The 53,317-nt window shown below is 41.3% G+C and overlaps 2 protein-coding genes across 2 annotated transcripts; one reads left to right on the top strand and one right to left on the bottom strand.

Annotated features, from left to right (window-relative positions):
- The first annotated feature begins 358 nt into the window (after positions 1-358).
- GSR (glutathione-disulfide reductase) lies at positions 359-46,094 on the top strand. The gene is made up of 13 exons (XM_058525154.1): positions 359-710; positions 14,760-14,786; positions 18,227-18,315; positions 19,802-19,871; positions 22,366-22,513; positions 25,011-25,065; positions 28,305-28,404; positions 34,738-34,824; positions 35,896-36,054; positions 39,030-39,141; positions 41,153-41,284; positions 42,103-42,236; positions 45,117-46,094. The coding sequence occupies exons 1-13, from the start codon at positions 414-416 to the stop codon at positions 45,264-45,266; spliced, it is 1,560 nt and encodes a 519-aa protein (XP_058381137.1). The 5' UTR covers positions 359-413; the 3' UTR covers positions 45,267-46,094.
- On the bottom strand, positions 33,520-34,159 carry LOC131394006 (short transmembrane mitochondrial protein 1-like). The gene has a single exon (XM_058525155.1). The coding sequence runs from the start codon at positions 34,120-34,122 to the stop codon at positions 33,979-33,981; it is 144 nt and encodes a 47-aa protein (XP_058381138.1). The 5' UTR covers positions 34,123-34,159; the 3' UTR covers positions 33,520-33,978.
- Positions 46,095-53,317: the final 7,223 nt, after the last annotated feature.

Genomic DNA, 53,317 nt, shown 5'->3' with positions numbered 1-53,317 from the left:
AAGGTGCCCGCTCAGGAAAGCCTGGGTAAAACAAAAGAGGGCGTTCATCCTTCCTCGCCCCACTGGCCTTCAGAAACATACATCCGGTAGACGCCACTCCGGAGGGGGGACACAGGTGCCGGGGGAAGACGGCGGGGGAGAGACAGCCGCACGATCCTCGCTTGGGGCAAGGCCGGCTGGGCGGCCCTCGCGCGCAAGGAGGGGGACCGGGTGGGGGACGGCTCCGCCCCTGGTCCCGCCGACCCTTGGCCGGGGAGCCCCACCCCTCCTCCTCCTCCTCCTCTACCCGCACCCCACCGCCCTCCGGCCGGATGCTTAGTCACGGTGAGGCTGCGCTCGCCGCGGGCTGGCGCCCCCTCCCTCCCGGGGACCCGCCCCCGGGCCTCCCCCGCTCGGCGCGCACTTCCGCGTGCATGGCCGGGCTGCCGCGGGCCCTGAGCGCGAGCGCGGGGACGAGCTGGCGGCGGGCGGCGAGCGCCTTCCCCGGCTTTCCGTTGCCTCAGCGCCGGCCCGCCCGCGCCCTCGTCCGCGCCATGGCGTGCAGGCAGGAGCCGCAGCCGCAGCGCCCGCCGCCCGCCGCCGGCGCCGGCGCCTCCTACGACTACCTGGTGATCGGGGGCGGCTCGGGCGGGCTGGCCAGCGCGCGCCGCGCGGCCGAGCTGGGCGCCAGGGCCGCCGTGGTGGAGAGCCACAAGCTGGGCGGCACTTGCGTGAGTACCGGGGCCCTCCCAGCGCTGCTCCTCGCGCCTCGCTCTCTGCGGCGCTGCGCCCCGCGGCTCCGCTTTCTCTCCGCCTCGCCGGAAACAGCCTGTGCGCTTTCCTAGTGCGATCCATCCATCCGTCCGGGCCCGGAGGCTGCGCTTTCCACCTTCCCGCCCGCATCGGAGGTCAGGATCTCAGCAGGTTTAGATGAGACAAGTGTAAAGGGACTTCCCTGCGGCCCCCTTCGTCTGTTCCAGCCCAGGTGCAATATTAACGATAGCCGTAGATGGTTGAATCTAACATAACTTTCCTGCACCTTCACTCGTCGGGGTCGAAGACTGTTGTGTTCCATGCTTGATCTCATCCCCAGGTCCATGAAACATAAAACTGCATCTGGAATAATTGCAGCTGGCCTGTGTATGTGAGGAGTGGGGAGTGGAGATGGGGTAATGCAGATCGTAGTCCTCTCCCTTCACTTTCAAGGGCAGAATGATTTACAGCAGTGGTTCTTGCCCTTGGCTGCACTTTAGAATCCCCTGAGCAGCTGAAAAATGCTGCCGCCTGGGTGCAGCCTCGGCTTTGGGAGTTTTAGAAGCTCCACAGGTGATTCTGAATTGCAGTTAGCTGAGAACCACAACTACAGGTTACTTCGATGTAGGATTTACTATTAAATAAATTTTCAGACCTTTTGCTTTTGTTTTGTCTTGTTTTGGGAGTATTTTTAAACTACCAAAAAAAAAAAAAAGTTGTAAATCCTCCGATGAGAAATTGTTTATCATTTAAAAAATAAGTGTTGTTCCCAGGTTATTGGTGTGGCCTTTTCTGTCACAAGGTTTGGGTAAGGGCTTGCTGTTAATATTAAAATGTTATAGCCAAGAGAAACCTGGGATTGGGGATGGGTTCTCTAAATTCCTTCGGAGACTGATGTTTAAATTATGTTAATTTTGGAACTCTTTAAGGGCAGGGTTAGGTTCATATGTTTGTGCACCTCTTATCACCTTAACAAAATAGCTTGCTCAATAACCATTTGTAAAATGAAGGAAACTGAACGAGAAACTCGAAATTGACAGCTATGAAAGGGCTGACGCCATTGTCCAGTTCTCATTTTTCAAGTTCAGCATGCAAGTGGGAATGAGGAAAGGAAAGATCCCTGTTAATTATCAACTTGCACCTTGACGCCTTAGTCCAGACAGACTCTTAGGAGAAGTTGGTCTCTGCAGAAAGCAGATTGAGGGGTGCCACTAAGAGACCCCCTGGACAGCTGGTGAGAGCCCTTGATAACTGCTCATCTTTGTACCTCTCTACTTTTCTGTTTTCCTCCTTCCCCATTTGTGTCATAATCAGCACGTGGCATCCGTCGTCATTGCCTGGTTCCACTGGTATTAATTAAGAAGAGGCTGACCCAGTTTTTAGGTTCCTGTTACGAATGTGAATACACTAAGAGAGAAACTACTTCTGAAGCAAGCAAAGGATGGCTCAAGAAAGCCATTTACTGCCCTTATAGAGTGCCTGGCCTCGCTTATCTCCTGCTGCTGCAACTTTTCTTTTCCTGTAAGCATTGATATCTTGGGGAAATCTCCTATTTAACATTTTTATGACATTCCATTTGGGCTCTTCTCACACTGGTTTTTGATTTTGAATCACAAGGAGGGGTGTTAGGTATGTGTTGAATGTCAGAGAAGACATAACCAATTGATAAGACAAGAACTTAGATTTGTTCAAGGATTCCAGTTATAGGGCTAGCCACAGTTGCGATAATAAACTGATTACGTGCAGCGATTTCCAAGCAAGTGTAGGGAAAATCGAGGCTTTCTGAAGCACATCATTTCATTTGTTCACATCTTAATTTCTTGTATTCTAAGTGCTAAGTGTTTGGATTGGGGCTTACTGAGAAAAAAGGGTAGATACAAACATTGTGAGACAAAGGTCCCGTCCCTGAAGGAATTTACAGTATAGCAGGGGAGCAAAATATAGACAACCCCAAAGTGAGGTGGTCTGTGTTCATTGCTGCAGGTAATAACAAATTACAGTAGTTGAGAGGAGGATTGGAATTATCGCTTTTGCCTGGTACTATGGGATGGTTTCATGAAGGAGATTGTATCTTTCTGAACTTGAACAGATCAGTGTCATTTTTTGCCAGGGTAGGGTCAGGGGCAAAGGCGTAGAGGCAGGGTATATTGTGTCACCGAATTTGACTGGAGCAGACAGTGTCTCTCATAGAAGTAAGAGATGGGAAGCTTATGGGTAGGTTGTAAAAAAGGTAGAATTTCTGGAAGCACAAGGAATTGTGGAAGGGTTTTGAGCAGGAGAGTGACAATAAAAGTGGTTTTGTAGTAGTGGTTCTATTGAGAGATGTCCCTTGGGGAATTCAAAGGGAAGTTTCTTTAGTATTGACTCTCCAACCAGTTTTTTCCTTAATAACATATATTGATTCTAAAAGCTTGGTCAATCTTTTAAGTTGCCATGGATGAATTCACACAGGAGGTTCAAAGTAGTCTTATTGTAGCGGTGATTATTTCCAGGTAATGGGATTATGTTTTGTTTTATTTTTGTTTGCTCATTTAGTAATTCATATGCCAGGTATATAGGTATTTTTTAGACGTTGGGATCACAGCAGCAAAGCGGATAAAAATCCCTGTCCTTATGGAGCTGACATTGTAGTCATTATCTGTAGTTTCTAAATTTTCCATGCAGTATTTCTTTAACAAAAAAAAAAAAAGTTTTTTTTTTTTTTGAGGAAGACTGGCCCTGAGCTAATATCTGTTGCCAATCTTCCTCCTTTTTCCCTTTTTTCTCCCCAAAGCCCCAGGAGATAGTTGTATGTCACAGTTGTACATCCTTCTAGTTGCTCTATGTGGGACACTGCCTCCGCATAGCTTGATGAGTGGTGCATAGGTCTGCGTCCAGGATCCAAACTGGCGAACCCCGGGCCACCAAAGTGGAGCACGTGAACTCAACCGCTACCTGATCAGGCTGGCGCCACAAGTTTTTGTTTTTAGTTTTTTTGTTTTAAGCCTTCCTCCATGAAAGTTTGGACTCATGGAGCGATGGAGCTGGAAGTGATTTTGGAGATCCACTGATCCAGTCTGATTATGGTTTTTTTAAAAATGGAGGCACTCACATAAGCTTGCTGACTTAATTTTTTTTAGAGTAATGGCCATTAAAAAAGTTCTTCTATCACTATCATTTTAATCAAAAATAATATATATATATTTTTTTGCTAAGGAAGATTCGTCCTGAGCTAACATCTGTGCCAGTCTTCCTCTATTTTGTATGTGGGTTGCTGCCACAGCATGGCTGCCAATGAGTGGTGTAGGTCCACACCTGGGCTCTGAACCCAGGCCACCGAAGTGGAGCATGGTGAACTTAACCACCAGGCCACGGGGTCGGCCCCTAATCAAGAATAATATCTTAATAAAAAGTAGGAAGCTTATAATTTCAAGAAAGGACAGTCCTTTAAATGGAATACTTTAGCTTTATGAAATACTACGTGGGTCCCATTGTTTTCATCACATTATGGATTGGACTCACACAGGTCCTTAGGGGAATTTAGGAAGTGTTGTTCTAGTCCAGGACCCTCACTCTCTGAGGAGCAAATTGTCAGCTAAAATGTGGTTGAAAACAAACTAAGCATAGTATAACCTGTGGAATTTGCGGCCCAGCCATCAGAAACCACGGCTTTAGTCTAATCGTGTGGAGTAGTTTATGACTTGATGAATGTTTGTTGTTCTCAACTACAAGGGAGGAACCTTCTTACTCCTACTTCTTAGGAACCAGGCATCACTTACTCTAAAAACACTTGGTTAAGGGTCTGCCGTGTGGGTCTCCACCCAGAGCTGATTTAATGGGTCTGGAGAGAAGCCCCAGCAGATGTGTTTTTAAAGAGCTCCATTCTCATTCTGGTGTACATGAGCCAGACACAGTGCCGGGGTCTTTGTGGGAAGCCAGAACTGTGTGAAGACTTTCACCCCATGAAAGCATTAAAATGAATCTGGTGAACCCTGCATAATTATGGGAGTCAGATGACAATGAGTTTGGTCCTAGAGTCATTCATTTCCTGGTCTCATAATTTCATGCTTCTGAAGTAACTAGTCTAGAATGCCTTCCCAGGGTGTCTATATGGTGTGACTGCTTGCCTTAATTTCCTGACTCCTCCTTAGTCTTGCTTTTTCAGGAGGCTTTTTTTTCCCTTCCGTGATACAAATGAGTAAGCCCCTTTCAAGACATGTATTTTCAAGATGAGTGACATGTGTTGGTATACTTGAGAGTTCACTTTTCTTTGACAGAATTTATTACTTTAAGCTGTTAAGAGGGTCAGGTATGAGATGACTTTGCCCCATATTGTGTTCAGTAGGGGAGGAAAAACTTTTCCTCTACCCTCTTAAGTTCAGCAGCTGGGGCCTGCAAATTAAACTGACTATAGGCAGATTAACAGGAGAAAAGTTTCATTTTGTATGCACATGGGAACATCACAGGAAAGAAGTGAAAAAAAACCCAAAGAAGCAGTAAGGCCTCAGAGCTTAATACCAACTTAACAAAGGCTGATAAATTGTGGAGAAGTGACTAGACCAAGGAAAGGGGGTTGGGCTTCTAGGGGTGGTAAATTGTGGGAAGATAAATATATGTGGCAAACTAATGGAAGATAAGGGTTACTTTAATAAGCTTTTTTGGTGCAGATTCATCTCAGTGCTATATTTCCGTCTCCGGTGATAAGGGTTGTTCTCCTCTTCCTGTGAGAAGGAGAGGGGTGAGGGACACCTTCACAAAGGGAAATTTATGCCCTGCTTTCAGGTAGGAAGGAGGAGATCAGGGAGTGCCTCCTGTGTCTGCTGTTTCTTAATTGTCTCCAGCTTAAAGTAATCCTTATGCCAAAGTAGCATGTTCTGGGGTGGCATATTCTGATCCCCTTCAGTTCAAAGGGAAAGAAGCGATGGGCCAGAATTGTTACTAAGCTTGTAATGGATAAACTAGGTCAAGAGGCATGTGTAGCTCTAGTAGTATGGTTCCACTCTTAATTTAGTCTTTATTTTTCTGGATCATGCAAAAAACTGTAGTAGTAGGATGTTAGGTTGGACATTAAAAATAGGAAACTGAAAGAAATCATCTGTTTTTCCTTGGAATTCAATTAAAGATAAGTAATCTCTTGTTTTTAAGTAATAAAACAGAAATAAAGATAAGTAATCTCTTGTGATTAAGTCATTTCTGAGGGCAGAAAAATACATGAGATAATCTTTGAAGGTTTTGAAGTCTCCAAAAAGCTAAATATAATGCAAAGAGAAATGCAAAGATGGCCCAAAGCCAAGGTGAGTTAGAGCCTTCTGGGAGCCTTTTCTCTGTGGTTCAGTTCTCTGCCTACGCAGACCTGGGAAGAGTCAGCTTGAGGAAAAGTTCTTTCTGACTTACTCTCCCTTTGCCCCAGGGCCTGTGGGACACTTGTTCGCATTCTTGCTGAGTGTACTGGTTCTGTGATAAAGAGTAACCTGGTTCTCGTGGTATAGGCATGCATTCCTCACCAACAAGCATTGAGTAATAAACGTTGATCACTAGGAAAAAAAGTCTTTTTTTTTTTTTATTTAAGGTGTAATTGACATATAACATTGTATTAGTTTCAGGTGTACAACATAATGATTCAATACTTGTATATATTGGGAAATGTTCACCACCATAAATCTGGTTAACATCTGTCACCAGACTTAGTTGCAGAATTTTTTGCTTGTGATGGAAACTTTTAAGATCTACTCTGTTAGCGACTTTCAAATATGCAATGCAGTATTATTAATTACAGTGACCATGATGTACGTTACATCCCCAGGACGTATTTATTTTATAACTGGAAGTTTGTACCTAACAAAAGCCTTCTTGATGGTTAATGTCACTGTGAACTGTGCTGCACGGCTACAGTTGGAGAGGCCAGCAGGAGAGGGGGTTTCTAAAGAGACCTGAGAAGCAGGCTGCTCAGTAGATGTTGTTGGTATTCATCTAGGCTGAAAACAATTACTTAGCAAAATGTAAATCATAATCTAACTTGGAGGTGAGAGCATGTACTTTGATATTACGATGTCTATATCTCCATAGGGCTGAACATGCCTTTTCTTTATGGGAAGAATATTTAACGTGAGATCTACCTTCCTAACAAATTTTTAAGCCTGCAGGATAGTATTGTTGACTAGAGGTGCAGTGTTCTACAGCAGATCTCTAGAACTTACTCATCTGCTTAGCTGAACTTTTGTGCCCGTTGATTAGTAACTACTCATTTTCCTTCCCCCCAGTCCCTGGCAACCACCATTCCACTCTTTGACTCTGTGAATTTGACTATTTTAGATACCTCGCGGAATCATGCAATATTTGTCTTTCTATGACTGGCTTATTTCACTTAGTATAATGGCCTGAGGTTGAACGTGGATTTTTAAATGTACATTTACTAAAAGGAGAACACAGTTCAAAGGAATCCTGCTGTTAGTTCCTTCAGTATTCACAGGTATCCCTCAAAACCAGAAAATTATCCTAATTTGTTTCATAGGTTTAGCATTTCATAAAATGGCGCACACCTATATTCATAGGTACCAAATAAGGGCGTGATCATAGGGGTGGGGTTGGTTGAAGTACGCAAATACTATTGTTGAAATTTGTCTTTTGATTTACCTTGTGGGTTGTTTAATCTTTTGCATCAGTCTTACTATAATATTGCTTCACCATCTGCCTCAGAGCCCACTAAATCTGCAGGGCTGGCAAAAGAACGTCTGCCTCTGAATCCCTCAGAGTTCCTATTTCTTGTAAAAGGTACTTTGAACAATTAGCAACAGAGAATGTTTTCTCGCAGAGTGGAACTGACCAAATTTTATGGAAATACTAGTAACCTTTGGCGTTTGTAAGTGTCATAATTGTCATGGATTCCAGTGTCATAATTAGTGACCATTTATTCACTGGGCGTTGCAACGTTAGAGATTAAATATGATGTGGGATCCCAGATGCTCTTCTTTGGGGGGCGGGGAGCGGGACATATGGGACCAGATACCACTGCAGTGGGTGTCAGGTAGTAGAGAGAGACATCCCAGAGGAATTTTGACTCACATAGCTACGTCTAGTCACCCTGGATGTCCCAAAGTAACAATTCTTTTAAATTTGACGGGCGAACCCTGGGACTGGGAGGTTCATGTTAATCAGATGTTCTGCTTAGCTAAGTATTCAACCAAAACAGTTTTGGTTCCAACCATTAATCATTAATGCCTCTTATGTCAGTTCATTTTCACACATTAGATTCTGCTTTACACGGAATATTTTTCTTTCTTTCTAAAACTAGATGCCTTCCTGGACTAACCTTTATCTGAAATGTGAAGATAAAGACATGGATATTGAACATTTGATATGTGCCAGGGTGTGACACTGTGATTTATAATTAGAAATCTGTGTTTGTTCTTTGTCCCCATTCCTGGCACAGAGCTCCTAAAACCCTTGGAATTTCCTAAGTGATAAGAATGGTAAAGGTGTCTTGATATTCATAGCAAGCCTCTTTCAACCACATCTGAGTTTATGTTAATGAGGTGACTTTTGGAAAGAACATGAGGATGGGGCCTGATTGGCAGGGAGACCAACCCTGTGATTTGAGGGTTGGGATTTCAGTCCCAGCACTCTGACCTCTGGAAAAGGGAGAAGGGAGAGGAGCTGGGGGTTGAATCAGTCGTCAGTGGACAAAGGCTTAATCAATTATGCCTATGTGATGAAGCCTCCATAAAAACCCAAAAGGCCTGGGTTCGGAGAGGTTCCGGGTTGAACACATGGAGGTGCTGGGAGAGTGGTGCACCCAGAGAGCACGGAAGCTCCACGTCCTTTCCCCAGACCTCACTCTATGCATCTCTCCCATCCGGCTGTTCCTGAGTTATATCCTTTTATAATCAACTGGTAATCTAGTAAATAAAATGTTTCTCTGAGTTCTGTGAGCCACTCTGGCAAGTTAATTGAACCCAGAAAAGAGGTCGTTGGAACCTCTGATCTAGAGCTGGTTGGTCAGAAGCACAGGTGACAACTGGACTTGTGATTGGCCTCTGAAGTAGGGGGATAGGGCTGTCTTGAAGGACTGAGCCCTTAACCTGTGGGATCTGATGCCATCTCCAGGTAGACAGTGTCAGAATTGAGTTAATTGTTTGGTGGTATGGAAAAAAAAACACATTGGAATTGGGGTCAGAATCACACAGGGACAGGGCCAAGTGGTGGTCAGACAGCATCTTATTTAGTCACTCTTGGTGTGAAGCTGATGAAACTCGACAAAGATGGGGATCTTTGTTCTGGTCACCTATCTATTCCAAGCCCCTAGAACAGCCTTGAGCTAAGTAGGTACTCAATATCTAGTTGCTGAAAGAATGAGCTGATGAATCGATAGTGTTTTGCTTAGTAAATGATGACTGGTCCATTTTCTAAGTGCTCCTTCCTCATACCAGCCTTGAACTAGATTTTAGGATGCAAAGAAGGAAACTGTAGGCAGCTCTGTGGTGGAGGACAGAAGGGAGAAACCAGACGAAGGAAGTTTACTATTACTTAAGCATAGGCGACATTCTTGACAGGTGCAGTTGTAAATCAACCAAGTTCTCGTTTTATCACCGGCGTGGGCAATGTGACGTTTCTACCTGTCCAGGCAGAATTGAAGGTAAGAGGGCCAGCCCTAGGAAAAACGGTGAAGCTCCTGGATTTTGCCACGTGTATCATTAGACTCTTTACATGTTCTGTCCCTGTTGGAGGGCCCCCTGTTCTCACTGTGAGCCTGTGCTGGCAGGCCGACTGAACAGAAGGAGTCTGAACACCAGATTTTGGAACAGGGAGTTCTCAGAGATAGACTGTCAGTTTGCAAAGAGAGGCAGAGCTTCAGGAGTCTCTCTGGCGCTGGATGTGCTCGCAAGTGCAAGAAACGTGTCTCTTTTCCTACGGTTTCTCGTTGGTTAGTGCCCACCTGGAGAATGGGGGCTGTGCAAGGGAATTTGCCAGGTGGAAAGTTGTATGTTTCAGGTCTTATCAGCAACGTGCGCCTCTGGGAAGTCAGAGCCCTGAGAACCCATCGTCTTGGTGCCCCAGTCTGGGAGGCACGTGTTCTTTGCCATCAGTTGATCTGTTTCTGAAAGGGAGCCAGCCGCCGAGGGAATTGATCTCCTCTCTTTTCCATCTGCCTTTTGTGCACAGGGGGAGCCGGCAGCCTGCAGAAATAGTTCAGAGGGGTCAGTGTCATCATCAGATCTATAAATGAGAAAATAGGTGCTTTATATACGTTATTGCTTATCTTCTCAAAAGCTCTCTAATGTAAGTATTATTCTCATTTTATGGAGTAAGAAACTGAGCTCAGAGAGATTTAGAATAGCCAGTAAGTGGGAGGGTTGGGATTCAAACTCATCTCTGTCTGACTGTGCTTGTGCTCTCTCCAACAAACTAACGCTCATGTCAGCTAGAGAAAGGGGAAGAGCATTGAGCATGACTGTACATAGCTCTCCGTCCCTGGCTTCCCCAGCTTTGTAGGTAACGAATTGTTCTTTTCTTTTCCAAGTTGGAGGCATCTGAGAATCAGTTGTGTTGTGCTGAAGGGTAACTAGGTTTCTAAAACCAGCGGAAACCCCTGGAGGCATTTACTTACTCGGAGCTGCTGAAGTAGGACCAGTAGTGTCTCAGGGCCATGGGCTTCCTCTCAACCAGGACCCAAAGTGTGCTGTGCTAGAAGACGGATTCTCTGGCCCAAAAAGGTCACAATTTTCCACCACCTTCTCCCTCTAATTTCTGGCCCAAGGCTCCGCAGTTTTAGGAATGTAGTGTGATTCTGCTGCTGCCTTTTGAGTCAGGGTCTTGGATAGGCTGAGAATCTCTCTGTGGCTAGGGCTGTAGGTTCCGTGAGAGCAGGGACTATATCCATTTAGTGCTCTGCTTTGCATAATGCCTGGCACAAGTGAGTGAGTGCTTAGCCAATACTTCTGAATGAATGAATGCTTGCAAGTTAAAAAATTTTAGAAGCCAAAAAGGCAGAAACTTTTAAAAAATAAACGAAAGTTAGTCATACACTTGGACATTAGTGAGAGTCAGGCTATCTTGGTCCTTAGAAGCAGCACATTCCAAACTTTTTTTTTAATTGCCTTGAATAACTTTGAAATAGCTTCAAATGTACATGAGGAGTAAATTGATGATGTATGAGAATGGTTCAGAACATTTAGTGCCTTATGACCATTTGAATTGCTTTGAAAGGTTCCTGGGAAGCCGGAAAAGGTTGGCTGGCAGACAGGCGCAGTCTATTTATTTAATATATTGAAAACATCTCTGCTTTGGAAGAAACTGGTTTTGGAGTCTGTCCTAATTGAAGCCTCTCAGTGAACTTAAGCTGCAAACTGCAGGGTCCGAAGGTGTGGATTGGAGGGACTGGGAAGCCCTTTGCCTGCCAAATGAACTGGAAAAGGCAAGTCTGATGATAAAATCAACCCCACCAAGGGGCTGCGATCACTCTTCCCACAGGGATTCGGCAGCCTTCCTCTGTTCCACCACAGAGAAAACACCTGTCCTCCTCCTTCCTTAGAATTGGCTCATTCCATCTATCCCCATAACTGTCAAATATCAAGGGTTGAGAAATAATAGCATATCCTCTGCTCAGTTCGATGGGAGGCAGTCTGGGTAAAAGGCCATAAATTATTCCAATTGCTAATATAAAGTACTTTCTGAATAGTGTGCTTGTCATGCTGCTGGAGGTGTTGATTCCTTTATTTTATTAGTCTTGAATTCTGCACCCTTCTCTTGATCCTATGAGTTCCTGCTTCTGTTGCCTGATGAATCCTTATTGTAGCATAATCTCATAAAAAAATCCAACTCCACAACTAGACAGTATATGACCCATCTCTTTCTAGGAAAAAAAATCTCAAATGACTGATAACTTGAGATTATGTAGAAACATAACTCACTCCTTTTTAATTCTTGAGTGCAGAATAGTAGCAAATAATAGGATTATAACGAATTTGTAGCAGGTTTGTTGTTAGCCAATAGCATTTGGAACAACTGGAGGAATAGAAGGTTACTATTCAGTAAGACCTTCTTTTTCAAACATTTGCCATCTTAATGAGTTTTGGGCAAGTTCCTTTTAATCTAGCGTTTCATAGCAAGTCCCTTGGCCAAGTGCATATGTGGTTCAGGTTTCACCATAGGACACCCAGAAAATACTCTGCTGCAAGAAGTAGGCTTGTATTCTTTGGGCATATTTACACATAAAGGAAAAATAATTGTAATATAGTAGTTCCCCCTTATCCGCAGGCCGTACGTTCCAAGACCCCCAGTGGACACCTGATACCATGGATGGTACCGAACCCTATATATACTGTGTTTTTTCCTATGCATACATACCTATGATAAAGTTTAATTTATAAATTAGGCACAGTAAGAGATTAACAACAATAAATAATAATAAAATAGAACAATTGTAACAATATACTATAATAAAAGTTACGTGAATGTGGTCTCTCTCTCTCTCGGGATATCTTACTGTACTGTCCTCACGCGTCTTCTTGTGATGAAGTGAGATGATACAATGCCTACGTGATGAGATGAAGTGAGGTGAATGACCTAGGCATTGTGATGTAGTGTTATTTTCAGACGGCGATTGACCATGGGTAACTGAAACCATGGATAAGGGGGCCTCTTGTATAGAAAATATTGAAAATAGGAAAGATCAAAGAATCACCTATCTAAATACCACTACCCAGATCAAATCATTTTGGTTTATTTCTTTGTCTAAATGAATTATATAAGTAATGAATTACAGTATTCCTATTATAAAAAGAGTATAGGATAAAATATGAAAGTTTTCTCCCTCCCCAGAGATGACTGCTGTTGACAATTTGGAGTATTTGATTCAGCTGTTTAAATGCATGTATATATTTACAAATATATAAATGCAAATTGAAACGTGGAATACGTATTGTTCTGCAGCTTTCTTTTTGTCACTTAACATTATATCTTACAACTCTTTCAGTAACAGCACATAGAAATCTACTTTATCCTTTTAAATGGCTGCAGAGTATTCCATAGGCTCAATGTACAATAATTTCCCTACAGTCATACTTCCCTACTGATGAACAGTTACCTTGTTTCCAGTTACTCACTGTGACAGTGCTGTAGGGAGCGTCCTTCTACGTGTGTCTTTGGGCACTTGAGCATAATATGTGACTATTTCTGTAGGATACAGTCCTAAACGTAGAATTGCTGGGCCAAATGGTATGTGCTTTCTAACACTGGTATGGTCCATCTTTTGTATTTTTACCAGTAGATTTAATTATTTAGATTATCTTTTATCTTTAATCTTTTAAAATGTAGTTTTCTATTGAATCTTGCTTTTTTCACTTTTATTACATAAATGTTTTTCTATATGATAACTAACAGTAGAGAAATGATTATACCTAAATAACATCATCTTTGTGCATTTAGCTTTTCTATATCTTAGGTTACGCCTTTACGCTAAATGCTTAGTCATGATTATGAGATCTAACATATGTTTAGGTTTTCTTAAGTTTCTTTGCTAATGGTTGATTAACATCCTAAGTTCCGTGCCATCTACCTTATATTTTTGGTGAGTATTCACCAGTATCTAAATATTCACTCTGTGCCAATAAGCGTGAGTGAACAGTGAACATACTGACATTTTTTTAAGGATATATAGTTGAGACCTTGTTTATTTAAGTCTGATAACTTTATTATAGTGGCCAAAACATCAGAAACACCGCCCAGTCAGCCTTCATAAGGGTAACGATATCTGGAATACACATTAGGTGACAGGTCTCCAGCGCTGAGGGGTCTGTAATTTGCCATTCAAAAGAGTAAGATCAATCTAGTTTTCCTTCTGCAACCAGCTCGTCTGCTAGGGTACACTGACTGGTTACCCATTCAGCCAAGTCCAAATTTCTTCACTCTCAAGGCAGTTTTAATCAATCTTACTCTTTTTTTTTTTTTTTTTGGTGAGGAAAATTGTCCCTGAGCTAACATCTGTTGCCAGTCTTCCTCTTTTTGCTTAGGAACATTGTCCCTGAGCTAACATCTGTGACATGGCTTGATGAGTGATGTAGATACATGCCCAGGATCCGAACCCACAAACCCTGGGCTGCCGAAGCGGTATGCATGAACTTAACCACTACACCACTGGGCCGGCCTCTCAAACTTACTCTTGACTCAGCTTTTTTGTTTTTTTTAAGTTATAAATTTTAGGATATGATCAAAAGGAAATAAACAGCTGTAAACAAAAATTTGTGTGTAAGCATATACATCACAGCTTGTATACAAGGACCATTGGGAGGAATTTCTCTCTAGTCTCATGGGTATGAATAGCTATTTTCTTAAACAACTGGTTAGTTTTTACATGAAATCTTACAACTATTTGTGTTTTCCTTTGAGTATTGGCTGCTAAAAGGCTAAGAGTCGAATTTGTGGTCTATGTTTAGCAAGTATATAAGCATGGAGATATATATATATAAAATAGCATGAATGAACCTTAACAGCTTGATTCATCATCCTCATTTGGTCCTGAAGAAGAATGTAGATTTCCATTAGAGGTTTCTCAAAGGGGAAGGGGACATTCTGGCTGTTTTACCCAGCATGCTGCATAGTAAGTTCCCCAGAAATCCTCTAGGACAGCTGCTCAGATGGTTCAGTTGCTCTTAATTCAGCTGGTGGGTCTTCTCACCTCCGTGCTGCTATTTCTCTCCTGCTTCCTCCCTCTGGGCTCTGCGTGCTCAGGCTTCTGGCATCTCTTGACCTGTACCATCTCTGCAGTGCACAGCCCTCTGGAAATGGAATCGTTCTCTCTCTCTCTCTCTCTCTGACTGCTTTTTTTAAAGAAAGTGCTGATGAGTAAAATCTCTGCCTCATCATATAAGAAAAATAATGTTCATATCTCTTCTAACTCTATAATAGAAAAAAGGAAGTACAGAGCTGTAGATGGTGACTTAGAACTCAAGGAGGTCTCCTGGGTTGGTGCTTAGGGTTCATTTCTTATAGGTTTGTTTGATGGTTTGAGTTTAATATTTTTAAAATATGTCCTTTTTTATTTTTTCTCCTAGGTGAATGTCGGATGTGTACCCAAAAAGGTAGAGTTTTTATTTCTTATTCCTTCCACACTTCTTTTACATATTTGGCAAATCATGATCAGAAGAAAGATGTTTCCAAATGTGTTGGTTAAAAATCTTTCTGCAAAAAATAACTGAGAAACCAACTAAAAGTGGCTTAGACAATAGGATAGTTTTTGTTTGTATTTTTAAATATCACTTATTAAGAAGGCTGGAGGAAAAAAAAAAAAGCCTGGAGATAGGCAGTTTCTGAGATTTGCTTAGCACTTAAGGGTATCTGAAAGGACCCTGGCTTCCCTCCATCTTCCCGTTCTGATATCCTAGGTGTGTAGTCAACAGTAACTCCCTCTCCCCCTGTGGCCACAAGGTGGCTCCTGGAGCTCCGTGTAGGATGTCCTCACCCACCACTCTCTCTGCAGATTGGTTTAGGTTCTCCTGCCAGGACTGAGCTACTCCTGCAGGGGAGACTGGGTGAGTGAGTGGCATTTTCAGCTAGGAAGAAGGGGAAGGAGGGGCTGCTGGAGAGAGAACCACAGAAATATTAGCTCCTGGATGCTAATTGCATCATGCATGCAAAAGACATTCATCCTGGATGTTCGCCATGTGGTAAGTTCTCATAGTGACAAAGTTCCTCTGGGGGCACAGTGGGGAGGTAACCAGAAATGGAACATAGTGTCTGGTCCCAAACTTCTGACGGTCTCGAAGGAGTAAAGATCGACAAAATATCTATAGTCATAGCGTAAAAGAAAAGTGGAAAACTTTTCCGTCTGCATCTGGGTGGAAAACTATCCATCTGGTTTTTTGATAACTTTTTCTCAATAGGGAGATGCAGCCAGGAAATAAAAAAGTTTATACCCAACTCTCAGCCCAAGTGCTGATATGACCAGGATCAGGTGGATGATGGTGGCAGATGGATGCTCCTCCCACACATGGCTCTGGTTGACTGCCTGCAATCCTGGGGTGACTTTGCAGAGGGTAGGATGTTTACCTCAAGCCCTCGGGTCCTTCACCTGCTCCAGTGCATCTCTGAAGCAGTTTTTCCCAGGGAGACTAGAACTATTTTTCTCCTGGAACGATGTGTCAAGATTGTCATGGGTTTTTTGTTTGTTTTATTTTGTTGGTGGTAGTTTTGTTTTTAAACACAGAAATCTATTTCCCTATAAATTATTCATGTTAAAATCATGTATCATGTGACTTTGGGTGTCTCATGGCCATTCTTAGATTGTATTTCTCAATTTGCCTGAATAAACATTTCTGAGTACGGTAGTTGGACACCTTGTGGTAAGCAGTCTCTGGATAAATTGCTGTGTACTTGGGTCCTAGTCCCCATCTCTGCTGTTCTATAAATTCAAGTTTATATTAGTTCATTCAGGAGTGATCAGACAGACTAGTGAATTGATTACCTGACTTCACAAGGAATTGTTTTATAAGACAATACATTGACTTATTAGTTTAGAGTGAGTGAGATTATATCTGCCTAGTAATTAGGACTGGTCATCTGCACAGGATTGCTTTTTCTCAATAGGGAGACCTATCTGGCAATTCAAATTATTGAATGGAATCAAATAAGTATTTCCATTCAGTTCTGCAGCCTCATGGAGTCGCTTGACCACTGTCGTGATTTTTGGTCCTAATATCTGTGGTGCAGCTCATATTAAAGGACTCATCTCTTACCTGTGACCAAAAGGAAGCAGTGGCAGCTCTTGTTTCCAAAAGCCTCTGGCTTATCCTGTATTTGCAAATGATTTTACTCCTCATTTGAATGTTATAATCCCAAATTTACAACCTTTCGTTACTGAGATTACATTTTAAATTGGCAGCGTGTTGGTATCACGTCTAAGTAAATATTCTAATCTTATCAGTGACACACACCTGAGTTTAATTCCAGAAAGGTTTTCTGTAACGTGTTCCCTAGTGTAGGTAGGTTCTTTTCTGTCTTAGGAAAATTTCTTTTTTTCTATGGGATATTTTCCTCAGTTATTTTCCTTCCTTTTAGTCCTAGAGTTTGGAATCTGTTCTACTTAGAGTCATGCAATTATGGATTTATGGATTATGTAAATTAGTTATAAGGTGGTTTTATGTAATTTAAACCAGTTATGGTAGTAAATCCAGTGTTGATTGGTGCTACTTCATTATTTTAAAATACCTTCTGGTCTAATACTGCATTGTGGCCTGAGCTTGTAATGTTTTGTTCCCCTGTATTGTTTCACTGATTCCTTCTATTCTGATCACATGTGCTAGACATCTACCTTATATGTTTATAGGGCTTTACTGATTTTAGAGTGCTTTTGCATTCTTGAAGTTGGTAATTGCTTCTAGTTTTGTAGAAGAACAGACTGAAGCCTAGAGTAACCCCCCACTCCAGAAGGGTAAAGTGAAGCAGCGTTAGAGAAGGAACCAGATGGATGGGCCTGCTGCCACCCTCAGTAGGTCTGAGCCTAAAATCCCAAAGCAGTTCATATAGAGGCACCCTCTCCAGAGTGTCTTTGGTGCTATAGCATTGTTCATGATACGAATTAGAAGTAAATAAATATGGTACCTCATAATGAGATGAGGTATAGTGATGTTGCTTAAAAGAACATAATTTTTTTGTGGTATTGATAAATCTTTCATATGCGCTGTTTAAGATAAAGAATCTAGCAGATAAAATCATTCATTCTATGTTATATGAATTTCACCGTAATTAAAAAAAAAAAAACAGAATCCCAGACCAGAGAACCCAGACCCAGACTCTGGGTTCTCCCTTTAGACGGAACCCAGAATCTGCCTAAAGGGAGAAGGGTACAAAGGAGGAATCTAAGGCTTATTAACTATGGAGTCTCAGGTTTGTCTGACAAAGAAAAATGGTAGTTTGTCTGTCATCTAGAGTTCTGGATGCCAGTTTGAATTCAGTTATCATGATGATCAGTGGGCATAAAAGGCCTTTACAGATTATAGGCTACATTCCACAAGAGCTTCATCGAAACTTTGAGTTCCAGATGTCTAATTACATATGTCCTTAGAAGGACATGTTTGTAGTTACTGAATACATAATAGGAATCCATTCTCTTAAGTTTTTAGTCCTCAGCTTTATCTAATAGTTTCCTTCTGAATCGCTTTACTGTAAAGTTACAGATATAATTCCATTTCCTGGAACTGATCACAAAAGGCATGGCTTCAAGAAATCTGAGACTTAAAAAGAGAATATAAGCTTAATGGAAGGACTATGAGGCTTATAATATCCTGCTTTTATAGAGTTTATAAACTAGGGAATTTAACAGTAGAAGTAATTTTCCCCATCATTTCAAAAGCCTCCCTATAAAATCTATCTGGTCATATTTCTGAATTTTCTCTTTTAAAATGTTTAGTTTTGTTTTTAATTTAAAGTTCAGTATTTTTATCTGCTATTATGTAGTTAACTTTCATTCATGATTTCTCTTTTCCCTTAGGACTCATGTTTTGGGTACCTTTTTTTCTTCCAGGTAATGTGGAACACAGCTGTCCACTCTGAATTCATGCATGATCACGTTGATTATGGCTTTCAAACTTGTGAGAGTAAATTTAATTGGAGGTAAGTGTTCGTGCTCAGGGGGTTTGATTTTCAGATATAAATATTTTTCTTTCATAATTAAATGAGCCATAAATCTTTTTGGGGGGATGTTATTGTGGTAAAATATATACAGCATATGGGGCCAGGTGGCGTGGTGGTTAAGTTTGCGTGCTCTGCTTTGGCGGCCCCGGGTTCACAGGTTCGGATCCCGAGTGTGGACCGATGCACCACTCATCAAGTCGTGCTGTGGCGGCATCCCATATACAAAATAAAGGAAGATGGGCACAGATATTAGCTCAGAGCCAATCTTCCTCAGCAAAATGAGGAGGATTGGCAATGGATGTTAGCTCAGAGCCAGTCTTCCTCACACACACACAAAATATATATATATACAACATAAACTTTTAAATGTGATGGGTATGCTTATGGCCTTGATTGTGGTGATGGTTCCACAGGTGTATACTTATCGCTAAACTCAGCAAGTTGTTTACATTAAATATGTACAGCATTTTGTATGTCAATCATACCTCAATAAGGTGGTTTTAAAAATGTATATATATTTTATACACACACACGCACATATATATATATAGAAACAACATAAAATGTCCATTTTAGCCATTTTTAAGTTGTCAATTCAGTGGCATTAAATATATTCATAGTGTTGTGCAACTATCACCACTATTCGTTTCCAGAACTTTTCCACCATCCCAAACAGAAACAATGTACCAATTAAACAATAACTCCTCATCTCCCTTTCCCCCAGCCCCTGCTATCTCTGTTCTACTTTCTGTCTCTATGAATTTGCCTATTCTAGGTACTTTATACAATATTTGTCCTTTTATGCTTGGCTTATTTCACTTAGCATAATGTTTTCAAAGTTTATCTGTGCTGTGGTATGTGTCAGAATTTCATTCCTTTTTAAGGCTGAATGATACTCCTTTATGTATTACATTTTGCTTATCCATTTATCCGTCAGTGGACTTTGGGTTGTTTCCATCTTTTGTCTGTTGTGAGTAATGATATTGTGAAGATTGGTCTACAGTTCCTTGCTTTCAGTTCTTTTGCGTCTATACCTAGAAGTGGAATTGCTAGGTCATATGGCAATTTTATGTTTACCTTTTTAAGGAACTGCCATACACTTTTTGAAGCCATCAAATGTTGAAAAAATTTTAGCAAATTCCTTCATTCATTCAACAAATATTGAGTGGCCACCACATACTAGGTGCTGTGCCAAAGCAGCTCTTCTTGTCTTCTATGCAGCAATAAACTCACAAGCTGTAGATGCCAACTGAATGTTGCCCACAGAGTAGGATGAGGGTTCTCTACGTACGAGAAAGCAGATGGACACAGGGGAAGCGGCGACTGTCTTCAGAGACATTCATTCGTGGGCTTCCTAATGACAGTCTGTGATTCTCTGCTCAGGGGTGTTCAGGGACAGATGCCCTAGTTGCTAACTGAAAGAGGAGAACCCTGCTTCTCAGTACTGACTCCAGTTTCGTTGCAGCATTATAAAGGAAAAGCGGGATGCCTACGTGAGCCGCCTGAACACCATCTATCAAAATAATCTAACCAAGGTGAGTATGCTAGGTGTTGAACTTTGAGAAGGAGCTGTTCTCTGCTGGAGTATGCTGCCAACTCTGGCCAGACTAAAACATAGCCTTTGCAGTATCTTTTATTGTTTCTTTTATTTCTTTTTTTTTTTTCAAAGATTTTATTTATTTATTTTTTCCCTCCAAAGCCCCAGTAGATTGTTGCATGTCATAGCTGCACATCCCTCTAGTTGCTGTATGTGGGACGTGGCCTCAGCATGGCCCGAGAAGCGGTGCATCCATGCATGCCCGGGATCTGAACCCGGGCCACCAGCATTGGAGTGCACGCACCTAACCGCTAAGCCACGGGGCCGGCCCTCTTTTATTTCTTTTGCAATCAGTGATCTTAAGGTTGACCTGTCAGAGCAGAAGCCTCTGACTCAGTAGGCCAGTCTCTTTTCTACAGAGAGTGGACAGCATGTGCCAAAGTTGGTAAACCAGGTCTCACCTGATGGCTGTACGTTGAGTAGGTCTGGGCTTCCACTTGGTTCCAGAAACCAAATACATAGGAGACTAATTTACACACGAGTATGCCAGTTTATTAATTAAAATCAGGCACATTATTTGAATGGAAACCTGCCATTGTTCATTTGCTCAGAGCACCCTCATCCTTGGTGGCTAGACCTGCTCAGGAGACCAAATTATGGTTTAGAAGGTTGTTTTGTGAATGAAGTCTGATGAAGAAAATTGAGCAAAGGTGTGTTTCCCTTCAGCAAATATATGTTGTCCTTTGCTATTCTGAGGCTTTTTCTGCCTTAGTGCTTAGATGTCATACCTCTTCCACCCGGGACAGTGCTAGAGACAATGACAAGTTGTGCACCATCCAACTCTCCTTTTTCTTGACAGCGTATATCCCATCACCCTTCATTTGCCTTTTTGGTCTCACTTTGTGGTTTCTGAGATTTCAACATAGCTTAGGTTATGTTTAGATCAGTAGATTCTGGATGATATTTGGCCTACCATAATCTCATTAGCAGTGTATTTATAAGCCAATTTTTAGGATGAGTTACTTCTACAGATGGCTTAACCTCATATATTTTTATATTGATTCTTATGCATTCAGTTTATTTCTTGAAGGGTGATATTTTCTCACCTTAATTCCCAATTCAAGGGAAAAATATTTGGGGGCCTTCAGTCCCCTATACGCTGATGACAAGAGATTTTAAGGCTGCTAAACATGAGTATAGAGATACCACTTGCTATGATAAAACACCCACATCAAAAATATTTTAAATGGAGCTAGTAAAATACTTTTGCAAAAGATAGGAAAATTATTCAGGAAGCAGCATTTTTTAATGCTGACAAATCTTGATGTGTAGTAGAACTTACTATGACCTTATAGGAAAGCAATTACTTACAGTTGATTCAGAAATTCTGAATAGGAAAGGAAACTTTCCATCAAATATCCTAGAAAATGAAAATAAAAATTTCATCAGTTCTTCCCTCAAGCTATTATCTATATTATTGCCACTCGACTTATACCTCTTTTTGTCTGGCACCCCATAGGAAATCATTATGTCCTGCAGGAAGGTTGTTCTGGTGGTTTATGGCTTTTGGCATTGATCGTGATTCAGCCTGATTAAGCAGGGCACCTGCAGAACAAGCCTGGTGGGGTGATTGGAAAGGAGGAGATAACTCAGTTCAGAACCAAGCACGTTCCAAAATGTTAAAACATTCTGTTCTGTGATTGTGCTTCTGATTCCATTATCCTGGTAAGTTGCCCACGTTTGCAGGCCAATACATGTAGCACGGCTGGCAGAAGCTGGCCAGCAATCCCCACATCGAGGCCCTGGCACAGAGGATGCCAGTAGGAGCAAGTCAGAGTCTGAGTTCTCAACATCTCGAGTGTAGAATTTCGTTGTCATGTGATTTTGTGGTATTTTTCCCATTTTGTTAGACAGAAGCATTGCATTTCCCTCCCTTGGCCAGAGTCTTTCTCTTTTACCTCAACTCCCTTGACCTTTATCCTCTTTGCTTTCTCAGCCTTCTGTTCCTCCTCCAGGCACGTCATTCTTTGGTGTGTTTTCGTTGCAAGTGAGGAAGACTTTCTCCCTCAACTCTTGGGGGCAAAGATGTAATCTTTTTCCTTTTGGGGTTGACTGACGTATATATTTTTCATCTTTGGGTTTTGGCCCAAGAGAACAACTTCGTTTTTTCTTACTGTACACTTCCAGCATCAATGGTAACCCCCTTTCCAAAGTGTCAATTAACAGTCAGAAGTTCTGCAGAAACTTGAACCTTGGAGAGTTGTCTTGGCATTAGCAAACCCAAGATTGAAATCCTCAGTGGAGAAATGGAAATATCTGATAAGTTGTGTTGGCATGCAAATGTGGGCAACTTACAAGGATAATGGAATCAGGTAAGCCCAATCACAGAACAGAATGTTTTAACATTTTGGAACATGCTTGGTTCTGAATTAAGTTATCAGGTGTTTTTGTTTTATCTTAAGAACAGGCTAATGTCGTGGTTCCTTCTCTAGTCCCATATAGAAATCATCCATGGCCGTGCAGCATTCACGTCTGATCCCAAGCCCACAATAGAGGTCAATGGGAAGAAATACACCGCTCCCCACATCCTGATTGCCACAGGTGGCATGCCCTCACGTCCTCAGGAGAGCGAGATCCCCGGTGAGTCTTCCAAAAGCACATACTCGTTAATAACAGAAGGAGTTTACTGTTGTTTTCAACCTTATGAGCCATGCCAAGGGATCTGCCTATACCAGTTCTTTCCTTGGACAAGGCCATGAGAGAAAGTCTCTGCAGAACCTAAAGGTAATTGGCTTAAGTGGTGCCTAGTGATGGGACAAAGAAAGATATTTCATCCAGCTCTAAGCTCATACATACTGTAGGTAACACAGAGAAAAATCGACAGCCTCATCCTTTCCTTCTCAGCATGGTTAGAGATTATTTCCAGAGGTTATTATTTACAAGACACATGATATATTTACTCTTTTGTTTAGGGGAGAGAAATCTTATAAGGATATAACTTAATTACCTGATTAAGTCCTCTTTATATGCATATTTTTCTCTCTCATGTATGGAATTGTAAAGTTAAAGCAGTAAGGAACTCAGAGGTAGTCATATCTGCCTTTGCATTTTATACACACAGGGATGAATCATGAACATAATGCCTTACTCTCTCTTATTGTCTATGTCTTTCTCCCCAACTAGATTATAAAGTCTTTGTGAATGGTGGTTGTAGTTTGTACATCTTTTGTATTCTCTATGGATTGGCTTCATAAGACTCATGACCAACCTGAGTTTATATGGGAAATTTTGAGTGTGTATGCGTTTATGCATTTTTTCTCTCTGGGAGAGAAGGATCCATAAATTTTCACCAGCTTTTAAAGGAGGTTGATGTCTCCCAAAAGGTAAAGAGCACCTACAGTAAGAGATATGAGGATACTGTTCTCAAGTAACTTAAAATTTAGTTCAAAAGATTAGACGTAAGCATCTTGGTGTAGAACAGTCTCCAAATTGATTGTTAAATGAAAAAAAGCAAGGTGTGGAACACTGCATATAGTATGCTACAATTTTTCTTTTTAAAAAGTCAGGGAGCCTATATGTGTACACTAGAATCTCTCTAGAAGGATGGTCAAAGCCCAGTGGAGCTGACTTCCTCCAAGGAGAGGACTAGGATGGGAAAGAGACCTCCTTTTCAGTAGATGCTCTGTTGTGCTTTTTGAATTTTTTAATGTATACATTTACTAATTGAAAACAAAACAAAAACAAATGCAAAGGAATAAAATAAAAGGTAAATATCACAAGGTGATTGCCAGACAGTGAGAGTTAGGATGCTCAGAGGTGGGACAGATTACAATGGGCTGTCATAAAATGAAAAGACTCCCCAGGAAAGAGGCTCACAGCTTGCATATTATGCGCTGAGGAGGAAGAAGACTGCAAGACCCAGTAGATAATACAGATGTCTGTGAAGGACATTCACCCAATTCAACCAATTTTTCTAGCATTGAAATTCCAGAAGCGAATACATCAGGCTGAGACTGGAGGAGGGTTAGGGCCAAATGGTGGAGACATAGAAATTCAAATTAAGACAGTTTCTAAAATTTACGACAACTAGGGCAAATAATCGTTAGCTTATAAATAGAGTAGTGACAAGATCTAAGTGATAATTTTGGAAACTAATCTGACAGTGGCTTAAGGAGGAGGGAGACTCTAGAACAGTCAGAGCACTGTTGCAATAGAATGTACAGGCGGTGATGATGTCGTTCTGCACTACAGTGTTAGCATCTGAAATGTGATGGAAACGCTCAGTTCTGCAGTCAGTTACCGAGCTGCTGCTGTAGGCCAGGCACTAGAGAAGAGAACAGGCATAAAAGACTCAGAGAAGGGAGAATCAGTAACTGTATTTCATTGATTCCAAGGCACATTTAAAAAGTATATACAACACCTCTGAAATCAGGATATGTCCTTTAATCATGGTGCCTTGGATTTGGCAGAGTACAATATTTTTAGTAACTGATGAGATATAGGGGGGTGTTGAGAGAAGGAATCAGATTGACAACTCAAGACTTTGTCTGGATTATTGCTGGAAGGTGGTCCCTTTAATGGAAGGGGTAAATTTGCGAGAGGGATATGGTTTGGAACACAAAGTTAAGGCTCAGCTCTTAATATGTTGAGTTTGAAGCAAAGTAGAATTGTCTAGCAGGACAGTTCGAAATATGGAACTGGAACTTGGGGAGAAGGTCAAAACTGGAACGATCTATTTGGAAATCCTCCACAATGAGGGGAGAGTTGGTTAAAACCTTTGAAGAAAAAAGCAGAGAGAAGAGGGCCAAAGCTGAGCCAAGGGGTTCCCGCCTACATTTGGGAGCAGGAGAGTGAAGCAGAGCCAGTGAAGAGTCTATTTGTGAGAGCTGAGAAGATCTTAGTTCCTCAGAGAAATTTAATATTTATTTAGTCATCACTGCTCTTATTTCTACAGAGAAAATAAAAATGTTGACTTAGAAAAGATTTGGTTGGCAGCTTCCCAAGTGGAGACCTTAACAAAACTTGTCAAAGCAGAGTGTGAGGGCTGAGAAAGTGTTTGGTTCTTGCATAAAATGTTGTGATTATTGTACAAGACAAAGCTCAGTCTGTGTGATCTGTATTGCATTTTCCTGTGTAGGGGCCAGCCTAGGAATAACCAGTGATGGATTCTTTCAGCTGGAGGAGTTGCCTCGGTAAGCTGGTTTCCTTCCTGACCTCCATGTTCGTTCTTCCTCAGTCTCTCCTGCTAACGTTTCTTCTTCTTCCCCCTCCCAACCGTTAAATGGAGGCGTTTCCTGAGTTCTGTTCTCTCTCTTCTCTGCTTACGGCCTTGGGTGTCTCATCCACTAGTACCCCTCAGTAAACGACTCAGATCTTCCATGCTTTTGGTCAGAGGCGATTGCAGAGTTTTTAGAACCAGAATCAAGTACAGGGTGATTTTGAAGAATAAACAGTCAAGTTCTAAAACGATCCTCTTTCTTCAACTTGATAGAGCATCGGTTGATCATGTGTCTCAAGTAACTGATTCTGGTTTTGAAAGCAGCTAGTGCGGGGGATCTCCATAAATGAAGGCTCTGTCAGTCTCACAAAAATAGATTTTCTGAAATTGTCTTTTCTATGTTTTTGTCCAAATAATCTTAGTAAACTTCTGTCATTGATTTAGATACATAAAGAGAAAAGATATAATCAGGAAGATTGTTTCTGTAATTTTAAGAAGCTGCCAATTGCAGACTTTCTAGGTTAGAAGGATTCTTCCTTCACTCATGATAAAAGACGACCCCAGGAACTGGAGGAGGGACCCTGTTGGCCCAGGAACTGGCCTTTCTTTCCTTGTGAATAGCACTCATTCTGGAGTCATATTACTCAACTCTGCTGCTCTCTCAGCGGGTGCTGCCAATCCAATTTAAGGTCTTAATCCTGTGCTTTTGTAAAGGCTTTCACGGAGGATGACTAATAATCCACGCTCATACCTTTACCTTAAATCACCTGGAGCCGCAGACAGTTAATAAGGGACAAGAGGGCTTCTTTGCAGTCCCATAGCTGCGGTAAAATGTCCCATTGAGATATTCTGACCAGGCAATCTTCAGACTTCAAGAAAAGCAAACCGTTTTAAGATTTGCTATCTGCAGGGCATGGAAACGTGTTAGAGAACAGCCTTTCCTCCCTTGTGATCCACCCTGTACTGTTTGGTTTTAGGGTTGAATAATATGACATTTGTGACAATGTGTCCAGAAATGTGGTCATGACTAATCATGTTTAGATGATATAATTCAATCTAGACTCACCCTCAAAGAAGCTTCATTGTAAACATCTGTCCATTGACTATTTTAAAATCATTTATTAAACCTGCTAGCAGTACAGGTTTAATAAATGAATTTATGCATGTTGTAAACAAAAGACTCTGGGAACATAAGAAAATGAATTAGCAATTATGTGAATTTTGTTTTCTTTTTCTCTTAAGACTCCTTTATCATTGTTATGTTGGTAAATAAGTAAACAGAGAAAAAACAAATTCTGTAGGCAAAGTACCATGTTCTGTGGGTTGTGTGATTCAGTTTTTGCCCTCACTGGTTGGATGGAGGCTGAAATGTGGCCCCTGTGGAATGCTCTGGTACAGGTAGCTCTGAGGGCCATAATGAGGTAAAGAGAAGTACTTTGAGGATTTGGCGGGATATGAGATCATTTCCAGTGGATAATTCAGTGGTGAGAGGTGGAAGAAAGGTGCCTCGGGAGCTGAGAGGGGAAACACCGCACTCCTTGCAGTTCTCTGAAGAAGCCAACTTGTTTCATACCTATTTCTTGTATGTCCCTTCTGCTTGGAGTGTATCCCCCAACCTCTGCAAGAGCTGCTCGTCTTTCTGGAATCTGGAGCCATTTCAGAATCTGGAGTTTTCTTAGCCCTCTACCCTGCAAGAACTGACTGTTGACTGCCATGCTTCAACAGACCCAGGGCATGTTTCCCCTTAGGAATTCCTCAAGGGCAGGGACTGCTACTCATCCTGTTTAGTGCACTGCTTATCAAAAGTAATAATAATTAAGTGTTTGGGGAAGAAAGAGAAGATGCATAGAAAGAAGAAAAGAAAGAAGGAAGACCCAAAGAAAGGAAAAGGATCTTTCCTGTGTACTAGGAAAGAGGGAGATAGAGACGGAAGAAGAGCTATTTCATAGTTTCCAAACTATGTAGACATTTCTCTTTTCATACCCTGGGGTGTAGGATAAGAGGGTCCTTACCTATAACTTGCAGCCATGTGGATTCATACTTTATCCTCCATCTAGACCACAGCCCTCTGAAGGTAGGAACTCAACACGGGTACCTTACGTGTAGAAGGTACTAAAGAATGGTTTCCTTTATTCTTTCCTGATTGCTTACTTCTTACTCAAGCATTGGAACAATGGTAGAGGACCGTATTTGAAGCTTTAGAGAACTCCAGCCCTGAATGGGATAACTCCGGCCGAGGGGCACTTATTCTCTAGGCTGCAGCGTGGAAGTAGACATTATTGCGCTGGGGCCAGGATCACCTTCTCCACCATTGATTCAGACCTGCATCCAGCATTTATCTAGTGTTTAAGGTGTTTTCTTAGGGGGCCAGCCTGGTGGCGTAGCAGTTAAGCTTGCATGCTCTACTGTGGTGGCCCGGAGTTTGCAGGTTCAGATCCCGGGTGCAGACCAAGGCACCACTTGTCAGGCCATGCTGTGGCAGCGTCCCATATAAAGTAAAGGAAGATGGGCATGGATATTAGCCCAGGACCAATCTTCCTCAGCAAAAAGAGGATGATTGGCTACAGATGTTGGCTCAGGGCTAATCTTCCTCACCAAAAAAAAAAAAGATGCTTTCTTAGACCAAAATTTATGCAAGGAGCCTAGTTTTCATTCAGACCTATCCTACAAATGGCTTGCTTAAATTGGCCTTTAATCATATTGCAAAGACGGATAGAATTGAATAATGGTCAAGGAGAAATACTGAGCAGAGAAGAAAAATGGTGGTGAGAATTGCAGTGCTGATTTCAGTTTTAGGTGTAAAAATCATTGCATAACGGATCATCTCTAGTTTCAAAGGTTTTTTATTTTCTCTCTGAAGAAATGAAGCTGAAGAACTTTTAAAACAACTAAAAATGTATTTCCCTTCCACAAAGGGATATTTCCTACTTAAAATTGCCCTGTGGTATCTGGATGGGGTCTTGGAACAGAAAAAGGAAAGGAATGGAAGAACGGGTGAAATCTGAATGCAGTCTGGAGTTTGGTCAATAGAGTGTACCAGTGTCAACTCCTTAGTTTTGACAGTTGTACCATGGTTATGTAAGATGACTTGAGGAAGAATGGGGCAGGAGGTATACCAGAAATCTCTGTACTATCTTCTCAAGTTTTCTGTAAATCTAAAATTATTCCAGAATAAGTTTATTTAAAGAGATTAACCCTCTGCTCTCCTTGTAGCCGCAGTGTCATTGTTGGCGCGGGTTACATCGCTGTGGAGATAGCTGGGATCCTTTCAGCTCTGGGTTCTGAGACATCACTAATGATACGGCACGATAAGGTGAATTCTGTTGTTTTCCCTTCCCTTTCCTTGATGTTAATTTTTTAAAAAATCTACAGTGAGAATTTTCTCTTTCATTGTCATTAGAGACTAGGGTGCAAACCGTGTGGAGGTTGGTTGGGTTTGTTCCGCGTGGAGCTGCACAGAAGCTGTTTGAATGAGGCCTCGTGTCCTCCCCAGCTACCAGCTGCTACTTGATGATGATTTTGATTTGATCAAACTGGCTGGTGTTTTCATCATGAAGTGATAGACAATATTAGATACCTTAATAAGGAGATATGCAGGCTTAAATATAAATATTAGTTAAATTGAACAGACTACCAGGTTAATTTCTTATTCTGGAAATCAATTTCATATGCTCAGGTAGAGCGGGATTATTAACACTCAGTCAAAAAAATTTACCAAATTCTTTGCATTAAAAGGAAACTTATCCAAGATACTTGCATACCTATGTTCATGGCAGCATTATTCACAATAGCCAAGAGGTGGAAGCAACCCAAGCGTCCATTGACAAATGAATGGATAAACAAAAGGTAGTATATTTATACAATGGAATATTATTCAGTCTTAAAAAGGAAGGCCATTCTGACACATGCTACAACATAGTTGAACCTTGAAGATGTTAGTCTAAATGAAATAAGCCAGTCACAAAAAGACAAGTATTGCCTGATTCCACTTATATGAGGTATCTAGAGTAGTTAAACTCATAGAAATAGAAAGTCGAATGGTGGTCACCAGGGGTTAGGGGAAGGAGAAAATGGGGAGTTGTTGTTTAATGGGTACAGAGTTTCAGTTTTGCAAGAAGAAAAAGTTCTGGTGCTTGGTAGCACAACAATGTGAATATACTTAACACCACAGAACTGTACACCTAGAAATGGTTAAGTTGGTAAATTCAGTGTTACATGTTTTTTACCACAATAAAAAATAATAAAAAGGAAGCTTATAGATCATCTAATTGAACTTCATTTTGTAGGTGAAGAAGATAAGGCCAAGAGAGGTTTTGTGACTGCTAATTAATATCAAAACTGAGAGTCAGCTAAGGTCTCAGAAAGCCCAGGCCAATATTCTTTTTGCTAAAATGCTGCCTCCATGTTTGTCATTGCTTGATAAAGTTTTGCTTGATTAATCATGACTGAGCGCCATTGTGTTGTGGCACAGTATTGGAGCTGTCAGAGACATGGTGTGGGGCAAAAACAAGAATGTTGGCCTAAGGCTCTGGCTTTCCCTAACAAGTGTGTGACTTTGGCAAGTCATTTAATGCCTTTGGTATAGGACTTCCCTGATCCCTGACCACTCAAATGCTATGATTCAAATTCTTGATTATTTGAGTAAATGGAGGGAGATGAGGGAAACTGATAATCCTAGTCAGTGCATACTCCAAGGAACTTTCTGTTTGGCTTTGAGACTTGTCACATAATTAACCCCCAGGAGATTTATGTCCTGAATAATGTTTTTCATAGGTAAATGTTATTTTCCATTGCTAGAATATATCCAGTGAATTGGAAGGAAGGAGAATGGCAGGGAGATAATTTAAGTAAAGTAATTTAATATATAAATAAGCAAATAAACTGCCACAGTTTATCAGTAGAGTAGATAATTCTTGCATTTGGAAAATTGGCGGGGCCGGCCCGGTGGCGCAAGCGGTTAAGTGCGTGCACTCCACTGCAGCGGCCCCGGGTTCACCAGTTCGGATCCCAGGCATGCACCTACACACCGCTTGTCAGGCCATGCTGTGGCGGCGTCCCATATAAAGTAGAGGAAGATGGGCATGGATGTTAGCCCAGGGCCAGTCTTCCTCAGCAAAAAAAAAAGAGGAGGATTGGCAGATGTTAGCACAGGGCTGATCTTCCTCACAAAAAATAAAATAAAATTGGCTTGTTTGCAGAAAGCCACATGTACTTGGGCTTCCTGCCCTGCCCCTCTGCATCAGGCTCGTTCTCCCTCTTCTCCCTGTCCCCGTGTAACTCTTTTCTAGAACTATTCACGGAATAGTTCTAGAATAACTCATCACCTCCCTCCTTTATCCTGCTTGGAGACTGTCGCATGTGTGTTATCACAAAGAAATCTCTATGGGGCCGGCCCCGTGGCTTAGCGGTTAAGTGCGCGCGCTCTGCTGCTGGTGGCCCGGGTTCGGATCCCAGGCGCGCACCGACACACCGCTTCTCCGGCCATGCTGAGGCCATGTCCCACATACAGCAACTAGAAGGATGTGCAACTATGATATACAACTATCTACTGGGGAGAAAAAGGGAAAAAAAACCCCAAAAAACAAAGAAATCTCTAGAGAAAGAAAGAAGAGGCCTATGAGTAAAGAAAAGTTGCTATACAGTCAGCTATTATTTTAAAGAAGTCTCCTTAGGGTGGTAAATGGAATCTGTCATATAAACATTGAAATCCAACTGAAAATAATATTAATGGGAATTCTGAAAAAAGAACAACAATTCTGGCAGCAAAATCATAGATTAATTATGTCAATTCTATTTCTTATTTCAGTGATGTTAGGCTATAGAATTCATGTGACTTCTAATTAACTCAAGGCTATATAAGATTCTCCTTTTCCTTGAACTTCATAAAGGCAAGCAATAGGATAGATATTTCAGCATCGTAAGTGAAATTAACAAATGATAATGCTACTTATCTCTGGGCATATTAGATAATAACATTGCTTATTCATATAAGTGCCAAGTGCTTTTTAAATCTTACAGTTCTACTTAAATTAATACTATTCTGTTAATTCTATCCTATGACACTGTGTTCTGCAGGTTACTTATATATCTCAGATTGTTTCCTCGTTACCAGTTTTACTTGTCTTTAATTGGGTCTTCTTTTTTTTTTTTTTTAATAATTTTATTTATTTATTTTTCCCCCAAAGCCCCAGTAGATAGTTGTACGTCACAGTTGCATATCCTTCTAGTTGCTGTATGTGGGACGCGGCCTCAGCATGGCGGGAGAAGCAGTGTGTCGGTACACGCCCGGGATCCGAACCTGGGCCGCCAGCAGCGGAGCGCGTGCACTTAACCACTAAGCCACGGGGCTGGCCCTAATTGGGTCTTCTTTTGTTTGAAAGAGGCGTGATCACTCTCATTAGATGCATTGCCTTCTTTAATTAGTTTATCTGACTATTAAATCTGCTGCATTATCAATTCCGTGATCTCCCCTGTGCCTGATACCATCTTTGATGCTGCATTCCTTAAGTAGAATTAGGATAGACTTTCACCGATAATGTGGTGTAGGGAAAACGTGATTTTCCATTCCCTTTCCAATAATCTGCTTTTCTCCTGAGCATCCTCTTCCTCTTCCATCACTCTTAGCACCAGATCACCACAACCATCATCATCTCTGTCATCATCACCACCAAGTCCTCCCCAGATGTGTTTTCTGACACAGATCTGCTCTTGTGATTTGTGAGACTTGAGCATCACTCCAAGTGTATGCTGAGCCCTCGTCAGACGTGGTCCCTGTCTTCCAGAAGGAGTTTAACCCTCTCTAGCCTTATTCGCCATTTCTTTTCTTCAAATTTCTTTCATTCAAACTGGCCTGCTTGCTGTTCTCCTTTGTAACCTGGTCCCAACTCCTTGTATCTTTATGGACTCCTCTACTTAAGGTGCTTTCCCTTCCCAAGTCATTGAGATCAGTGCAAGTGCCGCACTCTCCACGAAACCTCCCCTGGTCTCTTCTCTGTAATTTCTGTCTCTTCCAAACCTCCTTATCTGCACATCCTTTAAGTTAATTATCAGTCTGCCTTTTATTCTAGTATTTTCTGTCTTCCACATAGTAGAGCTTAATAAATATTTGTTGATGGGATGAATGGATAAGCAAATTTGTGTTTGATCTCAGATTCATTTGCAAGAGTTACAGGTCTTTCTCCTCCACTGGAAAGGGAATAGAGATGTCAGCATGCATATTTATATCCTCCTAGCACCTTTTAGAGTAAATCCCACAAAACAGACACTGACTGCCTGTCTGTTAATTTAAAATAAAAGTAGTATTCTTTTTTTTTTTTTTTTTTGTGAGGAGATCAGCCCTGTGCTAACATCTGCCAACCCTCCTCTTTTTTTTTTTTTGCTGAGGAAGACTGGCCCTGGGCTAACATCCATGCCCATCTTCCTCCACTTTATATGGGACGCCGCCACAGCATGGCCTGACAAGCGGTGCGTTGGTGCGTGCCCGGGATCCGAACCGGCGAACCCCGGGCCGCCGCAGTGGAATGCACACACTTAACCTCTTGTGCCACCGGGCTGGCCCCTAAAAGTAGTATTCTGACAAAGACTAAGTGAATGATTGCTGTGAAAAAGGTGAAGTATAAGAATGTTGTTATAGCAGCGATGTTAAAGAATATGTAATTACCTTTTAAGACATAACTGACCAATTGCCCTGAACTTCCCACCTCAACCTGGTATTCTAAACTCAATTAAGAAAAAATAAAGTGTCCCCATAGATATGGAGGGGAGATTAGTGAACCTTAGTCCTGAGAGTATGAAGAGGCCGTATCTCTTGACTCTCCAGTTAGTGACGCTGTAAACTGATCTGAGACATGTGGCAAGAGAATGGCTTTCTACATCTTGTTCTCTATGCCTTCCCAGGATATATAGGCCTGTAAGGGGTAATGGAGCAGAAGTTGTCTGCTCTGGTAGGCACACAGTGGTCTTGGTGCCTTTAAATGGCCTCCACCATTTATTATGGTGGTAGGATGATGGAATGGGGAGAAGCCAGTGCATAACGTCGTGGAGAGAACTTGATCTGAAGAGTCAGACCCATCTCAATTTGAATCCTGGCTCTAGTACTTTCTAAAAGTCACTCCACTTCTTGGAGTCTCAGCTTCCTCATCTGAAAAAAAATAGGAATAATGTCTCCTACCCCATAAGATCATTAGAAGGATTTGAGAGTAAGTAGATAGATGGATAGACAGATATTCTCTAGAACAACACCTAGCATTCCAGAAAAAAAAGGCATAGTATTCTCAACTTTATTGGGAACTTTAGTTGGAATGGATCCCACATTTACCAAATTTATTTATTTATTTATTTATTGATGAATAGTAAATTGATTTATTGGTTAAACTAGCAATTTTGGAGCTGCCTGACAACAGTATAAAATAGATAATTCACCAGAAACTGGCTTCTAGATTTCAATTTTAATTACTTTGAAACAACGTAATTTAGTACTAAATGTTTAAACACCCATTTTAATTTCTAAACTGTGAAATCAGCATCATTTATATCTAATCAGCTATACAAAACTCATCCATTTCTCTTTTGAGAAAACACAGTAGAGATCACAAAGAATAACGGGGTGACTACTAATTAAAGGTCATGTTTACTAATCTAGCACCATAATTCCAGTCTTAGGACCTCCCAAGCAGCTGGAAGGAAGAAGGGCAGAGGTGAGGATGCTGGAGAAGTAAGGGTAGTTCTTAATTGTGGCCCCAGTTGTGCTCTAAGGCAACGCAGGGTCCAGCAAAGAAGAAACGCGCTGAGGCTGGAGATGAAAACAAAAGCTTTTGGTTGAGATGGTAAAGGAGGCCCTCAAGAGCAGCAGAATCAGTACATCCAGAAGGCAGTGCTGGAGTCGGCCTCATGAACTAGGGGGTTTCTTCTTGGCATCCAAGTCCTTTTTAAAATCTTCAAGTTTTTTAGCCAGGTTTGGTATGTCATAGTTCTGAGCCAGACACATTCCAACCATGTTGCCAAAAGCAAATCCAAGCAGGAACTGGAGCATGATGTCGGCCGGGAGGGCGCGAAGGAAGGGCGGCTGCGTCCCGCGCGCCGGTCACAGCCTGCCTCCCCGGCGCGACGGGCAGAACCCGTCTTCGGCTTCCAGGTCACGCCCCACATTTACCAAATTTAGAACCCTAAAGTAGTTCGAGATCTTAAACAAATACTAAGACTAGTATAAAATTACAAAGAAGAAATCTCCAAGGCCACACTGTTCACTTTTCTACCTATGTAAGGAGATTTTGCTAGAGAATCTTCCCTAAAGTCATATCAGAGGGAAAGCTGACCCTGGAATACTGAAAGGAGAAAGAGAATTTCTGGTCCCCAGACTTCTGAGAAGAAAAGCAAGCTTGGGAGGAGAGGAATGGGGTGAAGACAGCAGAGGCCTGAGGGTTGCCTATCGATTTAACTCTAAAACAAGAGTTGAAGTCAGATGTAATACAGACATTGGTGGTAACGTAGGAAAACAGATTTATTAAAACTCCACTCACAATGTGTCCATGAATGAAGAAGGAGATGAGAGGGAGGATGATACTAGAATTTCTCTCCCAAGTTGGTAGCATATCTTTAATCAAGTTTTATTCCTTTCCGTCTGTCTGCTGTCGCTGTTTATATACAGGTACTTAGAAATTTTGATTCAATGATCAGTTCAAACTGCACCGAAGAGCTGGAGAATGCTGGCATAGAGGTGCTGAAGTACTCACAGGTATGACCGAGCCCAGGACACGCTTACAGCCTTTAGTTGTCTGTCTGTCGTGAATCATACTTTTTGCTTCTGGCTTTACCCCATTATATTTATAAACACAAACTCTATGTTTACCGCAGTCAATTTACTCCTTTCTAGAGTACTACCAATTCTTTTCTTATCCTAAGAAGATGTTTTTCACATTAGTGTTTTAATGAAGTGAAGGTATAAAAGGTTAGAAATCTGGTAGTTGAGTTTAGTTTAGTTAGAACTAAAACTTTAATTTTTGTTCTCAAATGCCTTATTGAACACGCTTATTTTTCAGGTTTATTTTTATCTTTCAGGAAATATAATGGAATGTGTTTTTAAAGCATACCCTTTTGGGTTTTGCAAATGGAAAGAATTACAACATACTTTACTTCTCAGGGGATTACCTAAATTTCCGTTTTCCTGGAGCATTAGCCTTGTAAAAATGATTTTTTCCCCCCACAGTTTTGCCCTTTCGGAATAGGCCAAATCAAGTAAAATAATAAATGTGAATATGCTTTATGAAGGTAAAAGTGCTAGACTGGTGGTGGGGTCAATATCAGACTCACCTTGGGACCTTCACTAAACTACGTATGTGCTCAACTCTTCTGACGTGATTCCTACCCTCCCTCTCCCATTCTGATTAAGAGTGTCCGGGGAGGAGCAACAACTGTGCAGTTTGAAAGAGTTTGTTAATGGTGATGCTACAGCCCATTTCCTGCCTGCATTCCAGTTGCACATCACTGTGCTTATATTTATGACTTAAAATTTTATCACAGTTTTTGAGAAGTACACTTATTATACTTGGTTTTTAAGCTGAGCGTCAAGGTGGTGACATGAGCTGACATTTCTGGCCATTGGCTGGGTGATTTGAGGCAGCCTAGGAAACAACCTTGGCTCCAGGGAGTTCTGGTGGCCTTGGGGCAAAAGTAAATCTGTCAGAGTGGAACATTCATGTGTAGGATTCAGGGGGTTTTTTTAAACGTTAAAAATTCTGTTTTCCTCTTTATTTGCTTTCCTGCCTCTCACCCCATCCCTCAGTTAACACATTTTATTTGCCAATAGGTCACAGAAGTTAGAAAGACTTCCTCAGGCCTGGTGCTCTCCGTGGTTACTAAAGTTCCTGGTGGGGAGCACACCTCGAGCTCCATTCCAGGTGTTGACTGCCTGCTCTGGGCCATTGGGCGGGACCCGAATTCCAGGGACCTGAATTTAAACGCACTGGTAAGCTGATCTAGTCTGCCTAAAACGTTCTTGAAGCTGTTAGTGATCCTGTGGTTCCCCACACCTCCTGACACCCAAAACTTGGGTGGGTACCGTTGGATTCTTTTCTGTTTATTCGGTGTGTTACTCAACCAGGTCTGTTTTGCCTGTTGCATAGAAAGCCAATCACCTAAACAACGAGTTTGCAAAGAGAAAGGGTTTTAATCACAAGGCAGCCAAGCAAGGAGGCAGGAGAAAAAGTCTCAAATCTGCCTCCCCCAAAAATGGGGATTAGGGATATTTATGGGGCAGGGGGCAAAGTGGTCTGAAGTGTGAGGATGGGTGATGGGAGGTAAGAAGTGAGGGAACTGATGACCTGTGCAGGTGTAGTCAAGCTTCATGGCCCTTCATAGGAGGCATGTTCACAAAATGGTGGTGTTAGCATGATCCGAGGGTGGGGCTTTCAGCCCTTTAACATCAAGAGGGTCACTTCTCAGGTGTTTGCACAGGCCTGGTTGATGGGTTGGTGATCTCAACTGGCCTAAACTGGCCGAGAGGGGTCCTAATTCCTGAAAAACAGTTCAAACATCCATTACCATGGTGACCCAGGCACCAGGGAGATGTTATCTATAGGAACCTAGTGGGAGTCAGATAGTATATTATGTAAGCAGCACAGTTAACAATGAGTGGGCAAACAACTAAAAGTTATAATTAATAATTGCAAAAAACACTTCAGTTACGCCACCTAATCATTAATGGCTAACTGTTCCCTGATTTCACGTGACCAGTTTGTCATCAGATCCCATTGCTTCTTCCTTTGAAATTAAAAAAAAATTGTTTTCCCTTTCTAGTGTCATCACTCTAGATCAGGTCCCTGCCACCTCTAATCTAGATTGTCCAGGAGTTTCCTGACTAGCCTCGCCTCCTTATAGATTTCCTTGTTGCCATGATACCTGTGTCTTTAAAGCCCTATAATTATTCCTTACTGCCTGCAGCTCTAATCCCGATTGGTGGGTGTGTAACTCGTTCTGGATAGTGTGGCACTCAGGGATGGGAACACATGTGATGCTCATCTACCAGTGCTATAATTAGCATTCTTATTTGTCCTTTTAAATTTCGAAGAAAAGTCTGGGATGGCAGCTTGGGCACGGGTCCCAGAGTTTGACCCAGTTTTGAACTTTAGTTCTATTACTTGTCAGCTGCATGGCCTTAAGCAGCTTAATTACTCTTAAGTTTCAATTGCTTCATAAATATGGGAATAAAAATAGTACTTACCTCATTGGATTATAGAGAAGAGTGAATGAAAAATCCCAAGTAATTCGCTTAGTAATAAACCAGCAGGTTTACAGTATAAACTCCACAAATGTTAACCAGCTGCTGTTGATGATAATGGTGATTTTTCTGATTTGCTATACTACTTTACGAGTAATAATAGAATATTTTATGTTTGAGATTTATATATTTGATGGAGCTTCTTAAGCAGTGTGTAACATTTTGATTTATGTTCTAATATTAATATCTGTTATAATGTGGATTCCTGTTTCATTTCTATAAAAGATGTTTTTCAGCATTTAAAAAAAAATATCCATGGGGCCGGCCCTGTGGCATAGTGGTTCAGTTTGGCACACTCCACTTCAGCAGCCCAGGTTCACAGGTTCAGATCCCAGGCTTGGACCTACACCACTTGTCAGCCATGCTGTGGCATCGACTCACATACAAAATAGAGGAAGCTTGGCACAGATGTTAGCTCAGGGTGAATCTTCCTCGGAAAAAAAAATATATAAATATATATCCAGGGAGATTTTATTTGTTTTTAATCTTACCGTTCAGTGAAATTTAGTAAAACTAGTTGTCTATTTTCATATTAAAACTAGCTATCCAGCTTTTCACCTTTCAAGAGATATTTTGCCACTGTACAGATACAGGGATTGGTAGGTCCAGTTTTCAACTATATTTGCTGAATTTTTACAAAATGAGGCAAAATTTTTCAGTCTCATTCAATGTTAGGATATATTTATATAATGCAGATTGAATGATTACCTTGTATAGTTCTTGTCAGCATGTTACTAACCTAATTTAATCTTGCCAACAACTCTTTGAGGGGTAAAGATTAGGAAACCAGGGACACAGAGATAATAGATAATTCACCAGGCTGTAAACTCCGTGGGGTAAGGAGGATATCTGTATTACCTACCATTGTATTCTCAGTGACTAACTTAATACCTCATTTGTACTAGAAGCTCAAATACTTGTTGACAAATAGGTAATTATACAAGATTTCGTAATTAGCAAGTGGTGGGGCTGGTATTTGAACCCACGTCTATCTGGTTCCAAAGGGTGTACTGGTAACCACTGTGTTACCTACTTCCTACTTCTGCTGTCTGTCTGCTTGTCACATGAGAGTATATACACTTGGAATCTGCAAAGCCACAAGCTAAGCATGACACACCCTCTTGGAGCAAAAATTTGATTTGATGTATAGGAAAAAAAGTTGGTTAAAGGAAACGAGTATTTTTTTAGAGTAGAATGCAAAATTGACTTGGATTTTTTAAGATAAAATGGTAAGCTTCAAAGAAATCTGCTTTTGATGACTGCTTCAGGCTGTGCCCCTCTAAGGGATGTTAGCCTGCTTCAGGAGGAGTGTTTCAGTGGGAAAAGTTGAAAAGCATTGTCTTAGGTGGACTCCACAGGGATAGCAAGTAGCACAGTGACGTCGAGTGATTCCTTTTCCTGTTTACCTGGCCACTTGAATTGTACATTGCAAAGTCAAATCCTGTTAAAACATCTCAAAATTGGATAAAATATTTACCTTTTAAATTAAGCAAAAGATATAAAAACTTGCCAACTTGCTAAGTTGTTTTTCGTCTTTCGGTTGAGTCTTGTGGTTTCTTAGAGATTCAGGCTGACGAGGTGCCTGAAATGAGGTAGAAGAGATTTGATCTGCCGTTTTTTGTAGATAGGCCAAATATTTACATGATATCCTGTCACAATTTTAGGGGATCCAAACTGATGACAGAGGTCATATCATAGTAGATGAATTCCAGAATACTAATGTAAAAGGTGTCTACGCAGTTGGGGACGTGTGTGGAAAAGCTCTCCTTACTCCAGGTAATGTATCTTGTGTTCTTGTGTGTTGTATACAACTGTTCACCTCTTCACAGTCAAATCAGCTTAAGCGAAGTTAAAGGGATGAGTGTAAAAATGGTAAAAATGTATTAAAACAGATGTTGGTTGGGTACCTGACATTTTCTGAATAAAATTCATTTTTCCTTAAAAGACTTAAAAAAATGCTTAGTGAAGACTGAAATTTTTACGTGGATGATACGGTCACCCTCTGAAGAACACTGTAAGTTAGAATCCGAGTTGTGTGTGGTGGCAGTGGAAGGAAGTGGCTTTGGAAAGAAGTAATGTAGAGTGACATTTTTATGTGACTATTTAATCTTTTTTTTTTTTTTAAGATTTTATTTATTTATTTTTTTACCCCTCAAAGCCCCAGTAGATAGTTGTATGTCACAGCTGCACAGCCTTCTAGTTGCTGTATGTGGGACGCGGCCTCAGCATGGCCGGAGAAGCAGTGCGTCGGTGCGCACCTGGGATCCGAACCCGGGCCGCCAGCAGGGGAGTGCATGCACTTAACCACTAAGCCATGGGGCCGGCCCAGTGACTATTTTATCTTGATACAACCAAGATTGATTCCTGCCTTACACACTGCGCCCCACCTCGACGGCCCCCCGCCTCCCCCACCTCAGGCCTGCTTCCTGAGTTAACTGGCACTGGCACCGTTTCAAGCTCTTTGTCCCACTTCCCTCTATTAACGACATCACTCTGTACCCCTCTGGGACCTCACCAATCTTTCCAAAATGGCCCGGGTCTTACCTCAGAATGGAAACTTATCCCAGTCACATACCCAAAGCCTTTTAGCTTCTTTAGGAAGTTCTCTTAACAAAACCAAAATAACAAGCCAAGTTTCAAAAACTTTATAACATAATCTAACAATTAAAATTATATCAAAGTGAGGAAAATTTCTTATGTATCCTACTGATACCCTATTTTGGAAAAAAAAAACCCTGTCAATTTGAAACCAGTAAAATTAATAGCTGGTGCTTTTACTGAACTCAGGCATTTTTTCTAAAAGACTGTTAGGAATGAAAATAGGCAAGGGGAGTAAACTTTAAAAATATAATAAGAGGGGCCGGTCTGGTGGCATAGTGGTTAAGTACGCGTGCTCCACTGTGGCAGCCCAGGGTTTGGATCCTAGGCGTGCGTGATGCACCACTTGTCAAGCCATGCTGTGGCAGCATCCCATATAAAGTGGAGGAAGACGGGCATGGATGGATAGCCCAGGGCCAGTCTTCCTCAGCAAAAAGAGGAGGATTGGTGACAGATGTTAGCTCAGGGCTAATCTTCCTCCCCCCCACCAAAAAAAAAATATATATATATAAAATAAGAAATAAAAATAATTAAAAAGATAGACTTAGGGGCCAGCCCTGTGGCATAACAGTTAAGTGCGTGCGCTCTGCTGCTGGCAGCCCAGGTTTGGATCCCAGGCGCACACCGATGCACCGCTTGTCAGGCCGTGCTGTGGTGGCGTCCCACATAAAGTGGAGCAAGATGGGCACAGATGTTAGCTCAGGGACAATCTTCCTCAGCAAAAAAAAAAAAAAAAAAAAGAAGAAGATTGGCATGCATGTTAGCTCAGGGCTGATTTTCCTCACAAAAAAAAAAATAGACAAAAAAAATCTTAGCGTGAACCGAATGTGGTTATAAAGTAGAACTTAACATGCTCAAAACCAATATAATTTTCTCTGTAAATATTGTGTCAAAAAGCTGATATCCTCATTAAGTAGATAACTACTGCCAGATGGTTGGAAACTTGTAAATGTGTCCTTTTTTTTTGTCATAGTAGAATGTACAAAATTCACATAAGCCGATAGTTTTGAATTGTTAGCTAAGGCAATGATACGTCTTCATTATATTGAACTAGATATTACAATGGGCATTGGAGTAAAACTTTGTCACAACTAGTATGTTAAGCTGGATGGATAAATGGTTAGTAGAACAATTCTCCTGTGTTAAAATGAGCAGTAAGCTAAACACTGATTTTAAAATATCTTTGTAGTTGCAATAGCTGCTGGCCGAAAACTTGCCCATAGACTTTTTGAATGCAAAGAAGATTCCAAGTTAGACTATGACAACATCCCCACAGTGGTCTTCAGCCACCCACCTATTGGGACAGTGGGACTCACGGAAGGTAGGTATTTAAAAATGAAGGTCATTTATGGTTTCCTTCCCTCCCCTCAACTTTAGGTGTCTGTTGGCTGACTAAATCCATCTCAGCCCCCAGGTTACACTTCTTTTTGGTTGGCCTCTTATCACAGTTCCAACTTCCTCACCGACTGCTTATTCTTGGAGAGTGTAATTCCTTTCCCCACACCATCCTGTCTATCTCCTTGACTTTTTTTTTTAGCTTTTTTATTTGAACTAATTTCAAATTTAAAGAAAAGTTGTAAAAATAGTACGAAAGACTCTTGTATACCCTTAACATTTTTGCTTTATTATTTTCTCTCTACACACACACACACACACACACACACACACACACTCTGCAGTATCTATTTCCTAAGAACAAGACTGTTTTCTAGAGAAACACAATGCAGTTTTCAAAGGAGAACATTTAAATCAATACAAAATTATCTAAACTTTAGACCTCATTCAAATTTTGAATTATCTCAAATAATGTCATTTTTAACATTTTTTTCGCAAGTCAAGGATTCAGTCCAGGGTAATGCATTGCATTTAGTTTTCATACCTCTTTGGTCTCCTTTAATGAGAGAGAAAATTCCTCAGGCTTTCTCTTATTTCATGACACCGGCATTCATCTTGTAGAATGTCCCTCATTGTGATTTTGTTTGACCGGCATTCATCTTGTAGAATGTCCCTCATTGTGATTTTGTTTGCTATTTCCTCATGATTTGATTCAGGTTCTGTATTTCTGGCCATCTCTGTCTTTGATAGCTCAGTGGAATTGTTGAGGTTTTTGATAGATGCTTTTTTTTCTGTGCATTATAGATGAGGCCATTTATAAATATGGAAAAGAAAATGTGAAGATCTATTCAACCACCTTTACCCCAATGTATCATGCAGTTACCAAAAGGAAAACAAAATGTGTGATGAAAATGGTTTGTGCCAACAAAGAGGAAAAGGTATGGGAAAAATCCAGTAAACAAGAGAGTGTCTTTAAGGATGGCAGAGAGGGAGGGATTCTGGTGAGGTGAGGAGAGAGGAGACCAAGTAGGTAAGCCTTCTCTGATTCAACTGGGGCAGTCCCACTTTTATCTGTCTATATATAGTGCAGTGCTCCATAATATTTCATTTACAAAGAAGGTTCCACTGCTTTTAAAACATAAGAGGGAAAGGTTGAAAACCACAAAAAGCTCACTGTCATTGACCAATAGCCCAGAATATATAGGCAACTCAGAAATATTGGTAAGTGTAAGAATTTAATGTAGGAGAAATTTAGATTTAACATAACCAATCAGTGAGGAAAAGGAAGTTTATTCAGTAAAACTTTCTGAGATAATCAATTACCTATTTTTGGTTAACATGTTGAGAAACTACCAAGCTGTTTTCCAAAGTGGCTGCACCATTTTGTGTTCCCCTCAGTAATGTATGAGGGTTCCGGTTCCTCCACATCCTCACCAATGCCTGTTACAGTCTTTTTTTTTTTTTTGCTGAGGAAGGTTTGCCCTGAGCTAACATCTGTTGCCAATCTTCCTCTATTTTATATGTGAGCTGCCGCCACAGCATGGGTACTGATAGATGGCCTACATCACTGATAGAGTGGTGTAGGTCCACACCTGGGAACCAGACCTGAGCCGCTGAAGCAGAGCATGCAGAACTCAACCACTAGGCCACTGGGGCTGGCCCATTGTCTTGTTTATTACGGCCATCCTAGTGGATACAAAGTGGTATCTCATTGTGATTTTGGTTTGAATTTGAACAGGTTTTTTTAAAAAATAAGTTTTGAAATAGATTTTGTTTTGGTATTTGGTCAGCCCGTTGAACTGTTTCTAAAAATTAAATTAGATATTAAAGGTGGAAATTAGCAATATACCGTGGGAACATGGCTCTGTGTGTGACAGTGGCTTAAATGAAGATGGAGATGTAGTTTCCGACTTGTCCTATCAAGAAGGGCATAGTCTGTATCTGATTCTGTGGCCATGTACACCAAAAGCCACAAGACATGGTCCTTGGCTTACAGAAATCAGTGTCACTGATGATTGACAGAAGCAGAGAATCAGCAAAGAGAAGAAAGTAAGTAGATTGACAGCAAAACAAAGGTTGCTGTTTCTTGGCCCTGAACGTTCCTCAGTAGCCTAAGATTTCCAGATATTGAATCTGTAAGGTTCCTGCTTATCTCTTCATATCAGTTATTTCTTCATACCAGTTATCATTCATTCATTTGATAAACATTACCTGACAGTACACTAAAGACTAAGAACTGGATATGGAAAGGAATAATATAAAGTTCCTGCCATCACCAGAGGCTCTTTGTAAATTCAATTTAGATCACAGTATCTAAAAATCTGGCTGCGTTTAATGTATATACAGTATGTAATTTGGGATTATTTTGTTTTAAATTGAGGTGTACTTTTTTTTTTTTCCGCTGAGGAAGATCAGCCCTGAGCTAACATCCATGCCAATCCTCTTTTTTTTTGTTGTTTTTTTTGCTGAGGAAGACTGGCACTGAGCTAACATCTGTGCTGATCTTCCTCCACTTTATGTCAGATGCCGCCACAGCATAGCCTGACAAGCAGTGCGTCGGTGCGCGCCCGGGATCCGAACCCGGGCCGCCAGCTTCGAAGCGCATGCACTTAACCACTACACCATGAGGCCGGCCCCTGGATGTACTTTTTTTTTAATTGTAAAAAACACATTATGTAAAATTTAGCATCTTAACCATTTTTAAGTGTACTGTTCAGTAGTATTAAGTATATTCTTGATTTGTTTTTGTTTATGTTTTTGTTTTGCTTTGTTTTTGAGGAAGATTGGCCCTGAGCTAACATCTGTTGCCCATCTTCCTCCTTTTTTCCTTTTTTCTCCCCAAAGCCCCAGTAGATAGTTGTATGTCATAGTCGTACATCCTTCTAGTTGCAACTATGTGGGACGCCGCCTCAGCATGGCTTGATGAGCGGTGCGTAGGTCCGAGCCCAAGATCCGAACCGGCAAACCCTGGGCCACCAAAGTGGAGCACACGAACTTAACTGCTATGTCACTGGGCAGGCCCCTTGATTTGTTTTTAAACAAAATATTTTTGTAGCTAAGTTTTCTGTTCTCTAACTTTGTTTTTCAACGGACTATTTACCCTAAAAGTCTTTGCTGAAGGTGAACATTAACTAATAGTTTAAAAATATATCAAGAAACCTCACAGGAAAATGTGATTTGACACAAATGCCTCCTTTACAGTCCTTCACACAGTCATCCAGCATGTTATGGACTGAGTGCCTCCTAAGGACCATCTTTGTGCTCGGCCGTACAGATAGAGTGGGGAGCAAAAGCAGGCAAGGTCCCTTCCTTCTAGAGGGTAAAGTCTGCTGGGAAAGATGGACTGTAATTGTCCAGTCCCCAAATAAGTACAAGTTGCAGTGTGATAGAACCATGAGGGAGAAATATTGGCACTGAGAGATTCACATGATAGACAGTTTAACTTGGTCGGAAAGGCAGGTATAGCTATCTAAGGAATGAATGGGCTTTAACTCTTAAAAGAGGGGAGGAAAGATTGTCCAGACAGAGGGAACAACTTGTGCAAAGGAAAGAACGTGATAAATACTTAGGACAGAAGGAAAGCTGGCGAGGCTAGAGTGAGGAGAGTCTGAGGGGTTGCTGTGTGAGATGGGCTGGAGAGGGACATCGAGGCAGGACTATACCGGGCCATGTAGGCTGTGTTATGCCATATTAGGATAGAGGTGTAAGTTTTTTAGAGGTTTTAAAATATCGGGTATCTCTTATGGCTAATAAAAAATTTGTTAGTGCACCTAATAAAAAAATTTTACTTTAAGAAATTTTTCTCTTTTTTTTCCCAGGTGGTTGGGATCCATATGCAGGGCATTGGGTGTGATGAAATGCTGCAGGGTTTTGCTGTGGCAGTGAAAATGGGAGCAACAAAAGCCGACTTTGATAATACGGTTGCTATTCACCCTACCTCTGCAGAAGAATTGGTCACGCTTCGTTGAGAACCCAGAGACTCGTATGGCTGGCAGCTGGACCAGTAGATCTGCTGAGATGAACCAAATAGTCACATTTACTTACGTTCCCATTTTATGTATTGCTTTATTGTAATTAGGACCTTCTGATAGTGGACATGTTCAGTAAATAGTAGAACTTATTTATGGAATTGGAAATTTGTTTTGTTATCCAATGTTGATGTTCATTTGATCGCATCTCACAGTAGTTACTATTTTTAAGTTTTTATTAACAGCTCTGTGCTAGCTGGTTTTTCGTTTTATTCTTTTTTGTTTTTGTTTCAGCCTCATCCCAAGTATAAAACTATATGAAATATAGTTAAATTAATGTACTTGAATAAATACAGCTTGTTAATTTTTATAGAGGAAGATGACAGAAGCTCTTCACATTTAAATAATGCAAGTGCACAGAATCTTTTTTTATTTTGAAGCCAGTAGTGTGCTCTGCATATTGTCAAGCTGCTTCAAGGATGTGACCTTTCTCTGAAAGCATATAACATGACAGGCCTGCCTCCCTTATTTTATTCTTTCTTTTAAGTGATTAAAAATTGTTTGTGTTACTTTTATGAGATGAGGTACGTCAAACTCGGGACAGATTTGAGGAGGCTGGTTATATAAGTGAGGAACATTTTAGAAGTGATTCCTGCTTTCAGGAGAGGCACTCAAACACTTCAGAAGTCCCTTCCTCTGCTAAGAGTTCATAGTTCAATGAATGATTTCAATTTTTGTGTGTGTTCTTGTCATTTTATTTTTTCTGAAAATTTCTGAAATACTTCCAAAAATTTGAAAATAAAATCACAGCCTTTTCTTCTTATAAAATTTGTTGTTATGAATTTATGGGTAACAGTTTATTTTCTAAGAATATTTCACGTTGGGGGATCAGATGCCAACACTGAGCTGCCTTAAGTAGGTGTAAGGCCTTATGGGGAAGAAAAGAGATTTCTCTTTTATAAATAAAGACAAGAGGTATAAAAGAAACATTTAACAAATTTAATGGTTGGGTTGGAAGAACAGTCTAGAAATCACTTAAGTTTTTAGTATTTTATTTCCATTAGCTTTTACCAGCTAGGTAAGTGAGTTAAACTTTTCCATGGCTTTCATTAGTGACGTAGTGCTACTGAATTCTTTCATTAAGCTTTTACTGAATGTCTTTCTGGTTGGCCGTGGCCAGGTTGCTGCGCTGACTTTTTAAGTAGGTCCAATGTCAACGAAAGAAAAACACATGTTAGTAACTAGGTCATGTAACTGTTACAGCAAGAAAATAGGGCCTGAAAACCTGGACGTGGACCAACATAACCACTCCCCCTTCTTCTCTGCCAGCCTAAAAGGTAGTGGGCCAAGGTTCTGAGCTCCACTGACCTGGTGGGTTTCTCACTCTGCATAGGGCCCAAACTTGGAGTGTGACTCTGTAAGGAAAAGGGGAGGCCCCAGTAGTCACATGTACTCTGATACCATGTATTTTTTGTCTCATATCCTTTGAGATACCCACCTGTCTCTGGTTCTATAGTAACCCAATGTGGAAGTAACCTTTCCAAGTGGCAATCTTCATTTTCATCAGTCCTCAAGTCAGTCCAGCCTGTGAGGTGGTCTGGCCAACCAGCCTCCACTCCACAGAGCACTGGGGAAGGTAAAGATATACAAGGCAGCACCTTGTACAAAATCTGGCACATTGTAGGTGCTCAGTAGACATTGAAGGAAAGATGTGGTACTTGCTTTCAAGTAACCATATTGTCTAGAATAAGAAAATTCTACACAACTGCAATTCAAAGCAATGTGTTAAGCAAAGGGTGACTATTTGATTTATTGACTAAAATGGGACACTTTGGGGAATGAAAGAGGGCACTGTTAATTGGGACAATAGACACAAATTTGACTGTTGCAGGAACATGGGAGAGTGCCACCCTAGTTGGGCATTATTAGGTGGAAGTATACAAGTTCAGAGGAGGCAGAAAGGGCCATTTTGCTGGGAAGACTGAAGAAGGCTTTGAGAAAGAAAGGTTATGTAGGATTTGGAATTTGAGGATTGTGGAGTTGAAGGTCAGGACGTGGGGAAGGTACAGTGAGGCAAGTTGGCCAAAGTGTACATGAGAAATGATAGCGTTCAATTTGGCTGGAGCGTAAGAATGCAAATACATTTTGTGTGGAATGTGGAATGTTCTTCCCCACTTGTTTACCTGATGATCTGGTTGTGTATTGCTGCATAACAAACTACCAGAAAACTTAGTGACTTAAAACAGCAACCATTTTATTATATCTCACGATTTTGTGGGTCAGGAATTGGAGCAAGACTCTGCTTGCAAGGATGACTCTTCTCTTGGTGTTGACAAAGATCATTTGGTGGTATTCAACTGTGTCTTGACATGAGTACAGCCATGTTTGGCCGTTCCATGAACCTACAGCCACCAGCACACGAAGAAATATAAAGCTGCTTTCTATGTGGTGGGAACTGGCCCTTCTCCCAGAGAGATAGTTGCAAATGGTAACATTACAAGGCTCTTTGGGCATTGTAGCTCGGGACGGACTGGCCATCTGTGCTGGGCTGGGATAATAGCCGGGGGGGGGGCTCAATGCACCTACGCCACTGATAACCATTTGTGCTAAATGCTTGCTCTGCAAACTCTAACTGCTTGCTCTGGAGATTACTGATGCTATATAAAGTGCTGGAAACTGAGGCCTGGTGAGAGTCTCACTTGTGGAGGGGACGTCTTGCCCAGGACCTCTGATGATCGGACTCCTGCCTAGCCGTGTCAATTAAAGGGACTCTCCCCGGCGCAGGGACGTGGATGTTGTGAGTAACGGATCTGATGTGTTCTCTTTTTGGTCAACCTGGTGTTTCTCTTTCCAGTTGATTTGTCTTACTTCCTTTCAGTCGATTTGGTGTTTCCCTTTCCGGTTGATCTGATATTTTTCCCTCTTATTATATGACCTATTCGGATCTGCTTCTATCTTGGTCGATCTGGTTTTCCCTTTCCGATCGATTTGGGTCATTTCCCTCTTGTTATTTGACCTATTCGGATCTGTTTGCGGACTATCGCCTTTACTTTCCTCTATATAATAAAATATACCTTCAGTCCGTTTGTTTGGAGTGGAAAGTTTCTTTTACATCTCCGATTGAATCCACCGAACCTCTCAAAACAAACTGGTAGATGGGCTGGTCTGGAGGGTCTAAAACAGAGTTATTTATATGTCTGGCACTTAGGCACAGATGACTGGAAGGCTGGCCCCAGCTGGGATTGTCAACCCGAGTGCCTGTATGTGGCCTCTCCAGCAGGGTAATGGACTTAGACGGAAGCTCCCAGATACTGTTCCAAGATTCCCAGGCAGATGCTGCAAGCTTTATGACTTAACCTCAGAAGTTCTAGAATGTCACTTCTGCCACATGTTATTGGTTAAGCAAGTCACTAAGGCCAGCTCAGATTTAAGAGGAAGTGAATTGGACTTCATCTCTCAGTGGGAGGAGTGGTAAAGAATTTGTGGCCATCTTTAGTCACCCGCACCTGACAATCTACTCATTTTACAAGGTTTGACTAAAACTACCTTTGTAAAGACTTCTTTAATAGTTTTATGTATTTTGTGTTCTCATAATACCTTCTCACATAGTAGGTCTACACTGCATGTTCACCTCGTGTATGTCATTTTACACTTAATGTCAATCATTCCTATATTCTCTATGTTGTGTTTCACAGTATCATTCCTGGTATGTTGTGCAGCAACTTCAGCTGCAAGAGGGCAAATGTGTGTTACTGTGATTTTTTGACCCTAAGATCTATAGTAGAAAAGAGCCAACATTTTAATCCTTTGCTGTTATGAAAAATGAGTAGGCAGGATTTTCATGTCTTCCACAAAGATTCCCTTTCTGTGAATCTGACCTGATTATAGATGAAGAGCTGTTAGATGTGATATAGAAGACTGTTTCTATTGTGCCCTACTCTGAGAGATGCTCATTTATTGCCATTGCCTTTGATACAATAATTTAGTGTGTTATTCTTCAATAAAGATCAGAGTCAGCATTTTAAAGGTAAGAATGATTATGTATAGTCATTTCTATTTTTTATGTAGTATATTTTAAGTGCTGTTTAATGTGTTAGAGGGCAGTGTTAAAAGGTAAAAAGTGTTGGATGGTAGGGCTGGGGTTATATGTAGATTTTACATAAATTTTTATGGAAATAATTCCCCTTTTAAGTCCTTTCTCTGTAAGGTGAAGTAGCAGACATTTGTCCTTTTTGGCTGTTCAGCATCCAGACTCTATAAGTTTGAGGAATCCCAACCTTATGAGCCTTGGTAAGAGATAAAGCCCATCTCCCCACATAGAACCCAAAAATGCCAGATGCATGCTTTCCCAGGCTCCCTTGTGGCTAGAGAGAAGGCACATGACATAGGCTTGGCCAATCAGATGCACCCACCCGTGACTACCCAGAAACCAGTGATGCAAAGAAACAGGGATGGGAGAATCCATTCTAGTGGCTATGGCAACAACGTCAATGGTCAGCCTGGCAACAGTACCAGCGCCTGCCATGTCAGTTTCTAGCTATGGTGACTAGAATGCTGTGGCAGCAATGGTGACCTCACTGGCTGATTTCTGAGTCACGGTTTTGGCCACCGTGGCTCTGGCTGCCTAACCTCTGAGCCTGGATCACCAGCCCTCCCAAGATTCTGTGAGCTACGCTACATAGGATATATCCATTCTACTTAAATTAGTCCAGGTCAGTTTCCAATGTTTAACTAAGAACTGAGAGTGATACAGTTTTATTTTCCTAAAGCATAACTTTGAATTACAAAAAAGCTTATCCGTCCATTACAGCACTTGTTGCATTAAGTGTTTGTCCATGTATCTGTTCCTTTGTTCTTTTCAAAGACAGGGAGCATGCTCTACACGTCTTTGTGCTGTACATTCTCACTGTTTACCTCAGTGCCCCACACTGGTGAATTGAATGACTAGGAGTAGTGGAAGATGACACTGGAAAATGAGATTGTTGTTTGGAGAGGATCTTGATAAGTGGATTTGAGAAGATTGGTGATGAGGAAACATTGAAGATTGTTAAAGGAGGAAATGCCATCTAAGCGGGACTGGAAGATTGAAGTGGAAATAGCAAAAAGTGGAGAGTAGGATGGGAGATCAGACATGAGGCTGAGAGGGAATAAAGGGCCTGGACTAGGGTGGTGGCGGTGGGAATGGGAAGGGACACGTGCAAGAAAATTTTCAAAGAAGGAATCAACAGAATTTGTGATCTGATTGAATTTAGGGCTTGAGGGAAAGGGAGGAGTCAAAACTAGCCCTGAAGTTTCCAGCATGATGGACTGGAAGAAAGATAACACCGTTAATAGAAAGACCGTTAATAAAATAGCCAGATGGGTGGAGAAACTGGCGTAAAGGAGGCAAATGCTAAGTTTTGGACGTGGTGAGTTTGTGGTCCCAGTAGGGATCTGGGGATAAAAAAGCTGGAGTTTAGGAGAAAAGTCAGGACTAGGAAGACAGATTTGTGAATCTCGAGGTCATATTCAAAGTCACGAGCGTGTATCTATATGACCTTTAGAGCAAGAAGGAGTGAGAAGAGGCCAGAGCGTCAATAATGCCCACATTTAAAATGTGGATAAAGCGTGGATGGATAAAGGGTGAAGACCTTGGAGGAAAGAGGCTAAGTAGGAGTAAAGTCATGGAGAAAGAGCTTGAAGGGGAAGGGAATGGTAGACAGAAGGCCACTGAGCCTAAAGACTTAGGAAAGTGGCAGGAATTCACAGGAGTGTCAATGTTCTTCAGCCGAGGACCATAGAAACCGTTGTCGTTGAACAAGTTGGGTTTATTACTTGCCATAAGGGGTAACATACAGGGTTATAGGGTGTTTCATGAGTTCTTTCTAACAAAGAACCTATTGGAGGATATGGGATTTCATTGGATAACTTTGGGGAGGGTCTCAGGAAGCAGAGGTTGGCTCTAGATTGGTGTTGTCAGAAATCAGAGGGCAATTCTGTGATTGACTATCACAATAAATGTTTATTTGTGGGAAGGCAGCTTCCACCCTGCCACCCCACCCCCACCCCAATTACTAGTAATTGGTAAAGAAGCAGCAATAACTCCTTCAGCAAGAGAGGGAGGTGTTTGGCGTTTGGTGTTGCACAGTGACCTTGTCTAAAGTGGGTGTTCTATGAGGTGTTATGTCCAGCAGGAGAACGCTATGATTTAGCTGTGAGCATCAGATGCATTCTCAGACATCAGGGGCTGTTCTTTTCTTTCTCAGGAGGTTATTGGTGACTTTTGAGATTCCAATTTTAGTAGATTTGTAGAGAGAAAAAGCAAAATAAAAGTGGCTAAGAGGAGATTCCATCGTCAGGAAGAAGCAGCAGCAATTTCAAACTATTCGTTCACTCATTCAAAAGAATTCATTGTCTGCCTATTAAGGCCCAGCTCTGAAGATAAGAGGATTGCTAGGGAGGGCATGGCAAAGCTATTTGAAGATGAAAAAAAATCTGTGCATATTTTCACCTGAGAGAATGGAGCCAGTAAGTAAGGGGGGAGGGGGATTGATGCTGGCACAAGAGGTGACAATTGAAAGAATATGTTCTTTCAGAGCAAACACTCAACATTTTAAAATTCTAAGTTCTTTTAAATTCTTTTAAAAATGTCTCTTGTTTTTCATTTTGTGGCAAAAAGATCTGTTTGCTTCAAGATTGGGGATAATGATGTGTTTATCCCCATTAACGCCATGCCAACCTCCAAGACAGATCCATGGTTCCTCAGATATACAATCCCAAACTTGAAAACTGGCCCCGACCTACCTTTCCAGCCTATCTCCCTTCTCAGACTCCACATTCCAGCCAGCCTGGAAGGACGACTCTTCCATCCCAGCCAACACTTTGTCTAGTAAAGACAGTGTCTTTGCCATTTCCAGCACCATCTCCTCTTGTCACCTCTTCTGGGTCTCTGCCTGTGGTGTCCTGCACATCCTATAAGCTTGACCTCCCTTTCATAGAGCTGAACTCCTCTCCCTCAGCCAAAGCATGTTCTCTGTTCTTGTTCCAAAGCATTTTGATTATATCTCCTAGAGCACTTTCACAGTCTGACTTGCACTGTAGATCTTTGTTAAACTCCTTGAAGACAGAAAGGAGATCTTATTCACTCTAGTATTTGTTTATTCCTCCTCACACTCAGACATAATGGATGATAAATGTTTACTTGTAGACTCACAATACACTGGGAACAAGTGAATCAAATTATCCCTAAACAAGGACCAGCCAGTGGCATAGTGGTTAAGTTTGCACGCTCCGCTTTGGTGGCCCGGGGTTCACAGGTTCGGATCCCGGGCACGGCCGTGTTGAGGCAGTGTGCCATATAAAGTAGAGGAAGATGGGCATGGATGTTAGCCCAGGGCCAATATTCCCCAGCAAAAAGAGGAGGATTGGCATCAAATGTTAGCTCAGGGCTAATCTTCCTCACCAAAAAAAATTTATCCCAAAACATTAAACTTCTCTCTGTTTATAAAGTTAACACTTTTTGACAGGTCTATCTCTATCTATCATCCATCTGTCTGTCTGTCTTCTGTCTGTCTGTCTATCTGTCTATCTAGAGATATTTCCAATATATTGGTATCCAGTGTAATATGTATACATATATATAGAGATGGAGATCTATATAGATACAGATATAGATATCTCTCTATATAGATATAGATATTCTAAAAACTAATGAGAAATAATTTAAAGTAGGCAAAGGAAATGGTCAGACCATTCACATAAATGAAAACTGAATGGCCAGTATATTTATAAGAAATTTGTCAACTTCACTAGCAATCAGGCAAATAAAAATGGATACAAAGAGATACTCATTAGATTTTTAAAAAAATATTTGATGATATGTTCTTCTACATACTTGGGGCAGACACAGTGGTTGTCTACTCAGAAATTACCCCCCCTTCACCTTCTTTCTGTTGGCAAAGCCTCAATTTTGTTCTAGATTTCACTCTGCTTATCCACGTGCTCAAGGAAGGCCACCCCCTTCCCACCCACAGAATGGTGACTCATGATTGTCTGAAGATGTCACCGTGGTT

The sequence above is a fragment of the Diceros bicornis genome, chromosome 29 (genome assembly GCF_020826845.1).
Source record: "Diceros bicornis minor isolate mBicDic1 chromosome 29, mDicBic1.mat.cur, whole genome shotgun sequence".
Taxonomy (NCBI): Eukaryota; Metazoa; Chordata; class Mammalia; order Perissodactyla; family Rhinocerotidae; genus Diceros; species Diceros bicornis.
Note: the sequence above shows the minus strand (reverse complement) of the source record. Positions and strands in the feature narration are given on the sequence as shown.

Excerpts from the sequence above, each read along its gene's own strand:
- GSR (XM_058525154.1), top strand. The coding sequence starts at position 414 with ATGGCCGGGCTGCCGCGGGCCCTGAGCGCGAGCGCGGGGACGAGCTGG. Across the intron at positions 34,825-35,895 it reads AGGTGCTGAAGTACTCACAG|GTCACAGAAGTTAGAAAGAC; the intron begins GTATGACCGAGC and ends ATTTGCCAATAG. Across the intron at positions 36,055-39,029 it reads ACCTGAATTTAAACGCACTG|GGGATCCAAACTGATGACAG; the intron begins GTAAGCTGATCT and ends TCACAATTTTAG.
- LOC131394006 (XM_058525155.1), bottom strand. The coding sequence starts at position 34,122 with ATGCTCCAGTTCCTGCTTGGATTTGCTTTTGGCAACATGGTTGGAATG.